Source organism: Erpetoichthys calabaricus, chromosome 9, assembly GCF_900747795.2.
Source record: "Erpetoichthys calabaricus chromosome 9, fErpCal1.3, whole genome shotgun sequence".
Taxonomy (NCBI): Eukaryota; Metazoa; Chordata; class Cladistia; order Polypteriformes; family Polypteridae; genus Erpetoichthys; species Erpetoichthys calabaricus.
In genome coordinates this window covers 126,247,650-126,319,738 of record NC_041402.2, presented here as the reverse complement: position 1 = coordinate 126,319,738, position 72,089 = coordinate 126,247,650, and the positions used below count along the sequence as shown (strand labels likewise).

Sequence of the window (72,089 nt, the reverse complement as noted above, 5' to 3'; positions counted from 1 at the left end):
TTGCATTTTGGAGAATGCGCATTTTTATTTGTCTGCTAAAGATGCATTTAAATTTTGTAGTTCAAATGCAATGTGTGTGCAATACTTTTGTAGCTATTGTACCTAAGGATCTGCGCTGGTATCCAGAAGGTTGCCGGTTCAAATCCCCGTCACTGCCAAAAGAGATACTACTCTGCTGGGCCCTTTAGCAAGACCCTTAACCTGTAATTGCTCCAGGGGCGCTGTACAATGGCTGACCCTGTGCTCTGACCCCAAGAGGTATGCGAAAACTAACAAATTCCTAATACAAAAAAATTGTACAAGGTGAAATAAAGAAAGTATACAATCAGGATACAAGTTCCTAGTCTTGTTTGGGTATTTACATCATGTTCAGTCATGTGATTCAAATCATTGCCAAAGTAAAGACCATTGACGATGTAAATAATTCAATTCCATCAGTTCAAGCCTAGTGCAAAACTGCAGCTGTGTGGGTTTCAATCTGGGAGGCAATTCGCACCCTGCAGCGGTGCATGTTTTCCTAAGACATGCTTTCTAGTTTATTTGGCTTATCATGGACTAGTACTCTATCCAGAGTTTGTGTCTGACTTATTCCTAATGCTGCCAGAATAGACACAAGTCCCATCATGGCTATGAATTGTCTTTTACATTTATAGTAACATGGGGCCTCATGTACGCACAGAAATGTTGCGTACGAACGTTTCCACGCTCAAATCGCGATGTATAAAACCTAAACTTGGCGTAAAGCCACGCACATTTCCACGGTACCTCATACCCTGGCATACGCAAGTTCTCCGCTCAGTTTTGCAGACTGGCGGCACCCAGCGTCAAAGCAGTGCGATTGTTCCTGTGTGGTTACCCTTTCTTTTTCAAATCCACATCCCTGACGTGGCTTTATAAATACACTGAAATTAACCGCATATTGTTTATTAGTTTAATGCATCTGATAGTAATTAACCAGTAACAATATAATGGTCCACGGAATGGTCAAACTATTCCAAAAATGAGATCATGATGAACGAACAGCAGAATGGCACCAGTTTACCCGCAGCGTGCTCCTTTACTTGCAAAAATGGTGCATAGCTTTCTAAATGGTAAGTCCTCAATTTTCAAGACATGATTCCCCTACTCGGTCCACACTAGTCATGGGTTGAGTCAAACCTTGCACCCCTGCAAGTGCCGTGCCACCCTTTAAGTAAGCTAGCAGGATTTTTGAATTGCTATATCTTGTAAGAATTCATTTAAAAAAAGAGCAGTTTAACTAGCAATTCATTATGGCTTCACACATAATAAGCACAGCACTAAAACGTAAATTGCATGCCATCAGTTTGAGACCCTTAAGGCCGTATGATACAACATTGCAAGCAGTTTATACCTCCTGAATGCTAGTTGGTGGTGTTTGTAGCATGCAAGTAAAGCGAATGATCCATGAAAAAGCAGGCAGATTTTGCCCTCCAGGATTACCATTTCTCTCCTCTAGTTCCACGTTTTGTTCCATAGGCAAATGTATTTGCTCCTTTTTCCACTTTATCTTACATTCACTGACTTTCAAACCAGTGGAAATGCTTTTCAGAAAATACATAGTTACCAAAGTTGCCAAGTATAGTTATATGGATCTGTGTAGGGTTTGCTCCTATATGATGAATAGTCACATTTTTTGTGGAGGTGCACATCAGAGTATGATGTAGCTACGTGGGCTACAGCGTAGGCTCAATGAAGAAGTATAAATCGGCCTTTAGCCTTCTATATATTTATTTTATGGCACAGTGCTTTGAAACTTCTAGATTGTTGGCCGAAAAGGTACTCCGCACACTCCCAACTTCAACCCACTCTGTGTTATGCATAGGTGGACATCCCATCTCATTCCCCCTCACCTCTCTGGGCATATCTCCTGTTGGTAACACATTTACAATGCCAGGCTCCAGACACTCCAGTCCCTGAAGTGTTGCTGTTTTTTTTTCTTTTACTTACAACTAAGTCTCTTCTTAAAACTTGCAGTGCTTCCAAGTTCCCAAGTGCTTCAGCTCTTTCCTCCCATCTGCTTTACAATTTTTGTAACTTACTATTCTGTTCTTCAAGACCAGTAGCATTTCTATATATTCATCTGTGTGAGACTTCATATTACCCTTTATAATTTTGGCAGAAGGTCCTTCTTTTAACATTTCTCCTTTCCTGGAAATCTATTTTCACTAATATTTTATATTCACCTAAGAACAATAACATCCAAAACATGTTTAAAATTGTTCACTACACTTAACTACTCCTTAAAAGTGTTTTGCCATGGGTCTGTCCATTGATTCCTGTTATTAGTTCTTCCAGATGACTCTACCCAGATATTTGATTTCCATATGTTTTTGAGTCTCCCCCCAGTCTCTGCTTTTTAATTGTCTCTTGCTAGTTTTTTCTCAGCTATTTTTCACACTAGCGTCTCTCTTCTTTTCCAATCTTCTATCCAGCAAGGGCTATCATCTTTATGCACAGTAGCTTCAAAGACATCCCTAGCTTATCTCTGGAACTCTCTTTTTTTTTTTTCTTTTTTTTTTTAAATATCTTGACATGTTTTTGTTTTTCCCCAATCATATTCTTCTAGAAACCTTAGCGGCAGTCATGAATTGGTCATCTGGTTCACATATTACCCTGGTGCAGTGTCTGTGGAGCCAGATGGGCTGTGGTTGTTGCCTTTCTCTCCTCCTATCAACATAAATTTTATCCAAGCAGGGCCTGATGTCTGAGCTGCATTCCCACCTAGGTTTTGCTCAGGCAATTTTTTTTTTTTTTTTTTAAAAACCTTTTTCAACAGGACAAATTTTGTGGGGTGGTATTATTTACTATTATTACTGTCATCATTATTGACTTTTTATTTAATGAGAGAACCTGCTCATTGTTATTATTAAAATTCCAATAAACATTTGATTATAAAATGCACCACTACTATAGAGTAATTAGCTGTATATGTTTCATTCTGTAAGTCAGTTGTGTACACTAAAGGTCTTTTCTATTAATCTTTAATCTTGATTTAAAAAATTTTTTAATCGTATGTATTTTTGCACCTCAGTAATGACAGATTGGGCTCCAGTCATATTCTATGTGTAGCCATATATTTTTTTTGTCATAGATTGCAAGCAGGAAGGAACAGTGTGCCATCGCCAAAAAGGAATTAAGAGAAGCCAAAAAAGAAGCAGAAGCCACAAAAGATCAAAAATTACAAATGTAAGCATTCAAGGAAAGAGAACAGTAAATATTGACAGAAAGGGTTATGGTGCAGAGAACATATCAGTGTGGCACCAGCTGAGACCGTGTTTTAATATGACATAAACTGGCTCCTCTTCTACATGCCTAACTGTTGTAATGTCTTAAAGTCATTAATATATTTCAGATAGAATCTTAAAGGCTTTGCCAAGCAACTCTTGATGGGATATATCCAGCTATGCACTCTGTGTGTGTGCGTGGGTGTGTGTGTGTGTATATTGTAAAACTGGAGACAAAAACAAGAGGTTTGAGACACCTTAGAGATGAACCCCATATAATTGGTAGAAAAAGGTAAAAATAATTAAGCAAAATACAAGGTCTTATGCAGACAGTAGTAAAATCACGACTGAATCAAAGATGGTGATGGTACCTCTTAAGAAGATGCCAGACTGGAAGGAGCTGGGTCAAGGGACCATGATGCAGAAGTGATGTCATTGGGACTGCCATTCGTCTGATTTGCAGGAGAGAAAGAAGCATTAGGCAACAGCACCATCCCTTGACTTGGCATGGATTCAAAATCTTACAAGCCTTTTATTTGTCTCTTAAGCATGTGTGTAATTGTGATGATGCGGGTTTGCTGCATGCTCCCATCTTCTGTACGGGAGCCCTTGAACCCGTCACCGTCGGTAATGTTACCGATGAGCTCTCAGTGAGGCAACAACATAGCTAGGGGATGGTGCAAAACTGCGAAGTGCTTTTATTAAACAGAACAAAACAGTGTTCAAATAAATCAAGTGCAGTGTCTCCAAAACAGTCTTCAATAAATAAATAATCCATTAAAAGCGAGTGAAATACGTGAAGGTTAAAACAATAGAACAAAAAGTCTTCTAAAAACAATGAGGTTAAAATAACGCAGGAAGCAGTACTTTAAAACAGTTACAGAGCCCGGTGCTTCTTTTACCTTAGCATCTCTCCTGCTTCTCCCGTTTGGGCCCTGCAACAGGAGAGTCGCCCTCTCAGCAGCTGACCTTCACTCCTCTCGACCGGTCTGGAGGCTAAGCCGCGAGCGTGGAGATTACTTATTAAAAGCTGGCCTTTGCTGAGAGCTGTGGACCCGCTATACCACAGTAATACGTTACTCCCGCTAAACCCCTCGCGATCTGAACTGAGAGGTCATATACCTGACAAATAGCATCTGTGTTGGCGTGGAGGGAGCTCTGGTGATATCAGACATAGAATTTGTACAGTTAGAAGTCCAAAAAGCACCTCATGACTCACGGATTTGACTCTTTGTGAAGGGTCATCCACTGAAATGCTGCATGATCCATCACAAGAGTGTATTCATTGTTCGAGTAGGTAGTACCGTAGCTGTTGATTGGCCTATTTAATTACCAAAGCTTCCTGTTCCACCGCCACATACCTGGTCTCCCGGTCCAGCTGTTTCTGACTCGGGTGCATTATAAGCTGTTCTTCACTCTTGACACTTTGCTTTAACATGGCACCAAGACTTGTGTCCAAAGCATCTGCCTGGATGATAGGAAGGAGAGAAAAGTCAGGAGTCATTAGTTTGGGTGCTGGCATGAGGACCTGCTTAAAGTCACGAAATGCAGCGTCTGTATTTTCATCCCATGTCACTTCTTTGTTAAATTAATCAAGGGTGTTCCCCAAACCGTCGGTAGTATCCCGCTAACTCCAAGAAAGCTAATGTTTAGATCTGATGGTGTATGTACCTACAAAAAGAAGTCTGACTGCATTCTCATACCATTGCTCACGTATTGAAGTGTCAGCATGGCACTGCCAGATCTAAACACTAGCTTGGAGAGTCACTCGCGTACTTAGTCTATAGCTGTAGGTGGAAGCTGCTGTTGCACTTTTCGTGGCATTACACAAGTACTTTGTCAGCATGCCCTTGTTGATCAAACACAGGAAGCTCTGCAGTCTACTTGTGACTTTACGCTGTAAGTAAATAAATCAAGGTAAATAACATTTGATGGAGCTTTTATATAAGTAATATACTGCATACCTCAACTATGAGAGACAAAATGAGAAAAAAAATCCAGAAAATCACATTGTCTGATTTTTGAAGAATTTATTTGCAAATTATGGTGGAAAAAAAGTATTTGGTCAATAACAAAAGTTCATCTCAATACTTTGTTATATACCCTTTGTTGGCAATGACAGAGGTCAAACGTTTTCTGTAAGTCTTCACAAGGTTTTCACACACTGTTGCTGGTATTTTGGCCCATTCCTCCATGCAGATCTCCTCTACAGCAGTTATGTTTTGGGGCTATAGCTGGGCAACATGGACTTTCAACTCCCTCCAAAGATTTTATATGGGGTTGAGATCTGGAGACTGGCTAGGCCACTCCAGGACCTTGAAATGCTTCTTACGAAGCCACTCCTTCGTTACCCGGGCGGTGTGTTTGGGATCATTGTCATGCTGAAAGACCCAGCCACGTTTCATCTTCAATGCCCTTGCTGATGGAAGGAGGTTTTCACTCAAAATCTGACGATACATGGCCCCATTCATTCTTTCCTTTACATGGATCAGTTGTCTTGGTCCCTTTGCAGAAAAACAGCCCCAAAGCATGATGTTTCCACCCCCATGCTTACAGTAGGTATGGTGTTCTTTGGATGCAACTCAGCATTCTTTCTCTTCCAAACACGACGAGTAGAGTTTTTTTCATCTGACCATATGACATTCTCCCAATCCTCTTCTGGATCATCCAAATGCTCTCTAGCAAACTTCAGACGGGCCTGCACATGTATTGGCTTAAGCAGGGGGACACGTCTGGCACTGCAGGATTTGAGTCCCTGGCGGCGTAGTGTGTTACTGATGGTAGCCTTTGTTACTTTGGTCCCAGCTCTCTGCAGGTCATTCACTAGGTCCCCACGTGTGGTTCTGGGATTTTTGCTCAACGTTCTTGTGATCATTTTGACCCCATGTATGAAATCTTGCGTGGAGCCTCAGATCGAGGGAGATTATCAGTGGTCTTGTATGTCTTCCATTTTCTAATAATTGCTCCCACAGTTGATTTCTTCACACCAAGATGCTTACCTATTGCAGATTCAGTCTTCCCAGCCTGGTGCAGGTCTACAATTTTGTTTCTGGTGTCCTTTGACAGCTGTTTGGTCTTGGCCATAGTGGTGTTTGGAGTGTGACTGTTTGAGGTTGTGGACAGGTGTCTTTTATATTGATAACGAGTTCAAACAGGTGCCATTAATACAGGTAACGAGTGGAGGACAGAGGAGCCTCTTACAGAAGAAGTTACAGGTCTGTGAGAGCCAGAAATCTTGCTTGTTTGTAGGTGACCAAATACTTATTTTCCACCATAATTTGCAAATAAATTCTTTAAAAATCAGACAATGTGATTTTCTGGATTTTTTTTTCTCATTTTGTCTCTCATAGTTGAGGTATACCTATGATGAAAATTACAGGCCTCTCCCATCTTTTTAAGTGGGAGAACTTGCACAATTGGTGGCTGACTAAATACTTTTTTGGCCCACTATAAATACACTCGGGAGGCCAAGAATTTGGTTGTTTTACCAAATAGTCAACCAACTCTTTTTTTTTTATTTTTTTATTTTATGTTTGTTTGTTTGTTTTAGCTCATAGGGACCCTGCCAATAAGCTAATAATATAGAGTGAGTGGTAGAAATAAGAACCATGACTCAATCTCTGGGAAAGTGTCTAACCTTGATTATAAAGGCGGGCCCGTTTTAATTGTGCATGTTCCATGTTTTCTTTTAAAATTGGTCTAAGTTTATCGAATCTATCACATAACTGCGATATATTGAAGGGTGTTGATTGGAGGGAGTGCCTCACACTCCCAACCTTCTTTTAGTATAGCTAGTAACCCTCAAGGTTGTCTTCCGTATAATAGTTCAAAGTGTGAGAACCCCGTTGAGGCTTGTGGAATTTCCTGATAGGCAAAAAGAATGAGGGGAAGTAACTGATCCCAGTTTCTTCCATCCTCGCTGACTACATTAGTATTTGTTTAAGGGTCTGATTAAACTGTTTGACTAGACCACCAGTTTGAGGATGGTATACTAAGGTCTTTAGATGCTTAATCTGGAGTATCCTGAACATATCCAAAGTGAAAGGCTTAGTCTGTAAGGACCTCTTAATGGATGCTGACACATGAAAAGACCCCTACTAGTCTCAGGGCAATGTATTTTTTTGAATTGGTTTGTCTCAAGGTCTTATGCAGACTTTAGTCAAATCACAACTGAATCAAAGATGGTAGCACCACCCCTTAAGAAGATGCTAGACCGGAAAGGGCAGGGACAAGGGACCATGGCCTGGAAGTGATGTAATTGGGACTCCCCGTTGATTAATCTGAGGGAGAGCAAGGTAGAGAAGCATTAGGCAACAACACCAACCGTCAACTTGGGAAGGAATTACAATCAGACAAGCCTTTAAGTTGTCTGCCAAGCACACATGTGTGACAGGGATAGAGAGATAGGTAAATAGCCATATTCTAATGGAAATGTCTTCTGTTTTTATTGTTTATTCTGGTTTGTGGTTTATTTAAAAAGGTTTTAAGTATTGTCACATGATATGACTACACTCAGAAATTGAAAAATGCAGGCTACACGGTGGCATGGATTTAATGACAGCTGTAGTTTGCATGTACTATCTCTGTGTCTCACCTCCCCACAATGTGCAGGCCATGTTTATTGGGGGCTGTAAATTGGCCATGTGTAGGTGAGGATGTGTGCCCTTCAGTGATCCAGTGTGTCGTCAAGTGCTGCTGGGACAGGCATATGACGCACTATAGCCTTGTTGATGAAAAATAGGTGCATTGATTATTTAGAACTTTTGAGTGAACAAGTTAATTTGTTTTGGTTTTTTTTGTTGTTCTTGTTTCTTTATTTAGGATTGTGGAAAAGAAACGCAAAGCTTATAAAAGGTGTAAAGAAGGAGTTATGAAATTAATGCTCCAGGCAACTGACCGTCAAGAAAACAAGCAGGTAGCCCTGGGCACCTCCAAACTCAACTACCTTGATCCAAGAATCAGTGTTGCTTGGTATGTCATTTTGTTCTTTATTTTTTAGAGCATTTAAGCCTATATTTTCAGTCATGAAATATATTTTAATTCAAGTGATACTTATGCTAAAGCAGAATAAGTTTCAATATCTACTATAAAGGAAAAGCATGCTAATATATATGAGAGAAATTGTGCTTGTTGCATATTTGCCCCTATTATATTGTCCATATTTTTGGAGCCCACATCATTACAGTGATCCCTTGCTATATCGCGCTTCGTCTTTCGTGGCTTCACTCCATCGCGGATTTTAAATGTAAGCATATGTGAATATATATCGCGGATTTTTCACTGCTTCGCGGATGTCTGCGGTCTACAGTACGTGTGCTTCCTCAGTTGATTTGCCCATTTGAATTGAAACAAGGGACGCATTTGAATTGAAACAAGGGACGCTATTGGCGGATGGCTGAGAAGCTACCCAATCAGAGCACGCGGTTAAGTTCCTGTGTGCTGCTGATTGGCTCAGCGACGGAGTGTTGCATTAACCAGGAAGTGTAATCTCACTCATTCAACATTAACGTGCACAAGCGCCAACAGAAGTTGCAAATGATTGCAGAAAAGGTAAAAGTTTTGGATATGTTGAAGGAAGGAAACAGCTACACGATGAGTCCACGATTCTTTTTATTTAAAAAGGAGGAAAAGTATATAAGATCTACTGCCGCAGTGTCTTTTAACCAGGGTGCAAAATGAGTTGCAAGTGGACGTGATAAGGCAGTAGTCTGGATGGAATCTGCTCTAGGGATTTGGATTGAAGAGTGATGGAAGAAGAACAACGGCAGTGCTACACAGTCGCCTGAAGAGGCTCCTTTAGAAGAGCTGTAACGCTCTCCTTTGTTGTGCAGTAAAATTAAACTTATCGTTATCAGACAAGTCGTCGTGTCATTGTTGGTGAGTAACCATAATTAATTACGTACAGTACTTATTACATGTACATAGTTTAGTGTCACTGTACACACATTTTACTGTATACAATTTTTCTTGCGTTGTACGTATTTATTGCTGGTGGCCTGTCTGTCGTAATGGCTGTAACATATGTGATATCGGAGATGCTTGATATCTTTAAAATAATATTTAGGTTTTACTGTATGTAGTGTTTACATACATAATTTCAATGAATCTTACCTAATATCTAAGAGAATACAAAGGGTTTATGCTGTATAATTGTGCGTGAAATGTTTGTAATAGTGTGGGAGAGTTTATAAGGGCTTAAAATATATAAAAATAACCATATAAACATATGGTTTCTACCTTGCGGATTTTCTTATTTCGCGGGTGGCTCTGGAACGCAACCCCCGCGATGGAGGAGGGATTACTGTATTGAAAAATGTATGTAGTCCTAACTGATCAGAAATGTTAACATAGCCCTTCTCATGCCTGAAAGTTTTGCTCCTCAATGGCTAAGGTAAGGTAACTCAGTAAGATTCTTTAATTTGCGCTATTAAACTTAAAAGCGTTTAGACCGAAGAAAGCCATCTGATCTATATATTGCATGCTCCTTCATTATGTAGAATAATCCAATGTGCTATAATTTGTATAACTATCACAAGAAAATATATGATAGGAATATTCCTAAAATGCATCAGTAACAGGGAGGGAGGCAGACTTTTTCTGACCAACAGATTTCTTTATTTTTGGTTTAACATAAATTTCTTCTGTGGTCCCTGCAGTGTGTGTTTCTACATTTTACGGAGCACAGCAAAGTTGGCTGTCATCAGGATATGAATGTGAGCCAACTTTGTCTCCTCAAAACAGTCCAGTGACCTAAAGAGGATAACACCACTGTGCTATTTTATACATAATTATACATATTTAAATCAAAAAAGATATTTCTGGAGTGCCAGTCTCTTTCCTATAAATGTTATGCCCTATGCCCTATGCAGCCTGGTTTTCATCTGGAGGTTCCTACCCTAATAGACACCTAGAATCCTTTCAATGAGAATGGTTATACACTTCCACTTATTAACAACTTATTGGTTTCAGATTGTGTCATACAATCCATATTGGCACAAAGTCCCAAAATCAAATATTTATCTCTGTGATTTAAAAACAAAAATCATCATTTACTGTATAGAGGGTGACATGGTGGAGTGCAAATGCTGCTGCCACTCCACTCTACAGTACCATGTTGAAATCCCAGCCCGGGCACCATGTTTACAAACTTCTCATTGTTTTCCCTTATGGGCCACATGGGTTTTCACCAGATACTTGAATTTCCTACATTATACCAAAGACTTCCTGATTTCTAAATTGGCCTGTTACCAGTAGGAACAAGAGTAGGAGTAACAGTGTCCTGACATTCCATTTTGCTTCTTTTTACGATGATAAATGGATTTGGAAAGTGAATACAGTCAATTATCAGCCTTCAGAGGGTAGCATTCCTTTGAAATGAGAAAAAGATGAAAATACAAATATATTGGACCACCACCACCAAAAGCTGTAATCTTTCACTAGCGATTGCTCAAAATACACTTTTCTGCATAGAATTCTTTATTAACAAAACATTATTTTTCATAATACACACATTTTATAACACAGTAACCATGAAATAACTCATAAAATGCAGTACCAAAACACAATTTTTTTTTTTTTTTGCTAGTCATTCAATAGAATCCTGTGACCTTTCGTACAAACATCTCAATTTATATGTCTGTAGCATACGGCCCTTCAACAGCACAAATGGTGCCCTTTTGTGCCTATACTGCAAACTTCAATGGAGTGCGAGCCCCATGGCACATGGAGCATGCGTGCTATAAACATTACTTTGTGAGGAACGGTTTCCACTCAGCATCATTAGAATTTGAGGACCACTCCCTTGGGTTTACATTCATTAACAGCACTCGCACATTATCGTAATAGTTTGATGACCATGCCGGGTCCCTTACCTTTCATAAATCGCACACCTCAGATGATGGCGGCTCTGCATAACTGAAACACAAAACTTGATATTATAAGCAAAACAATGAAAATATGCAGCAAATGAAAAGAGAGATCTTTACTCTACAATGGTGGGGTGAAGCACCTAGTAGGATACTAGCCCAAACTTGTGCCTCTTTTTTTTTTTTTTTATCTTGTAATTTTTCTCAACTGCATATAACCACGAGTTTGCTAAGTTGCCAATGCGATAGTTAAAAGGAGGGTTACAAATAAAATCGCACAAACGCTTGAAGCCATGAAAGTTAAACACACAAGTGTTGAGAATTGGCTGCATAGATTTTTAACTGCTAAAACAAAAAAAAGACGACCTTTACCTTATTGTTTAAATAGCCAATTCAAGATTCTCAGAAAATGATACTACAGCAGAAACACACTCAAGCAATTGCACCTTGCCTTGTGACTGAATGCGTGGACAGTGGACTTTTTTGGCAAAAAAAAAAGAAAGCAATGGACTGGACACAATTTTAAAACTGCCTTATTACAAATCTGTCATTTTCATACTAAACTAATCAGTTGACAAAATATGAGCATTTCATGCATCTGGGATGACCGCCATGTCCAGTACAGCTTTGAAATATCAGTTGGTAAAGAGCTGCCTGTATGCTGACTTCAGAGCCTGCTTCTGGCTCTTAAACCTTGGTGGTTGTGATAGATTAATTATATCAAAAACAGAATAGAGGTCCAGGAGAAGAGCGATAGGTGAAAATGAACAAATGTAACTGTAGAATGCAACTTAGGGGAGTGCATGCTTACCAAAAAAATACTTCAGAATTAAACTTTTCATTTGATAAAATTCCTGCAATATGTCATGGAGCAGATAAATGATAACCGCACATGGATTATATAGTGTGCTGTGTGGGTTAAGCTACTACAGTATAATTGGAGTCAGTATTTGGTTTTATGTGATGCAGTCCTACATTCTGATGTTTCTTTTTTTCCTCCCAATGCAGGTGTAAAAATACGGAGGTGCCATTGGAAAAGATTTATAACAAATCTCAGAAACAAAAATTTGCCTGGGCAATTGATATGACAGCTCCTGATTTTGTGTTTTAAGTTTTGTTTTTCAATAGAAATATTTTATATAGTTTTTGTGTTATTTTAGCATACATTTTACAGTGATCTTAAACTTTTCCTTGAATAAAGTTTGCACTTTTATTAAAACCTTCATTTTAAGTTCTATCCATCCACCCATTATCCAACCCGCTATATCCTAACTACAGGGTCACGGTGGTCTGCTGGAGCCAATCCCAGCCAACACAGGGCGCAAGGCAGGAAACGAACCCCGGGCAGGGCGCCAGCCCAATGCAGATTTTAAGTTCTAATTTTTTTTTTTTTTTTGTTCTTTATTTCGCCTTATTCAATTTCTTGTATTAGGAATTTGGTAGTTTTCGCATACCCCTTGGGGTCAGAGCGCAGGGTCAGCCATTGTACAGCGCCCCTGGAGCAATTACAGGTTAAGGGCCTTGCTCAAGGGCCCAGCAGAGCAGTGGCCTTTTTGGCAGTGACGGGGATTCGAACCGGCAACCTTCGGGATACCAGCGCAGATCCTTAGCCTCAGAGCCACCACTCTGCCCAAATATATGCCTATAAAGGTCCTGCCTTGTTAGATTTATTGCAGAGGATGCTGTTAAACCTTTAAGAAGAAGATGACTTTTCTGATGAAATTGTCAAATGTAACTATTTAAAAAAAAAAAAAAGTTGTTTTAGAAAAGTCCAGGAGAAAATATTTAGTTACACTATTAGCAGCATTGAGATTATTAACATATTCTTTAAAAAAAAAAAAAAAAAAAAAAAACCAAGGAGCTGGTAGTGGATTTTAGGAGGACCAGACCCCTCATGGACCCCACAATTATCAGAGGTGACTGTGTGCAGAGGGTGCAGACCTATAAATACCTGGGAGTGCAGCTGGATGATAAATTGGACTGGACTGCCAATACTGATTCTCTGTGAAAGAGAGGACAGAGCCAACTATACTTCCTTAGAAGACTGGCGTCCTTTAGCATCTGCAATAAGATGCTGCAGATATTCTATCAAACGGATTGTGACGAGCACTCTCTTCTATGCCGTGGTGTGCTGAGGAGGCAGCATAAATAAGAGGGACACCTCACGCCTGGACAAACTGGTGAGGAAGGTAGGCTCTATTGTAGGCACAGAGCTGGACAGTTTGACATCCGTGGCAGAGCGACGGGCACTGAACAGGCTCCTGTCAATAATGGAGAATTCACTGCATCCACTAAACAGTATCATCTCCAGACAGAGGAGCAGCTTCAGCAACAGACTGCTGTCAATGTCCAGCTCCACTGACAGACTGAGGAGATCGTTCCTCCCCAACACTATGCGACTCTTCAATTCCACCCGGGGGGGGGTAAACATTAAAATTACACAGTTATTGTCTGTCTGTATACCTGCATTGTTATCACTCTTTAATTTAATATTGTTCTTTATCATTATGCTGCTGCTGGAGTATGTGAATTTCCCCTTGGGATTAATAAAGTATCTATCTATCTATCTTCTGTATAAAGGCTGCTTGGCTGGTTGAGCTGGGATGAGTGTAGCATGCACTAGGTTTGCAGGCCTACATGTTATTTTCAAAATTGTCTTTTGTCTGGGTAAGTCAGAAATTAGAAACAATGCCCATAACCAGAGCAAAGTATCACTGTAGTGTATCATGTTTGTAGGACACAGTTTAGAGAACAATTTAAAGTTAACAGTAGATTCCTTGGCTTAGAAATGGTAGCAGGCTTGGGGCACAACATGCTTAATCTAGTAGACTGGCACATCCATTTGTGGTGACTTTTTAATGTCGAGTTGTTCCATTCTGCACTTTTATTTACAGATGAGTTCTTAATACTTTTAAGCCTTCTGTTCTGTGAAAAGTGTATGACAACACAAAAAAAGAGGCACACCTAAATACACAAGTAGATGCGCTGGCAGCTACGTAAGTGACAAACGGGCACTTTATACTTCACGCTCAGAACGCATACATGCCCGCATCATGGCCACCATGCGTTCTAGGCTTTCATTTGACGCATCTGATGAGCAGGTCCTCAGAAACTAACGTGACGCGTGCGCGAGTTGCAGTACCAGCAAAAAGTCGGGGGGCGCAGTGTGCTAAAAGTTGGAATGTGACGTCAGAGTCTCTGTTTACTATCTACATGTGACAGAAAGCCGCTTTGCGGGTCCTACAAGATCGGTGTGCGCGCTTCAATATTTGAGAAATGGTTCGATGTGGTGAAGCAAAATGCCAACATACAAATGTATTCATGGTGCTTTTTATATTCAAGCGTCGCATATTCCCGATCGTAATGACAAGATATGTTTTAAAAGTCTCACATACCATCTTCTGTGCTATCTTTTTTTCTAGGGCTTCCTCTGCTCCTGACAGCAGTGAATCACCAGCAATAGATCACCACACTGAGCACATTAAATGTATGATATTTCAACTCACTGCACATTTAGAATCCTTGGATTTATACTTGATATCACTTTCATGATGAAAAGCATTAAAATATATTACATTTTACAGATAAATCGGTAATTTTGTTTAAATAATGAATACTGTTAATAATTACACACATGGGGTGACACAGTGGCGGAGCGTTAGCGCTGCTGTCTTGCAGGGAGTCACGTCGCTGATATTCCCTGCCTGGAGTTTACACGTTTTCCTGCTGGGTTTCCTCAGTGTGCTCCAGTTTCCTTCCAAAGATATGCAGATTTGGGGATTTGGTGCTGCTAAAATGACGCTAGTGTATGTGTGTGCTTGTATTCACCTTTTGATGAGCTGAGGCATCGTCCAGGGATTGTTTCTCACTTGTGCCCAATGCTTGCTGGAATGGACACATCCCTGGATTTAATCAATAAACATCCTTTTCAGAGATATTGCGGTAAGGTGTCATCGGAATTTAATGGGTGTTCTAGGCAATTCACAGCACTGAGAAGCCAAACATGTTATCACCGTGATAATATCTCGCACTGCCACCTGGCTGATTCCTCCAGATTTACGTAAAGTACGCGCGCAAGTATAAATACTACAATGCTTGCGTAGCAGGAGTGTCAGCTGCAGCATGCGTTGCGTCACGTAAAGTATAACTCAGGCCTAAGAGAAGGTTTGTGGATGTGGTGGGAGAGGACGTGCAGGTGATGGGTGTTAAAGAACAAGTTGCAGAGGACAGAAAAATATGGAAGAAGATGATCCGCTGTGGCAACCCCTAATGGGAGCAGCCGAAAGAAGAAGAAGGTTAACAGTTGTCAATGTTAGGAACTAAAGTAGAAGTGGAACCATCATTGGTACCCCATGGTGTATTTTTTGCATTTGGTCAGCTTGCTATTACATGATAATGGCTTGGCTGCTTTGGAGAAGCTCACTTTGCAGAGCAACATGTATGATCAATTAGACTGGCCTACTCATTCAAGCTGTGAGTGTCAGGCCTTCAGAAGTTTAGTGGCCTAGGTGGAAACAGACTATGGCATCATTACATACATTTCAGTCATATGGAAAAGTAAGTACACCCCATGGATATTGTTGATGTTTTCAACATATCTGAACAGGCAAATATTTGACCATAATTCAAACAGAGCCCTACAGCTGAATGTAATATACTTGAACAAGTCACGTTTGACATAGTGTGTTACTTCTTATAATCTAATTTAATAAAATGCAGATTTGTATTTTGGAAAACTTAAGTTCACCCCTACATTTATCAACACTTCAGTTCCATAAAATGAGAACCAAGTGTCTCCACCAGGGGCTGCATGCTCCCTGGGATCGTGTTCTTTACTGAATACAGAACAGACGTGAACCTTATACATACAGTATCCCTTTAGTAACAATGGCAGCAATAATCAGACTAGAGAAACTTGGTTTAAAAAAAAAAAAAAGAGAGAGATATGTATTTTACTTATATTAAAATGTAGTTTTCACTCCCAATATACAATGTATAATTATTTATACATACATATCCCTGCTGAAGAGAAGCCATTGGAACAGTACAATGATCATCCAGTTGTTCAGTGAGGAATGCTGTTAAATGCACATCACCCAATTTAGCAGAGTGTAGAAGACATGTGGACGGCTTCTGGCTTCTCAGTGGTTCCTTTCCAATATACAGTATATACAATCATATGAAAAAGTTTGGGAACCCCTCTCAGCCTGCATAATAATTTACTTCAACAAAAAAGATAACAGTGGTATGTCTTTCATTTCCTAGGAACATCTGAGTACTGGGGTGTTTTTTCCGAACAAAGATGTTTAGTGAAGCAGTATTTAGTTGTATGAAATTAAATCAAATGTGAAAAACTGGCTGTGCAAAAATTTGGGTCCCCTTGTAATTTTGCTGATTTGAATTCATGTAACTGTTCAATACTGATTACTGGCAACATGAAATTGGATGGATTAGCTCGTTAAGCCTTGAACTTCATAGACAGGTGTGTCCAATCATGAGAAAATGTATTTAAGGTGGTCAATTGCAAGTTGTGCTTCTCTTTGACTCTCATCTGAAGAGTGACAGCATGGGATCCTCAAAGCAACTCTCAAAAGATCTGAAAACAAAGCTTGTTCAGTATCATGGTTTAGGGGAAGGCTACACAAAGCTGTCTCAGAGGTTTAAACTGTCAGTTTCAACTGTAAGGAATGTAATCGGGAAATGGAAGGCCACAGGCACAGTTGCTGTTAAACCCAGGTCTGGCAGGCCAAGAAAAATACAGGAGCGGCATATGCGCAGGATTGTGAGAATGGTTACAGACAACCCACAGATCACCTCCAAAGACCTGCAAGAACATCTTGCTGCAGATGGTGTATCTGTACATTGTTCTACAATTCAGCGCAATTTGCACAAAGAACATCTGTATGGCAGGGTGATGAGAAAGAAGCCCTTTCTGCACTCACGGCACAAACAGTCACTTGTTGTATGCAAATGCTCATTTAGACAAGCCAGATTCATTTTGGAACAATGTGCTTTGGACTGATGAGACAAAAATTGAGTTATTTGGTCATAACAAAAAGCGCTTTGCATGGCGGAAGAACAACACCGCATTCCAAGATAAACACCTGCTACCTACTGTCAAATTTGGTGGAGGTTCCATCATGCTGTGCGGCTGTGTGGCTAGTTCAGGGACTGGTGCCCTTGTTAAAGTCGGAGGGTCAGATGAATTCAACCCAATATCAACAAATTCTTCAGGATAATGTTCAGTCATCAGTCACAAAGTTGAAGTTACGCAGGAGTTGGATATTCCAACAAGACAATGACCCAAAACACAGTTCAAAATCTACAAAGGCATTCATGCAGAGGGAGAAGTACAATTTTCTGGCATGGCCATCACAGTCCCCTGACTTGAATATCATTGAAAATCTATGGGATGATTTGAAGCAGGCTGTCTATGCTCAGCAGCCATCAAATTTAACTGAACTGGAGAGATGTTGTATGGAAGTATGGTCAAAAAACCCTCCATACAGAATCCAGACACTCATCAAAGGCTATAGGAGGCATCTAGAGGCTGTTATATTCTCAAAAGGAGGTTCAACTAAGTATTGATGTAATATCTCTGTTGGGGTGCCCAATTTTATGCACCTAATTTTGTTATGATGCATATTGCATATATTCTGTTAATCCAATAAACTTAATGTCACTGCTGAAATACTACTGTTTCCATAAGGCATGTCATATATTTAGAGGAAGTTGCTACTTTGAAAGCTCAGCCAATGATAAACAAAAATCCAAAGAATTAAGAGGGATTCCCAAACTTTTCTTATGACTGTATATACAGGTGCATCTCAATAAATTAGAATATCTTTGAAGTTTAATTTATTTCAGTAATTCAATTCAAAAATTGAAACTCGTATATATTGATTCATTACACACGGAGTGATATATTTCAAGCATTTATTTATTTTCGTTTTGCTGATTGTGGCCTACAGGTAATGAAACCTCAAAATTCAGTTATCTCAGAAAATTGGAATGTTACACAAGACCAATAAAAAAAAAGATTTTTAATACAGAAATGTTGGCCTACTAAAAAGTATGTCCATGGACACACTCAGTACTTGGTTGGGGCTCCTTTTGCATGAATTACTGCATCAATGCAGTGTGGCATGGAGGCAATCAGCCTGTGGCACTGCTGAGGCGTTATGGAAGCCCAGGATGCTTTGACAGCGGCCTTCAGCTCATCTGCATTGTTTGGGTCTGGTGTCTCTCATCTTCCTCTTGACAATACCCCATAGATTCTCTATGTGGTTTAGGTCAGGTGAGTTTGCTGGCCAATCAAGCACAGTGATACCATTGTCATTAAACCAGGTATTGGTACTTTTGGCAGTGTGGGCAGGTGCCAAGTCCTGCTAGAAAATGAAATCAGCATCTCCATAAAGCTTGTCAGCAGAGGGAAGCATGAAGTGCTCTAAAATTTCCTGGTAGACTGCTACGCTGACTTTGGACTTAATAAAACACAGTGGATCACCACTAGCAGATGAAATGGCTCCCCAAATCATCACTGACTGTGGAAACTTCACGCTGGACCTCAAGCAACTTGGATTCTGTACCTCTCCACTCTTCCTCCAAACTCTGGGACCTTGATTTCCAAATGAAATATAAAATTTACTTTCATCTGAAAAGAGGATTTTGGACCACTGAGCAACAGTCCAGTCTGTTTTCTCCTTAGCCCAGGTAACACTTTCTGACGTTGTCTCTGGTTCAGGAGTGACTTGACACAAGGTATGCGACAGTTGTAGCCGCAGTCCACTCCTTGTGAATCTTCCCCAATTCTTGAATGGGCTGTGCTTCACAATCCTCTCAAAGCTGCGGTTATCCCTGTTGCCTGTGCACCTTTTTCTGCCATATTTTTTCCTTCCATTAATATGCTTGGATACAGCACTCTGTGAACAGCTAGCTTCTTTAGCAATGGCCTTTTGTGGCTTACCCTCCTCGTGTAGGGTGCCAATGACTGTCTTCTGGACAACTGTCAAGTCAGCGGCCTTCCCCACGATTGTGTGGCCTACTGAACCAGACTGAGAGACCATTTAAAGGCACCGGCCACCTTCGCAAGTGTTTTAGGTTAATTATCTGAGTGGAGTCTACAATATTGAACTTTTTCACAATATTCTAAGATGCTGAAGTTTGGGTTTTCATTAGCTATACGCCATAATCAGCAAAATGAAAAGAAATTAATGCTTGAAATATATCACTCTGTGTGTAATGAATCTATGTATGAGTTCCACTTTTTAAACTGAATTACTGAAATAAACTTTCCAATGATATTCTAATTTATTGAGATGCACCTGTATTTTGCATAATTCGTGAACTTATTTTTATAAAACTTGTCAAGTATGGGTAACTGCCACCAGAGCTGTGCTCTTTTCAGACCAACATAGCTCCCTTTGCTCCTGTTCTAACCACTCATGGCTTCTGCAGACCGTGACCTTGGCCATATATTGATCAGGGCACATCAATACTTGTTAATAGCCTGCCTGTGTCATCTTTTCAAAGTGTTTCTCCCCAACTCCCTGGCAGTTTCTCTCTGTCAGCTGATTTGCATGATTTCAGCTTTATGGCCTCACAACATAATGTGTTTGAAATACACATTATTTCAAATAAATATTTGGACAGAGACAACTTTTTTTCTAATTTTGGTTCTGTACATTACCACAATGAATTTTAAATGAAACCTCTCCGATGCAGTTGAAGTGCAGACTTTCAGCTTTAATTCAGTGGGGTGAACAAAACGATTGCATAAAAATGTGAGGCAACTAAAGTATTTTTTTAACACAATCCCTTCATTTCAGGGGCTTAAAAGTAATTGGACAATTGACTCAAAGGCTATTTCATGGGCAGGTGTGGGCAAGTCCGTCGTTATGTCATTATCAGTTAAGCAGATAAAAGGCCTGGAGTTGATTTGAGGTGTGGTGCTTGCATGTGGAAGATTTTGCTGTGAACAGACGACATGCGGTCAAAGGAGCTCTCCATGCAGGTGAAAGAAGCCATCCTTAAGCTGCAAAAACAGAAAAAACCCATCCGAGAAATTGCTACAATATTACAAGAGACAAAATCTACAGTTTGGTACATCCTGAGAAAGAAAGCAAGCACTGGTGAACTCAGCAACATCCACGGAAGACAACAGTGGTGGATGATCGCAGAATCATTTCCATGGTGAAGAGAAACCCCTTCACAACAGCCAACCAAGTGAACAACACTTTCCAGGAGGTTAGGCGTATCGATATCCAAGTCTACCATAAAGAGAAGACTGCATGAAAGTAAATACAGAGAGTGCACTGCAAGGTGCAAGCCACTCATAAGCCTCAAGAATAGATTGGCTAGATTGGACTTTGCTAAAGAACATCTAAAAAAGCCAGCACAGTTCTGGAAAAAACATTCTTTGGACAGATGAAACCAAGATCAACCTCTACCAGAATGATGGCAAGAAAAAAATATGGAGAAGGCGTGGAACAGCTCATTATCCAAAGCATAGCACAACATCTGTAAAACACGGTGGAGGCAGTATGATGGCTAATGCGTGCGTGGCTGCCAGTGGCACTGGGACACTAGTGTTTATTGATGATGTAACACAGGACAGAAGCAGCCGAATGAATTCTGCTCAAATCCAGCTAAATGCAGTCAAATTGATTGGGCGGCGTTTCATGATACAGATGGACAATGACCCAAAACATACAGCCAAAGTAACCCAGGAGTTTATTAAAGCAAAGAAGTGGAAAATTCTTGAATGGCCAAGTCCGTCACCTGATCTTAACCCAATTGAGTATGCATTTCACTTGTTGAAGACTAAACTTCAGACAGAAAGGCCCACAAACAAACAGCAACTGAAAGCTGCTGCAGTAAAGGCCTGGCAGAGCATTAAAAAGGAGGAAACCCAGCATCTGGTGATGTCCATGAGTTCAAGACTTCAGGCTGTCATTGCCAGCAAAGGGTTTTCAACCAAGTATTAGAAATGAACATTTTATTTCCAGTTATTTAATTTGTCCAATTACTTTTGAGCCCCTGAAATGAAGGGATTGTGTTAAAAAAATGCTTTAGTTGCCTCACATTTTTATTCAATCGTTTTGTTCATCCCACTGAATTTAAGCTGAAAGTCTGCACTTCAACTGCATCTGAGTTTTCATTTAAAATTCATTGTGGTAATGTACAGAACCAAAATTAGAAAAAAAGTTGTCTCTGTCCAGATATTTATGGACCTAACTGTAAACGTCACAGATCACAGTGGCACACTTCGAACCTGTGGCTACAATAGGTGTTCCAGGTTAGGTGCCAAGGATTAGGGTGTGTATGCAGGTGGTCCCGTCTTATTTTAATCGCAGATAGCTAGGGTCCAGTGCTCTCTTTGCTATTGACATGTGTGATGTCATGCCAGATTCAAAAGAGCTCTCTGTGGCCTTCAGAAGGAGGGTTGTGGATGCCTATGAGTCAGAGAAGGGATTTAAAAAGATCGGCAAATCATTTGAATTCAATTATTCCACAGTAAGAAAACTGATCTACTGGCTGTTTCGACAAATTTCACCCCAATGGCTGATTGTTTGCTACTAAAAGATGTCTCCACAAGCTCCCAACATTAATTGTGGGATCTGAAGGTATCTCTTGCAAAAGTTTGTGTCAGAGTGCCTGCATCTTCAATCGGAAAGATTGCACAACTTTGACCTGCATGTGAGGTGTGCCTAGAAAAAGCCTGTCTTGTCCAAAAAGAGTACAAGAGCAAGACTATGCAGTCATCTAGAAAAAGACCTTTCTGGAACTGTGGGCTCTGGACAGATGAATCAAAGACACAGCGACCCAAACCATAGACGGCATTTCAGGAACCTCATTCTGTACCACCTGTGAAGCAAGGTGTAAGGAAATAGGGCTGCCTTGTTGCCTTGGGCTTGGACATCTTACAGTCATCAAATCAACAATGAATTCTGCATCATGTCAAAGTCTTCTTGAGGAGAATGTGAAGCTGTTTGTCTGAAAGTGAAAGCTGAATGGGAAATGGACCTTTCAGCATGATGATGATGATCTGAAGCACACTAGCAAATCCACCAAGGAATGGGTTGAAAAGAAGAAATGGAGGGTGAGGGACAGGCCAAGTGAAAGCCCTGATTTGAATCCCATTTGAAATGTTGTGGGGGAGATTTGAAATGGGCGCTGCATGCACAAAAACCCACAAACATCTTGCAACTGAAGGAATTTTGCATGGAATGGTCACAAATTCATCAAGTTGATGCTGGAGGCTGGTGGGCAGTTACTTGAAACACCTACAAGCGATACAAACTTCAGCAGCCAGGGGTACACTTACTTTTTTCCTGCAGACTAGAACATCTGTTGATATTTTTGCTGAATAAATGATTGAAAAGGCAAATGTGTATGTGTATTTTTATTGAAGTATATCACCTTTAATACTGCTCAAAAAATGAAAGGAACACTTTTTAAATCCGAGTATAGCATCAAGTCAATGAAACTTCTGGGCTATTGATCTGGTCAGTTAAGTAGCAGAGGGGCTTGTCAATCAGTTTCAGACACTTTGGTGTTAATTAAATTAACAACAGGTGCACTAGAGGGGCAACAATGAAATGACCCCCAAAACTGGAATGGTTTAACAGGTGGAGGCCACTGACATTTTTCCCTCCTCATCTTTTCTGACTGTTTTGCATTTGGCTACGGTCAGTGTCGCTACTGGTAGCACGAGGCGATACCTGAACCCTACAGAGGTTGCACAGGTAGTCCAACTTCTCCAGGATGGCACATCAATATGTGCCATTGCCAGAAGGTTTGCTGTGTCTCCCAGCACCGTCTCAAGGGCATGGAGGAATGTCCAGGAGACAAAGTTACTCTAGGAGAGCTGAACAGGGCTGTAGAAGATCCTTAACCCATCAGCAGGACCAGTATCTGCTCTTTTGGGCAAGGAGGAACACTGCCAGAGCCCTACAAAATGACCTCCAGCAGGCCACTGGTGTAAATGTCTCTGACCAAACAATCACAAACAGACTTCATGAGGGTGGTCTGAGTGCCCGACGTCCTCTGGTGGGCGCTGTGCTCACTGCCTGGCACTGTGGAGCTTGATTGGCATTTGCCATGGAATATGAAAATTTGCAGGTCCACCACTGGCGCCCTGTGCTTTTCACAGATGAGAGAAGCTTCACCCCGAGCACATGTGACAGACGTGAAAGGGTCTGGAGAAGCCGTGGAGAATGTTATGCTGCCTGTAACATCTTTCAGCATGACCGGTTTAGTGGTGGGTCAGTGATGGTCTGGAGGGATGAACAGACCTCTACAGGCTAGACAAAGGCACCTTGACTGCCATTAGGTATCGGGATGAAAGCAGGTTGGGGCCATACAAACTACCGAGTACGATTTTGAGTTGCTGAAATGAAATTTCAGCCAAATTTACTAGCCTGCTCTATCATTTTTTCACTTTGATTTTTGGGGTGTCTTTGAATTCAGCCCTCTGTAGGTTGATAATTTTCATTTCCATCAAACGATGTGGCATCCTTTCGTTCCTAACACATTACCCAGTCCATATCAGTATAGATATCCACCTTGTGTTTTCAAAGTGTTCCTTTAATTTTTTTGAGCAGTTTATATAGATGCTACTGCGGTGGGTTGGCGCGGGTTGGAAAATGGATGGATGGATATAGATGCTATTTGCATGAAAATCTAATGTTGCCTGTTGAAATAAGTTGAAAAAGTCAACTCTTTCCAAACTTCAATATCAGCTATGTGATGTGACTGACAACTGTGTACATTGATATTTAATAACATATGCAACAAGTTTAAACTTTGAAGCTTTAGATGCCTTAATGAGAACGATTTAAATAACAAATGCTGGGAGGATATCTCTCAATAGTGGTGTGTGGCTTGGCACAGTGTCAGAGGTTTTAGTCCCCTTCATACTTACTGTACCAGTGCAGTTGGTCACTGCTTCAGTTTTGCTGCTTCACACCTCAAGGGCCCCCTCAACCCCTGGTGGGCCTGTGTGATCCTCCGCCATCTTAAAGACAAGCACCCGAAGTAAAATGGCAACTCTAAGATGGTCCAGAAGTAAGTCAGTGCGCACTACTGGCCTGGTGCCTGATATAAGTTAATCATGTCAGCTATGCATGTGTTCCCAGAAACCCCTTCTTAGTATATGAAGGTTTGGAAAAAAAAGGATAAAAGTGTGGAATGCCCTAAAATGGACTAACAGCCCATTCAGAGTTTGTTCCTGTCTTGCAGCACATGACGTTTGGCTCCCTATAAGAGGAACTGGGGATGGAGGAATGAAAAGCGGGTACTGAGAATGGATAGCTGTTAGCAGAATAACCACCTTAAAAAGGTATAACAATACTGAAGCAGATTGATACCAAGTCGCACATCATAATTCCTTGCGTATTCTAATATGGCTTACTATGAGTGAATTTTCACATTCCGAGTCACATGTGACTTTGGTTAATTCCCTAACACATCATCTACTTCATTGTCCTGTTTAGAGTTTCAGCTTTCACTTTGTTCCCCAGCAAGCATCTCCAGTTTACAGGCCAGTCAATTTCCCCAGGCTGTCCAGAGCCAGACCTTGTAGACCTACCCTGGGAAACATCCATCCATCCATCCATTATCCAACCCGCTATATCCTAACTACAGGGTCACAGAGGTCTGCTGGAGCCAATCCCAGCCAACACAGGGCGCAAGGCAGGAAACAAACCCCAGGCAGGGCGCCAGCCCACCGCAGGGCGCACACACACACACACCAAGCACACACTAGGGCCAATTTAGAATCGCCAATCCACCTAACCTGCATGTCTTTGGACTGTGGGAGGAAACCCATGCAGACACGGGGAGAACATGCAAACTCCACACAGTGAGGACCCGGGAAGCGAACCCAGGTCTCCTAACTGCGAAGCAGCAGCGCTACCACTGCACCACCGTGCCAACCATAGGAGTGAAGTCCATCCATCCATCCATTATCCAACCCTCTATATCCTAACTACAGGGTCACGGGGGTCTGCTGGAGCCAATCCCAGCCAACACAGGGCGCAAGGCAGGGAACAAACCCCGGGCAGGGCGCCAGCCCACCGCAGGGAACACACACACACACACACACACCAAGCACATACTAGGGACAATTTCGAATCGCCAATGCACCTAACCTGCTTGTCTTTGGACTGTGGGAGGAAACCGGAGCTCCCGGAGGAAACCCACGCAGACACGGGGAGAACATGCAAACTCCACGCAGGGAGGACCTGGGAAGCGAACCCAGGTCTCCTTACTGTGAGGCAGCAGCGCTACCACTGCGCCACCGTGCCAACCATAGGAGTGAAGTTTCCATCACAAAAACGGCTAGATTTTATTCTTCTGCAAAGGAGAAAGTCTATAGGTTATACTTCCAAGTCAATCACAATGATAAATACGATACTTAGACTGAGATTTCTCATTTTAACATTTTTTTTTCATTATGTCTATTGACCGCGCCACCATGCCGCCCACCCTGGGAAACATTCGGAGGTAATCTTAACTACAGTTGATGCCCACATTGCATGAAAAGGCTACTGTTGAACCAGAGTAGAGGCAGCTTTACTCAAAGGTCCTTCATAGAAAAACTTGTGCAAAAAAAGAAAAGGCGAGTTTCAGGGTTAGACAAGTGTCTCGAGTATCCAAAGACGAGAACTGACTCTCTGCTGGGACCTTTTGTGTAAAGCTGCATGTGCTCTGGATCAAAAGTAGCTATTTCATGCAATGTGGGTATCAAGTGAAGATTTCCTCTGAGTGTTTCCCAGGGTAGGTCTACATGGTCTAGATAGATAGATAGATAGATAGATAGATAGATAGATAGATAGATAGATAGATAGATAGATAGATACTTTATTAATCCCAAGGGGAAATTCACATACTCCAGCAGCAGCATACTAATAAAAAACAATATTAAATTAAAGATTGATAATAATGCAGGTAAAAACAGACAATAACTTTGTATAATGTTAATGTTTACCCCCCCCAGGTGGAACTGAAGAGTCACATAGTTTGGGGGAGGAAAGATCTTCTCAGTCTGTCAGTGGAGCAGGACAGTGACAGCAGTCTGTCGCTGAAGCTGCTCCTCTGTCTGGAGATGATCCTGTTTAGTGGATGCAGTGGATTCTCCATAATTGATAGGAGCCTGCTGAGCGCCCGTCGCTCTGCCACGGATGTTAAACTGTCCAGCTCCATGCCTACAATAGAGCCTGCCTTCCTCACCAGTTTGTCCAGGCGTGAGGCATCCTCCTTCTTAATGCTGCCTCCCCAGCACACCACGGCGTAGAAGAGGGCACTCACCACAACCGTCTGATAGAACATCTGCAGCATCTTATTGCAGATGTTGAAGATCTACTGTTGGTCTACTGTTAAATCAACAGCTTTGGCTCTACTAGCGTCCATCAAAATGCCTGCCATTCTTTGGTTGCTAAACCAATTTACTTGTATTGCTAATCCGACAATGGCCTGTCCTCTGCTTAGTGAATAAAACCCATACTGTAGGTCCTTACCCATACTGTAGGGCAACTGCTAAACTCGTATCTGGTGAGAGGGAGCTATTCTCATCATAGAGAGAACCAATGCTTCAGATGTGGAAGTGCTGCCTTCATCACTCAGCATGCACTGGCGCTCAGTCGTATGGAACAAAAAAGGCCCAACTCCAGCTATCATTCCAGATTCCACACAAGATGGTGTGGTAGGCCGTGTCATAGGCTTAGCTTGGGCCAGGGTAGTGAGAAACGGTGTACTGTATAACATTACCCTTCGTTTTACAAGTTCATTTTATAAGCCCATGAGCGTTGTAAGTAGTACGGCATGGGGTGTCAGGACCCTCCTCCATGGGTGGATGTTGCAGACAGAAGTACAGTGGCATACAAATATTTGGGCACACTTGCTTAAAATATCTGTTACTGTGAATAGTTGAGTGAGCAGAAGATGAACTGATCACCAAAAGGCATTAAGTTAAAGATGACACATTTCTTTAATATTTTATGCAAGATTACATTTTTATTTCCATCATTCACAAAATACCAAAAAAATTAAAAGCACCGGAACCAAACGTTTTGGGCACCTGACATGGTTAGTTCTTAGTAAGACCCCCTTTGGCAAGTATCACAGCAGCTTGTAAATGCTTTTTGTAGCCAGCTAACAGTCTTTAAGATCTTACTTGGAGTATTTTCTCTACGTGTCCTTGTGAAAAGCTTCTAATTCTTCCAGACCTCAACTTGACCTCCACCATTCCTGTTAACTGCTATTTCATGGTAACATTACGAAATGAGGAAACTGCTACCTGAAAACACTTTGCTATCTTCTTGTAGCCTTCTCCTGCTTTGTGAACATCAGTTATTTTATTTTTCAGAGTGCTAGGCAGATACTTAGAGGAGTCCATGGCTGGTGATTGTCGTGACAGGTTTGAGGAGTCAGAGAATTTCTACAGCTTTACAATTTGCATCACCTTGGGTAGGTTTATTATCATTAGGATAATGAGCTAACGAGGGTCTGGGACCTTAGGAAAAGTTATCTGAGATCTCAAATATTTTGGGGTGCCCAAACTTTTGCATGGTGCTCCTTTTCATTTTTCAATGTACAGTTGTACAAAACAAATATAATACACAAATCTGGCATAAAATGCTGAAAAGAAATGTTTAACTTTATGCCTTTCGGTGATCAGTTCATCTTCTGCTCACTTCACTATTCACAGTAACAGACATTTTAAGCAAGGGTGCCCATAACTTTGCAAGCCACTGTATGGGCTCAGGAGGCCTATCAAGTTAAGAGTCGCTATCCTTTTGTTACTCCATAGCCTGTGGAAGTAAAGCGTCAGGTTAGGTACCAGCTAGGAAAGAGACAAGCGATGAGAGTAAAAGGGCGTGAAGAGAGTGAGCTGTGCCTGAATCACACATCTGGTGAGCCTGTAGAAATGTTTTTATGTCTGCATGTCTGAAGCTCCATGTCATAGGAGTTATGAACCAGTTGATGCGTGCAAGACTATAGGTGTAAATGGGAGAAGTGTTTGGGAGCGATTATTTTGTGGAAATTTCATGAGAGTACTGTGACATGCGAGTCACCGTCTTGCACCCGAGTCCACTGGCTACAGGAAAACCAGCTTTATTCCAATCAACAATTCAAACAGGAGCTACCACTTTAATACACACACCGACACAGCAAACAAGCAGTAACAGGGCCAGGTTAGACTGTTCCCCGCATCAACCATGATGAGGCTGCGAACCTTAGAATGTCTCTGCGATGAACTGCCTACGCTGACAGAGTTTTGGCACACTGCACAGTAAGGGGGAGTTTCGGGGTCTCAGAAACTTCACAAATATTTTTAAGTTACTGCAGGGGAGGTGGTTTTGTTTTTTCTTTCATTTTCCAAGTTGTTCTGTGTGTTGCTCTCTCTCAACCTTCTGTAAGCTCCATGCTGGTAGACAGATAACTCTGAGTTAGTGAAGTAAAAGCAGGAATCTGAGGTTGGATGGTGCTGCCAGTGCTGGAGAAATGTGACTCGTCTTCTATTTGCTGAGGAACTTCTGACCGCCCAGTGCTGGGAGAGAGAAGGCATTGCAGGGCCTGCAAGGGAAATCCGACGTGGAGACAGAGCTGTGAATCAGTGGGGTTTTGAAAGTGTCAGTGAAGTCTCTGTACCCAGAGTAGCCCTCAAGGTTGTAAAGAGAGAGATTGATTTTTGCATTTTGTTTTTTTGATGGTGTCGGCACACAAGAACTGATTCATTTATTGCTTGGCACATGATTGAGATTTCGGTCCATGTTATAATAAATGGTTTTGTACTTTTTCATAATCTTGGTGTCTTGGGTCATTACATTCTCTCACTCTGGTTGCTCAGGTATAACTGTAGATGCCCATATATTTTTTAGAATCTGGTTCTCCCCCTTCTCATTTATTAGGCCAATTGTCCAATAGTGACCGTACTGGGAGCACAAGTATGGCAACCATGGAATGAGTAGGTAAAAAAAAAAAATCTCTAGGCCAGTTGGCAGGCTTGCAAATTAAGAAAATAAATAATAAAGCATTTCTGCACTATGGAGTACAGGGCGGAGGGTAACACAGGCTAGGAAGTCCTTATTTCACGCAGAGTTTCTTCAAGTGTGTTCAAAGGCATATGGCACGCCTTTCTGCAGGCTGTGTTTCCATTGGTCTGGTATCGGCAGTACCAGGGTGTCACTTCTCTTGGATCAAGAATGAATTCCACTGGGACCTGGACTGTGGTGACAAAAAGGAAAGGCACTGGTCCGCAGCATCACCACAAATGTCATTGTGACAGCAAAAATGGAGACCTCATATGGTGTGGTTGATAAATCTTAGAAAGACGATCTTTCATTTATTATGGATTTTCTTATCAGATTGCTGCTTTGACAATACAAATTAAAAATTCTTATCTGCTTTATTTAATAAAAGCCTGTTGGGAAGCACAATTCACTTGGAATTTCAGATTATCTCTTTATGTTACGCTTTAACAAGTATTTATGCTTTTTAATATTTTACTTTATTCTTGGCTTTTTTTTTTTAATAAAGATCTTTAGTCTCTGTCATCAATTTTTAAATATTTTCTTGTAAACACATTGACCTCCAGTCCTCAAGTAAAGGTTGGTTCGTGTTGCGCAACTTGAACTTTTCCAATTTGACAAAGTGTTTGTCACCACACAAAACACAGCTTTGACAGTGAGCACAGTGGAGATGTCTTTTTCCAAAGCAGTTCTTGTATTAAGCATCTTCTGTGATGTGGCGTTCAGCAGCTATTGCTGTTGTTCTTTTTCCCTCTGCCCATTATGTAGTTCTTTGTCCTGATCAATGGTCAATACACACAATACTTGCACATGATTATGAATTCAGAAGTATGTAGAGAGTCCTGGGGGATTACCAACAGATGGGCATGCAAGGATTGAAGTTTTACTACAATCAACTTTGCCCACCAGTGAGATGTTCTTTCTGCCATGACACTTTGTCAATCCTGTACTTTGCCAGGTTGGTGCTACAGTCCCTTTAATTTGTTGATGTGCCAGTGCCCATGTCTATTGGGTCAGAAACTTTTGATTAAGACCAAGAGCACTGTCCTAGCCTCAGTAGTTCATGAGTATTCACATGACACAGACAGACCATAGTATTTTATATGTAGATAGATTAGGGTTGGGATGACTTGACATTCACTATTGCTTCCACAGGGAGGTATTCACTAGAAACCTAACCTGTTTTTGTATTGATGAGGCTCGAAACACTCAGCTTTAAAGGCCACAGCATAATTGGAAAGATGCTATGGGCAAAGCTACCATCACACCAGCTCTGGGCAGGAATAAAATCCTGCAAGAAACAGACTTGAGACAACCCACACCAATGGTGGAAGAGGACAAAGGCCTGTGGGTGGCACAGACGTAGACTCCGTAGCATTGCTTACTCCAGCCAAAACTTTTCAACAAGAAATGTGTATACCAAAATGTCAAATACCACAAGAAAGGTGTGTGTCCACTGCTGCAGATTTAGTACACATCCTTTGCTCAAGAAGTTTTGAGACTGTCACCAACACACAGGCCACTGTTACAAACAGAACATTAGAAGTGTGCGGCTCTGTGCACTCCCCTCCCCCCTCCCCCCCCGCTTGCGTTTCAAAGGGTACAATTTAAGTGCCTGATCCACACAACTGATGTGCCCCTTGTGTTATTGTAGGCAACCAAAGCACAAGGCTTATTGAGTTTCATATTAGACGCAAACATTGACAGTTGCTCCATTGTGAACAGTGGCTACGGGTACTTGTCCTTGCAATGTAGGAAGTCAAGTAACATTCCATCTATACAACGACAGAACCAAGTTTCCTCTTCCACCGCAGAGGTGCACCATGCTGGGTATACAAGCAAGGCTATTGCTAACCTCTTGTCATTATGGCCACATTATAATTAAACCAGCAGATGCCATTATCCAAGTTTCTGGAAGTACTGTAAAAGCTTGACATTTTCTCTGTGAATGAGCATACCTCATAATTTAAGATCCGGCATCACTGCTGATCAGTGTATTTTGGAATACAAATCCAGAAGCCTGGGATGCTGGTCATATCTCAATTTTACCACAGAAAGAAACACTTTTCCAAAGACCTACTGCATAACTCATTGTAATGTGTAGACTACAGTTAAGTACACACTTGTACTCTAGTGATAACAGAATGAGGGACTTGCTCCGAATGATCGGCTGTTCCTCACATTACACCTACATATGGTTTGCATAGCCAAATTCCACCAGATTCACCTTCTTCCTTGTGATTCTGTATTTCCCAGCCAAAGCCAGATCTGAGAATTCAGTATCATGGCTTTTCCAGTTGTCTGGAAGTCCCCGCAATACTATCTTTGGCCTTCATGGAAGCTATCATGAACAGTATCATTCAGTACTATGCACAGGGACAACCAGATCTACAGGCCTACTGAACCAGACTGAGACACCATTTAAAGGCTCAGGACGCCTTTGCAGGTGTTTTAGGTTATTTAGCTGAGTGGAGTCTACAATATTGAACTTTCTTACAATTTTCTAACTTTCTGAGATACTGAATTTTGAGTTTTCATTACCTGTAAGCCGTAATCAGCAAGATGAAAAGAAATAAAACACTTGAAATATATCACTCTGTGTGTAATGAATCTAAATAATTTGAGTTTCGCTTTTCACTACTCTATACATGAGCCAAGGTGGTTGTACAAGAGCCATGGAAGACTGACAGAGACAGGGATGACCACTGAGACCAAGAAGGCCTTTTGCATCCCAAGTTTATCTATGTACGTGAGCTAAGTCATGACAGAAGTCACTCTGCAGCAGCAGTTGTATTGTCACATGTACAGAGTGCAGTGATATTTTTTACTTACACATCCAACTGACATATATCACCAAAGTTGTTCTGTTTTTACATTGCCCATGGTTCAGTTGTGCTGGTAAAGGGCCATGGGATGAGGTTTGCCAATGAGGAAGCATATCAAATAAAAGTTTATTTGGCTTACCTTACATTCCCTGTATCTTACAGTGCATCCGGAAAGTATTCACAGCACATCACTTTTTCCACATTTTGTTATGTTACAGCCTTATTCCAAAATGTATTAAATTCATTTTTTTCCTCAGAATTCTACACACAACACCCCATAATGACAATGTGAAAAAAGTTTGAGGTTTTTTCAAATTTATTAAAAATAAAAAAACTGAGAAATCACATGTAAATAAGTATTCACAGCCTTTGCTCAATACTTTGTTGATGCACCTTTGGCAGCAATTACAGCCTCAAGTCTTGTTAAATATGATGCCACAAGCTTGGCACACCTATCCTTGGCCAGTTTCACCCATTCCTCTTTGCAGCACCTCTCAAGCTACATCAGGTTGGATGGGAAGCGTCGGTGCACAGCCATTTTAAGATCTCTCCAGAGATGTTCAATCGGATTCAAGTCTGGGCTCTGGACATTCACAGAGTTGTCCTGAAGCCACTCCTTTGATATCTTGGCTGTGTGCTTAGGGTCATTGTCCTGCTGAAAGATGAACTGTCTCCCCAGTCTGAGGTCAAGAGCGCTCTGGAGCAGGCTTTCATCCAGGATGTCTCTGTACATTGCTGAAGTCATCTTTCCCTTTACCCTGACTGGTCTCCCAGTCCCTGCCGCTGAAAAACATCCCCACAGCATGCTTCACTGTAGGGATGGTTTTGGCCTGGTGATGAGCGGTGCCTGGTTTCCTCCAAACGTGACGCCTGGCATTCACACCAAAAAGTTCAATCTTTGTCTCATCAGACCAGAGAATTTTCTCTCTCATGGTCTGAGAATCCTTCAGGTGCCTTTTGGCAAACTCCAGGCGGGCTGCCAGGTGCCTTTTACTAAGGAATGGCTTCCGTCTGGCCAATCTACCATACAGGCCTGATTGGTGGATTGCTGCAGAGATGGTTGTCCTTCTGGAAGGTTCTCCTCTCACCACAGAGGACCTCTGGAGCTCTGACAGAGTGACCATCGGGTTCTTGGTCACCTCCCTGACTAAGGCCCTTCTCCCCCGATCGCTCAGTTTAGATGGCCGCCCAGCTCTAGGAAGAGTCCTGGGGCCTCATGTATAAACGGTGCGTGCGCACAGAAATGTACCTCATACCCTGGCATATGCAATTTCTCCACTCTAATTGGAAAGAGAATTATCGGTATACAGCATGAAGCAGACGCTGCCTGAGCCACGTTTCAGAGACTTTCCTGTACGGACTTCGCGGTTTAGAAAAAGTTTCATCCCAAGAACTATAAATACACTCAATCAGTCCATCAAGTGCTCCTTGTAGAACTGTTTGGACTTATAAGTACAATTACCTCACTGTAAACTTGTGATACTGTTATAATATTGCACAACCTGCGCCACTTTATAAAGCGCGTATGGTGACGATATCATTTTTAAGATGAAATGCAGCAAAATATGTTACTTATAGTATACAGATAAAAATTTAACTTCATTTAAATAATCAGTATTGTTAATAATTAAACATGTGAGGACACGGTGCCGCAGCGCTAGCTAGTTCACGGATAGCTCCTGCCTTGTGCTGTATTATTGCTGGTGCTGACGCGACACTGGAAGGATAGACGGATAGAATAATTAAACATGTACTACGAAGACATTTCAATGTTCCTTAAAAGTTTTGAAGAATCGGCGTTCTAAGCTTACAGATGGCTTAACGTCCATTACAGAGCTGATTGTGTGGCGATTAGGTATTTGGAGAAAGAAAAGTAAGGACAGGAATTGGAGGTTAGTACGTTTGAAAGCGACAGTACTTCTGTAATAAATTATTTCATCGAAGGTCGCACAGGGCGCAGCAAGCCTCTTGCGTGAGATATGAACAATCACTGCGCCACCGTGTTCCCATGTTTAATAACATGCTTTCATTCCCATCATCATGAAAAAGATATCACGTATACATCTCAGTATTTTAATTATTTAGAGAGCTGTAATATCACGAATGTAATGGATTATGTGTCCTGTTGGAGAAAGAGAAAGCCTGTTTAAGAAGCAGGTAGTGATTCACACACAGAGCACATAGAAGATCAAATACGGAACAAAGCATTTAACGTGCTACTTTAGGGATTTGAGAAACTAGTAAACGATTTTAAGATGAAGTTTATGATGTTCTACTTTAATGGCAAAATAAACTACGTGATTAAAGTGGAAATTTTGAGATTAAGTTGACATTTCGTGCTTTTTTCCCCCCACACTGTGTGCCTATTTTTTTTGTCTGTACCCTAATAAGCTTTCATAGGACACTGGGGTACGACTCGCCTTTTCACAGTGACTTCGATATGTGATTTCTTTTTTATTTCAGGCACTGTGCAACTTTGTGAACTTGAGCTTGAGTTTCTCCGACACTCTGTCACTTCATCGACTTCATTTTGTTGATTATACCACTGTTTAAACCAACAAATAGTACGTTTTTTCCTTTGCCTCCATTTGGTATTTGCTGAAATTCTTCTATTTTCCCCCCGTGCTTTTCCCAATGTCTTTTCACAGAAGGCTGAGCTTAAGGGCTATTTATATTGATTTGCATATTCAAAGAGGCGCAATTCTGGCAGGAGCTGGGGCGGGACAGAAGGAGCGTGCACTTGCATCACTTTTCACGCTGATCGGAATTTATGTAGCGGAAGAACGTGGAAGTTTGCATACGTACAGATTCCTGCATCTGGATTTTTCTGTGCGTACGCACATTCCTGCTTTTGTGCTTACGCCATGTTATAGTGTGAGTTCTACACACAGCGTTATGCATGAGGCTCCAGGTGATTTCGAACTTCTTCCACTTACGGATGATGGAGGCCACTGTGCTCATTGAGACCTTCAAAACAGAAATTTTTCTGTAACCTTCCCCAGATTTGTGCCTCGAGACAATCCTGTCTCAAAGGTCTACAGACAATTCCTTTGACTTCATGCTTGGTTTGTGCTCTGACATGAGCTGTCAACTGTGAGACCTTATATAGACAGGTGTGTGCCTTTCCAAATCACGTCAAATCAACTGAATTAACCACAGGTGGACTCCAATTAAGCTGCAGAAACATCTCAAGGATGATCAGGGGAAACAGGATGCACCTGAGCTCAATTTTGAGCTTCATGGCAAAGGCTGTGAATACTTATGTACATGTGCTTTCTCAATTTTTTTATTTTTAATAAATCTGCAAGAACCTTTTTCAAGTTGTCATTATGGGGTGTTGTGTGTAGAATTCTGAGGAAAAAAATGAATTTAATCCATTTTGGAATAAGGCTATAACATAACAAAATGTGGAAAAAGTGATGCGTTGTGAATACTTTCCGGATGCACTGTAGGTCTTGCCATTTAAACCCTTTCCAATCTATTTTCATTAACTTCCTTAGCGTTAAACCCGAGCATCACTCAGACTATGACAACAATGTTAAAAGCATTAGTCCCGAGTGTCACTTGAGAAACTATATAGATGCATCTTGAGTAAGTGTTAGATCCTAGGATTACTTGGGCTGTAAAAATGCCAACAGTGTTAGTCTTGAGCACTACTGGGCAATGATGTAGACTTCTCTGCTGCTAGCCTCATAATGATGTCTCATAAACGTTTTTCAGCAGCCCAGAAGTTGCACGCTCTTTAAAATGATATGAGCAGTGATGACAAATTGAATCAGTCTTCAGGCAGTGAAATTAAAATGGACAGTAAAGCAAAGCGATTCAAATAAATCTGAAAGCAACGCTCATGTTTGAGTTTCTGTTGATCCTGCATTAAATAAACCAGCACCACCTCATTTTTTTTGATTTGGTGGGGCAGCCACTTGTTATTTCTTGATAATAACGTGGTTGAAAGAACTGTTGGGATGAACCGCTATGCTGAACAGTGTTACTGTACACCTAAGCAGTTTCTAATTCAAATATATACCACACAAAAAACACATTTTGGCAGCATTATATATATTATATATATATATATATATACACACACACACACACACACAGTATTACCTTCATCATTATTGTTACTCATTATTTGTATCAGACTTTTTACACTTTGTTTTGCACATTTTACAGTAGAAAGATGAGATTTAATAAGTCATTTTTCAAGCCAAAAAAAATGCTTTACTGAGAAAAAAAATGTAATGTTAAGGAGGTTAAATTCTCTGTAAAACTTTAAGAAGGGAGTCAAAACTTAGATATTCAAGAACAAAAGACAGTTACCATGCATTATGGACCATAAACAAGTGATTTTGTTTAATAATTTAACACATGGTATACATTAGTCATTATGAAGTACAGAAACATAGCAACCGATTACTAAAATTAAAACATACAAAAACCCAAAAGGGGAGAGGCTAGAAGCAGGCAAGGTATGTGTTTAAAAAGTCTAATCTGTAACAACTGTTTTCTTTCCCGTTTTAATCAAGTAGCATGAAAACTACTGAAATGTAAAAAAAATGCATCAAGCCAGGGATTTTTACTAGCAAAAGTCTCTTTCAAAACATTTTCAGTTATGTATTTTAGTTACTGAAGTAGTATTCACACCCATTTCTCACTTTAGCCTACTATGAAAAATAGTTAGGAAGCCAGTTCTATGAAGCAAGCATTCAAAAGTTTTGGCATGTTAAAGCACTCAATTGGCACCTGATCAAGTCACTATTTCAGTCTTTATACCCACTGTTATCATGACAGCCTCCAAAACACCAGTGCCCTGCCGAGGGTGATGCCAATAGTTAAAAAAAAAAAAAAAACTGCACACAGGGTATCAATTCTGGCTCAAGTATTTGGTCCTTACTATTGTACAAAATGGTGTTTTTGAAACATGAGCAAATTTTGCAACACCTTAAAAAGAGAAGCTTTACTGGCATTATTGAAAGTTAACGAAGTTATTTTGCCAGAGCACAAGAAACAACACCTTAAAAAGAGAAGCTTTACTGGCATTATTGAAATTTAACGAAGTTATTTTGCCAGAGCACAAGAAAGTTCTATAGTGGTAAAAAATAATCACACTTTATTCTAGAAAGAGAAAATTGAAAACAGTCCCCAAAAATACAATCATTTCTGTTCACATTCCCACAGTACCTGCTCTACAGCAAGATAGTCAAAGAGTCTGATAAAGTATAAAGAACATTAAATAGTAAACTATCCATTTTGATTAACCTTTCTTTGCTGCTCCAGTTCAAGGTGTATGCACTATTCTTAATGGTTCCACAACTGCCTTCAACAAAAGAAGCACTCAATCGTTAATTTTCATTTTTAATTTAAACTAAATGAATTAGTGTGCAATTTTGTACCTTGGCATGAAAGCCAAGCACCACAAATGCATCCATTATCACAATAGTCAATATAAAAAAGGCTTACATACAGAACTATTTAAAAAAAAAAAAAATAAAAATAAAAAACTTAGAAAAACTGATCTTCGCCATGAGGAAGAGGTCTTAGGGTTACTTGGCAACCTGTTAAAAAAATAAATAAAACACAAGTCAACATTTTCTAGCTTTTTGCAGTAAAGAAAGTGAAGTGTAAAGCTGAAGGTAAACATTATTCAGCTAAAGAAAGTAGATGCTCTTTATTTAACTTTTTGGGCTTAGTCCAACATATAATTGTCACTCCCCAGGGAGACCAAGATGAGCTAAAGGTGTGAAGTATGCATTTATTTGTCTGTAAATTCAAAGTTGAGCAATTAACAGTTCAAGGTTGCATCAAGAGAAGAAAACTAAAATACAAAAGAAAAACAGACTGGCATTCTTAAGTACAATGTCAGACTACAGGAAACCAACTGCCAAGAAAAATACAGCAGGCTTTAAAGAATTTTACACAGAAGTAGGCTTGTGGAAATCACTAGCGTCTTATAAATGACAAACATGAGCCAATAATCTCAAATTGGCACACAGCTATACCAAGTAAAAGTGGCTGAACGGTGCATATATCTGGTAACAGTCTTGAGTTTGCCTGCAATGAAACGCCAGATACCAGGCCACCCCATGGAGGAGGAAATCCTCATTTTTACATTTTCTGTTTTATCGCAAGTGGTCTGACCATTTTATAGTTGTTCTTTCAGCGAGTACTTAAAGGATAATAATTTCAGGAGTGTATTGGATACTGACAGATTATATAGATTAGGACTGTTTTAATTAAAATTTTTATTTTTTTATTTTTTTTAAATACAACTTGAGAATGTTTCCACCATTTTCATTTAAAATACATTACATGTATAGATATAGTTACTGTGTTCATTAGGTTGAGGGAATTATGTGTAGTTTTTGTATACATCTTAACACATGTAGACTCCTGCACCACCACTGCAATTCCCATTTGGGGTCATATATCTCAAATACCAAACAGTACCTACTATTGTAACACTTGGAGGTTACCATGAAACTGTAGACATCAGGGAGAAAAATAAAAGCATTCTACAGTGACTAAACAGAAGAAAACATAGCAACACCATGTCCAACATAGTACCAAAGATAACACTCATAGTCACTGCCTGCTCTTTTCTTGTTTAGAGATTTCAAACTAGTATATGTATCAGGTCCAAAGTTGTGCTGCATCAAACTAAATCAGACATGTGGCGAACAGGGCCAACAAAACCAAGACCATTTGTTGGTCTAAAAACCTTGGCTAGATAACATGTACTGACCACACAATGGAAAAGTGAATAATCATTCTGAAGAAAGAAATGATGAGAAAAGCAATAGAGTGTAAATATGTTAAAGAAAATAAAAATACTAAGAACAAATATCACTAACATCAGTTGGAATTAGCAACATTAAAAACAACACTAAATGTTTTCTGGACAATAGACCGTGCCACAAAACTATATAGTGTCTTTCAGAAAGCACATTCAAATTCAATCAATAATGTAATGCTTACCTTGCTCTCCCCTTCAATTTCTTCTACTCCTGCTTGTGTCATTAGGTCTGCTATATTCTTTTCCAACTCATCAATACGAGTGCTCATCTCATCAAGTTAATTTATTAAGAAAAATACTTCAAGTAGATAGCTTATCAGCAAATGAAAATACAAGACAATATGCTTGTATAACATGCTAAGTGCCAACATGAGAGGAAAAACGTTAATAGAGGAATCTTTAAAATAAAAAATAAAAAAATAAAAAAAGGCATGGTGGATGTACTGCATGTTACTTCATTAGTTAGAAACATTTTTGGATCAGCACACATTTTCATTAATGGTAGGAATGCTGTCATCAGTTTTTTTTCTTTTGGCAGATACCAATCAATGATTTCATGTTACTTGATGGTCCAGTTCCAATACCGTTACGGATTTTTTTTTTTTTTTATCCCATTAAAAAAAACTTACACTAATCTCCTGCATAACCAGACAAATAGAAGTTATTTTCTACATTAAAGTGTTTTTTTATAATTAAACTATAGAGGACAGGTGTTAACTTTTCATTTTTATTAACAAAATTAAATTATTTAGGCTTATTGCTCAGTGACCATAAAATGGTAAAATAACATTTCCTTAAAATACACACTTAACTAATAAAATATGTACAAAAATATTCATCCATAATACATATGGCATAAAAGAAAATAAAATGCTTCTCATTATTACAAGCTGCCATATTCTTTAGCTTTTTCTGTAATGTGCCAATCTGAAACGAGGCTCTATTAAAAACAGTTTTCACCATTTCTCTAACAACAACAACAAAAAAAAAAAAATATACATGCACACATACTCGCACGATCAATTGATGGCAATTAAATGCTACTTAAATTAACATACACTTTGTTTTAATTATTTTATATCAATTTCACTACATCTTTTTGCTGTTAAAATAAACATTTATTATATTAATTATATTAATACAGGTGCGTTTTTCATCGGTGTATCAACTAGACATTCATAATTCTAGACATATGATTATAAAATATGGAATACCAATTTAATTATGTAGTACTTGTTTTTTACCAAAACTTGTGCTGTATGACACATAGCAACATATAAACACAGTACAAATCTTAAAAAGCCTATTATAATATCGTATAATAAGCAGCAATTCTAAATTCGTCTTTTATCTTTTCTTTTACAAATTAAAAAAGTGTAAACTGTTGTATTTTAAACAAGCTCACTATCCAAAGTAAAGTGATGCATTTTAGTTCAAAGAATAAAACAAGGGTACAGTATAAATTCCTTAAAGTAACTTTTCTTGCCATTTGTCTAGTTGCACAGAACTTCTCCGATTACTTTTTTTCCCCCTAGTTTATTACTCCACTTTCTTTAACGTAAATGCTAACACACCAATTGCTTCTCGTTCTCTGATTAAAGACATGCTTCCACTTGATACTTTTTGTTTACACTCTTGGAAGTTCACTGCAAAAGAAAAAGACACTAACTGGCTCATCTATCGTAACACCTTATGTAAAGGAGCACTACAATTAAATTACTGTAAAGCTTAGAAGAGCGGCCTGAAAAATCTAGGTTTTTGCAATTGGCCTTTTTACCGACAGTCTTTTTAGTAAAAAATCATCTGATTTCAATTGGCAGCCTATCGATCGGAGCATCCCTAATTAATGGTCAAGTGTGCAGAAGCATTTGTCTTGATTGTATTTCAATATCTTTTTATTAACTCCACCTGCTTTCAAAGAATCAACCATGGGTACTAAAATAATGTACAATATGCAGAAAGGTCAGCAAACTGACTAAGGTCTGGAATTATCTTCAAATGGTGTACTGCATACACTTAGGGAGAATTCTATAAAACTCACTTTATAACCTGTATCACATACATGTTACACAACAAAGTCCTGCAAAGTATATCGCTCAAAGCAGCCAATTGCATGCATTACCACATTGCACTGATTACAATATGTGTTGCACTGGTGCAAACTTTTCAATTGTCTGTTGCTGCACTTTCTCACATATATTGTTAGTGTGTACTGTAGAGAGACAAGTCACCCATTTGACATCGTGCCATGCCACTGCCACCAAGTTTTCCACCCACATGAAAACCGGATTGTCACCTCTTTTCATCTTCAGCCTGTCTGGTTTCAGCTGTGAAGGTATGTGTCTCCTGTTCACCCTCACTGTGTCACAAGTTCCAATTCCCCTGCTCTGTAGCTCAACAATTCTGATGATGTATAAAAATTGTCCATATACACAATATGACCCAAATTTTCATAGCCCAGATAGATAGATAGATACTTTATTACTCCCAAGGGGAAATTCACATACTCCAGCAGCATACGGATACAAAAAACAACATTAAAGAGTAATAAAAATGCAGGTAAAAACAGACAATAACTTTGAATAATGTTAACATTTACCCCCCCGGATGGAATTGAAGAGTCGCATAGTGTTGGGGAGGAATGATCTCCTTAGTCTGTCAGTGGAGCAGGACAGTGACAGCAGTCTGTCGCTGAAGCTGCTCCTCTGTCTGGAGATGATACTGTTTAGTGGATGCAGTGGATTCTCCATGATTGACAGGAGCCTGCTCAGCGTCCTTCACTCTGCCATGGATGTCAAGCTGTCCAGCTCCATGCCTACAATAGAACCTGCCTTCCTCACCAGTTTCACCCCTTGGGATTTGCTTCTGGTTATCACAGAAGTGAACAAAACTTTGCAGCAGCACGTACCTATCACGTGGCATAACCTGTCCAAAGTCACCAGGGGACAAAGCACATTTGGACCAATGCTCCCTGAAGTTATATCACCAGTCTAGTCCCATATCTATTTGTAATGCCACAAGCCCTTCATCTCGTCTTTTGTCGTGGGTTTCCACTTTGAAAAATGAGAAGGAGGTGCAAGCGCAGCCCGCAATTCAAAAAATTGCTCTGCATACCTGTTTGTCTCGTCTGACAGTAGCTGAAAAGCAGCATCAGGAGAGAACAGCCTGAAGTAGTCCAGCGGCTGGTAATCTGTCGAGTCCAACAGCAGGCCATGCTGTATTGTGAAGTCCGGTAGCCAGTTTGGCTCTCACGGATCAACGTCTGGGTACACGATCCTTGCCGTAGGTGCATCGGCTGCGTGAATGCGATCAGCTGGGGCGGCATCAGCTGATACCAGTTCCTCACTCTCAACAAAATCAAATTCTGAAAAATCAGAGTCCAACTCAGCGATAATGCGCAAAACATTGTCTGCTGAGTATTTTCTTTTCTGCACTCACTTCACTCCCTCGTGAGATGTCGGTGCCATCTTGCCTTTGTTTACATTTCGTAACTCACACACACGCAAGGATTAGATGCAGAGTCAATGAGTCTAACATTCCTCCAAGCAGAGAGGGAATGCCTGTGACGCAACAGTGAGTTCTGTCACCATTAACAGCTGATTGTCGCCCTCTATCCCTGGATGTCGAACTTTGTCGACATGCCCCCTTAACTCCTCCTGTCAACAAAAGTCGTCATCTGCCCTAAAAGAGTTTAAAAAAAAAAAAAAAAAAAAAAGGGTGTTTTTCATAATGAGATTATGACAATACTTGGTTACTCAGCCTAGATTCATTGTATGGTCTGTCTCTACTGCTGGATTAAGCAGACTAGGGTAGTGACAAGGTTAACAATGCCAAGCATGTAATGTAATGTATAATGTAGTTGTAATAAGAGCAGCTCAGGAAACGTAGGATATAAACAACTCAAGTATTGTGAACTTCGAGTATAATTTTATCTCAGGGAGGCATGGTGGTGTGGTAGGTTGCAAGCACTGATGCATCACAGCTCAGATCACATTGGCTATAATAATCTGTTTGGCATAGTTGGTACATCTGTACCCTAGAATGGGAATACGACATTTTTCAAGAAAGAAAATCTTGCCAATTTGTAATAAAAATGCATTCCTATACTGACAATTGTGTATGCAAAAGAACAGTACATCAACTACAAATTCCAAAGCAGTACTTATTAGAAGATAAATTCATCTCAGACATAAGTAGCAGCCCATAGGCACTGTTTGCACCTGTTTAATATTTCACAAGTAACAATCAAATAGTTTGGTCACCAACCTAAATTGGCTTCAGAGATAGTAATCCATTGCTCTGAATTTGTACTAGTGTAGGTGCCAAAAAGGACGGGCAGGCATCCTGGCCAGAATAAAGGAAAGATTCATACCTGGCCAGGAGGCCATAACGGAAAGATCAAGCAAACAGGCTCACTGGGGGAAGTACATTCCCCCATGTGGTAGGCGGAAGTGTTCCTCAGGGCTGAACACAATCAGAACACCCACAGGAAGGCATAGGGAGGATATACACGCAGCCCAGTCAGGGTCTTTGGGACCAGCAGAGGGTGCTGCCAGGGGAGGACTGCTCCGATTTCCGTATTACCTGTTAGTGTTCTGGACAACTTGGGCAGGAGACCAGAAACAGTTCCTGGGTAGACTTTAAAAGAAAGCCCACTGCCTCACTTGAACAAAGTCAGAGGTGGAGTCAGTGGGTAACGCTCTCTTGGAGGATAATTGTGAGTGTAATGGTGACTGGTATTCATATGGAAAGGGCAATTTTGTCAAATAAAAATATAAAATCCAATATAAAAATAGACATTACTTTAACTGAACCTCTATTTCATACAAACTCAACATATGGCATTCTACTCAAACCTGAAGTTAATGGGCCTTTTACTTTTAATCTCATTGCCTTTAACATGGACTAACCACTGAGCAGAATGAAATTTGTTTCAAGGACCATGATTCTATTCTTGGAAGTATATTTCTAAGTCCAATATTCATTAGTGCTACAGCAAATGAATAGTCCAGCATAACCAGATTCATTTTAAGTGTCAATCGTAATGTATTCAACTTCAGAATACTCCTAATATGTTTTAAAATATTAAAAATACATTTTGGCATTCTTTCATCTCATTCCGCCTATTAAAAGCTCCTTAGCATTCGACCCGAGATTGATTCACTCAGGCTGTAAAAGCTGTCCTAAAAACGATAGTCCTGACTGTCACTGGGGCAAATGTATAGTCGCATCTTGTGTCATTACCACAGATTACACTGGCTGTAAAAGTGCCAACAGCATTAAGTACCGATTGTTGTTCAGGAAACGATATAGGCATGTCTTGCGTAAGTGCCAGGCCCAACTGTTACCGAAGCAACGGTGCAGATATCTCTTCTCATAGCCTCACAAGAAACGTTTTTCAGCAGCCCAGGTGTTGCATTCTCTTGACAGGGGATGACAAAGTGAATCGGTCTTCAAGCAGTAAAATTGAAACGGTCAGTGAACTCTAAAGTGATTCTGATGAATCTGAAAGCGATGTTCGTGTCAATTGCACATCTGTAGGGTGCTGTTCAAAAGCTAATCAGTCTAAAAAGAAAATCCACAAGAAATCACACTACTCTTGTCCTGACTGCAACGCTGGATTGTGCATTTCACCTTGCTTCAAAATATACTACATAAACAACACATTTTGACAGTGTATATGGTATTAGTATTATTTTTATTATTTGTACCATTATTATGCTTTCTACACTTCTCTGTATGTTTAGTATTTTGCAAGTTTTATAGTAGAAAGGTAATATTTAATAAATATGTCAATTTTGAAGAAAAAATAGCAATGCTTTTTACATGTTATTTCGGGACAAAATATAATGCTAAGGAGGCTACAAGTATTCTATAGATTTCTTCATACACTATGCCTACGAATTCCAATTATGTGAAGTCATCAACAGTTAAATTTACATGGATTAAAGCAGGGGTAGGCAACGTCGGTCCTGGAGTGCCACAGTATGTGCAGGCTTTTGTTCCAACCCAGTTCCTTAACGAGAACTCAATTATTGCTGATGAAAGCACATATTGCTTAAGTGACATTTTGATGCTTCATTTTAGTGGTCTCGCTTGTTAAGGTTCTCCAACCTTAATTGCTTATTTCAATCTTAAACTGCTGCATTCAGTGTTTTAATTGCTCCTTATTAGCAATAAGACGTAAAAGACAAAGCAGCCAGCAGTTCTCCAGTTAGCTTTTTTCCAATTACATCTGTGTGTGTTCATCATGCACGGTTTGATTTAATAAAACACTTAATAGAAAAATGTGACAGACTGAAAATGATCTGTTTTAGGCTTCAAATCATTGGATGATATCCTTGGAAAGGAAAAAAATCTACGATATAAAAGCCTTACATTGCACAGACTAACAAGCCATAAAATTAAATAAGGTCTGAGATTGGCAATGATTGGTTTCTAATTAAGCAATTGGGTTGAATGAAAACCTGTAGCCCACTGCGGCTCACCAGGACCGACATTGCCTACCCCTGTTTTACATCTTATTGCTAATAAGGAGCAATTAAAACACTGAATGCAGCAGTTTAAGATTGAAATAAGCAATTAAGGTGGAGAACCTTAACAAGCGAGACCACTAAAATGAAGCATTAAAATGTCCACTTAAGCAATATGTGCTTCATCAGCAATAATTGAGTTCTCGTTAAGGAACTGGGTTGGAACAAAAACCTGCACATACTGTGGCACTCCAGGACCGACGTTGCCTACCCCTGGATTAAAGTATTATTTTACATGAAGCTTACATCATACACACGAGTAATAATAAAAGTAGAACCGCAGCAGTGTAAACCTTAAGAATCATGCTGGTACAGAAGCAAATACAGCAGTATGAGCATAAGAGGGACATGTTCCAAAACACTATGCAGTCTGTGTGATGTAGACAGCTCTCACTTCCAGAAGAACTTGGAATCTTTTTTTTTTTTTTTTTTAAAAAGAAATCAAGTATTCAAAAACTGTGGTGTACAGACAAAATTACCTAAACAATTGGGATTAATAAAGTATCTATCTATCTATCTATCTATCTATCTATCTATCTATCTATCTAAACAATTACCTACATCAAGTTAATATGTTTCAGAGATACTACATACAAAGAAGGATGAATTAAAAAGTGATAAATATAAATCTGCTTTTAAATATAACATGCCAAAAAAGGATATTTCTTCCAATTATTTGATCTGACATTGTTTGAAATTTGTCTTGCATTTGTTGAAGCAAATTCTGCACCTGAAATAAACAAAAACAAAACATGCTTTAAAGCATAATTTGTGAGCAATACAAAGTACTGCAAAACAAAACCATGCGATACTACATACAGAACAATTTGGTCGTGGGGATTGTACATTAGGCAGGTAGTGTGGTACAGTAGATTATACACTCTGCCTAACACATCACAATTGCTCCACTATATGAACACGTGCAAGTCATTTAACCTGCCTGAATTTTAAGAAAAAAATTGTTTAACAACTTTGTATCATAAATTTCTTTGGATACCAAATTTCTTTTGCGTACCAAATAGACGATATTAAATCATATGCAAAATAAACACTTACTTTGCCTTTATTTACTTTCACTAGAAAAACGACAAATGTGAAGTACACAATATTGAACGAATATCCAACATATTCACTAGTCATATCATATCAATTTGTTAATCAAAATGACATTACAAACACGTGTATAATTCACAATATATTATACAACGTGTTGAATTCACATGAACTTACTATACAGGACGAGTCAAAATTATATTAATATTTGGAAACAATTTATTCACAAAACATACTTCATATGTGCAAGATGATTTACAGGAGTGTCTCAACCTGTTCGCCCTCATGTTCAACACATGTACCATATGTGGCACATAAATTGTCCACAAAAATTGTATACAAGTATCTACACAGCAGTATCATTAGTGTTTACATCAGTAAATGTATTTATAATGCAGCTTTAAGACAATATTCTTCAGTGTTTCAGTTTAAAAACACTTGAGGTTCACCATATACTTTATTATATTTTATATATATATATATATATATATATCTATCTATATATATATATATATATATATATATATAAATAAAAAAAGAGGTCGTTGATTATTGTTTGATAAAACTAAAATTGAAAGAAAAGATAAAATAAGCAAGAACCCACCCCTCAGACGTTTTACTATACACAGGCCATTAAGCACGCCCAACTTATTTTACGTTTAAATTACATTAAGTAAATAGAACGTACACCTTAAGGTATCACTTAACATTACAGAGTTTAGTGACAAGATTTTACTAGCGAATTACTAAAAAAATTCATTAGATTTGACAAATGTTATTAATCCCAAGGGGAAAATGTAGATGCATACAGCACCAGAAACATAAAACGATACTGCATCAAAGGATAAATAATACGAACAATCAATAACAAATGTATATTATATTGTGTAAACATTTAGAAATGCCCTTAGAGTATAATAAGCATTCATACAAAAGGAGATAAGGTATCTTGTCAAATCCAGTCCTTATTAGTGTATTCCTTGTAATTTTGCAGGGAAACCTTAGTAACCAACAACAACTGAAGTAGCGTCCTCAACGATGAAGCCAAACAGATGGTAATGAATACTAGGAAACAATAATACATCTCCTAATGGCACTGTTTTAGAAAATGTACACATGTATATCAATAATTGCAAAGAACAATACACACTTCTGCTGAAAGAAAAAACGTGTGTTGAGTTACATTAACGTACGGTTCTGCTTTCTAGTGCATGGTCGTATTCTCTTTGGATATACGTGTGAAGATCTTAAACTACACGTTTTTATTTCACGGAGTAAGAAATGCATATATTTCAACCGTGTCCATAAAAATTAGCTGATACTGTAACATTTCCACAATTCAAAAACTAATCAACAACGCACACTTACGATTATTAATTTCGTAAACAGGCCTGAAATTAAAATGTACACGCTTTGCTCTTACCACTGCCGTGAGGTCTTGAACCGACTTGGGGTCTGTTTCTGACATCATTCACGAATTCGACGATTATTTGCACAGCCTACACTCCACTACTATTTTACTAATCTGGATATGATTATACACAACAACCAACACCACCCTGTCAATTCGCCTCTACGTCTTTTCCAACGCGCAAACGCATTAAATTACGCTAGTGACGTCACAAACACGTTCTCTCGAGATTCCAATCTAGTGACAGCGCACTGATTCTTGGGAAATACAGTTTTTAACGCGCCATCATTTTGCCTGCGGCACCCGCTACTTCTAGTCCCGTGCCCGCGTATAACAATTCAGCTCTGGGAGGTCAACCAGAAAGTTCACGAGGAGGCGGAATAATACTAAAACTGACTAGCAAATGCACACGTTAGGTAACTGAAAAGCATAATAGTTCTTTTAAGAAGGATTTTTCATAAAATGAATATATATAAAACGCCCCCTACAAAAATTATTTATATAGTAAAACCGAGATTATTAAAAAAATACTTGTTTTGGAATTCAAACGTGATTATCAGAATGGCTAATCTACATTTTATTTGTATTGTGTAAACATCATTATTTTACTTAAGTAAAACTTTAGGGAAATATGTCATTGGTCAAATTTCAAACGTGCTTCTTAAATAAAACTTTTGAAAAATGATGTTCTATTACCTAGTGTTCAATATAAAAATCTTACCTAGTATTTCTTTAAAGGACACGATGTCATGTAAAGTGTCTAGTCTGGGCTTTATTATGTAGGGATGTATTTGTTAGGTATCACATTTAGATCGCAGTGAACAAAATACTGCACTTATATCTGACAATTGAATATGACAAATGAGCATCTTAGTCACAACTTCGTGGTGAAGAAGCCCACGTCTGAATAAAGAGGATATGTTGCACTACAGTTTTAAGCACTGTCACTGAGCTTAGGCTTCTTATGCATAAACTTACTTTAAAATTGGAGCACCATTAATCGTTTTATGCAGTTTAAGACCATGAACATTACCATTTAATACACAATCTTCAACCAAAATGTAATGGTGAGGGCCAGTTGTTATAGGAAGTAATATGGGTGTTCCCAGTTTGTTAAAGAAAGAAGATTTTTATAAAGATTTAAAGAAATATAAGCATTTTGGGTGTACTTGCCTCTATATGGTGATATTTCCAACTACTTAACACAGCTATTTTCATTGCTTTTATATTTGTTTTATTTTCTGTGTCAGGAGTCAATAATCTTAAGATTTTTCAGGTAAGAAAGACACATTTCATGTCATGTCAGTCAGTCATTCATTGTCCAACCCACTATATCCTAACACAGGGGCCTGCTAGAGCCAATCCCAGCCAACACAGGGTGCAAGGCAGGAACATCATAAATTGTCATCTAGGGACAATTTAGGATTACCAATGCACCTAACCTGCATGTCTTTGGACTGTGGGAGGAAACCAGAGCACCCAGAGGAAACCCACGCAGACACGGGGAGAACATGCACACCCAGGTCTCCTTACTGTGAGGCAGCAGTGCTACCACTGCACCACCGTGCCGCCCAGAAGACAGAAGTTTTGAAATAAATTAGAACAGAAGTTTCAAGGTAAAGTTACTAACGGATCATGGAACCAAGTTGCATATTGATAAATAATGTACCCTATAAACCTATAAGAAGAATCAGTATTCATTACCAGTGTACGCTTAATACCATCAAATTATACATACTGTTTTGAAAACCACCACAATTCTGTCAGCATCAGTTTTATCATACTGTACAATTTTTTAAATTCCTGACCAGATGAGAATAGTAGACATTGGTTGGCACTATAATATTTCTTTAGAAATTATTTGTGATTCAGTTTTTTAATAATACTTACAAAACACACAAAATACAATATCCAACCACAAACAGTTTTTTCAGTTACAAAAGTACCTAAAAGTCAAAGTTTTAGTTAAATCTGATCTTATTTATAACTTCTTTGTTTTTCAATTGTCATTTAAAAGGCAGACTCTTATAATTTCATATATATATGATAACATATAGTTCTTGCAGGATCTGGCAAAATCTCCAAAGCTCATTATATCCTTCTGTTATCAAACAATTCAGGGTTATGGGCAGGGCCGGATTTTCCTATAGGCTAACTAGGCTTCAGCCTAGGGCCTCAAGATCAAGAGGGGCCTACATTCAAATTGTTAGCAAAATTTTATTATCTCTCATGTAATTTACAAATTTAAAAATGGAAGGTGAAAGGGCCTCATAAGTGGAATAGCCTAGGGCCTCATTTCATATAAATCCGGCCCTGGTTATGGGGAATGGAAATGAATTAGGAAAGAACTATCACAAGTCACCCATCTTTCCCTTTAAAATATCTGTTCATAAGTCAATTTGCAACATTTTCTGATCTCAAGAGAAAATATATACATACATACATAAATAAGAGTACTAGAGCTTTGCTTCTGCATTTTGTGACTGCATGACTTCTTTGTTAATTCTGCATTATTTTCTTGTGCTAGCAAGTTTTTTTTTAATAGACTCCAACACAGAAATAGCAAAAAAGCAATAAAAATTATTTTTTAATAACTGGATTTTAAACAAAATGCTTAATTAAAGCTTAGTAGCACAGCCAGCTAACACATAAAGATGAAATTGTCACAAATATGCTGCTGTGTTTCTAAGCAGCCTCTCTTTGAGAATCACACTAGTGTGAGTGTATGCATAAAGAGGACAGCTTTTGGACACAATGTTTCAGCAGTCTTTTTTCTCTTAGCACCTGTTGATCTAGCTAAGTCTGCATATATTCACCCTGTCTTGATTATTATCAATTGAAATTTAGAATAGCTAAATATCAACATAACATTCTCAGTCCCACTTAATCCAAATCAGGGTCACAGGGGTTGGAGCTTATCATGGCCTTGTCAAACAATAGAGGATCAATCCTGGAGCTTATCATGGCCAATTAACCTAGCAGGCATATCTTTGGAAAACTGGAGTATTCAGAGAAATAAAAACATGCAGACAAGAGCTAAATGTGCAAACTCTAGACTTCTACAGTGGTGAATAAAACAAAGAAGTTAAAAAAAAAACATCCGTACATCTTGAAATATATTTCAAGCAGGTGTAAATGCTCACCACAGTTAAACAAGCTGTGTGAACAATGTGTTCCAAATGACTTATGTAGCTCAGTGATGTGGTGGCACAGTGGTTAGCACTGTTCATTTGCAGCTCCAAGGATACAAGCCCCTAGCAAGTATTTATGAAGAAATTTCCAAATTTGCCTTATGTCTACATTATTTACTACTGGTGTAACCTGTACAGGGTGTAACAGAGCTCCAAAACCCAGACACAACTACACAGACAAAAGTCCCAGGTTCAAAATCCTTATTTTTATTAAGTGCGATATTTGTACAATACATTCACAATAATAAATTCTTTCTTTCTTTCTTTCTTTCTTTCTTTCTTTCTTTCTTTCTTTCTTTCTTTCTTTCTTTCTTTCTTTCTTTCTTTCTTTCTTCACTCCACTCCACTCCACTGCACTCCTTCCCAGGTGAGTGTAATCCTTCTCTTCTCCTGGCTTCAACTTATCTAGGTGAAGCAGAGCAGCTTCCTTTATTCAATGCCTGGGAATACTTCTGGTGCCACAATACTTAACTCAGAAAGCACTTTCAGGTTAGACAGAACATTCTTAAAACAAAGAATGCTCCTACATTCAGCTCCCTCTGGCAGCTCGCAAGAAGCCTAGCAGGCCACCCATTCGGGATAGCCTTACCAGTGTGCACATGGGAGATCCGCCAGATGGATGCTGCCATCTATCATACTGGGGGAGGACATTCCCCAGGAGTCTGCTTTCTTCCATCCATCCTTTATAAATACTTCCTAGCCAGGTAAGGAACCATCCATCCAAAGCACCAGCCAATCCATGTTCTCAATGACATTAATCTGCATCCAGACCTGCATGCCAGTCCTCCAACATACAGGGAAAAGTTGGGGGTTGGTGGCAGGATTGGAACTCCAGCCACCGTAAAAAACCTCACACTGTTCCAGTGTGGTGCTGTGGTGTCACTTGCTGAACTCTGGTTCCAATCCAGATGGTTCAGTATGTGGTGGGTGTAGCAATGCGCTATCAGCGTGTGCTCCCAACCAAATGACACTAGGTGCTCCAGTTTTCACCCAAAAATCTCAAAAGCATACAAGTTATGATACAGTATGGGCGATGAACTGACACTCTGCACAGGTTTGGTTCCTGTCTATCAGGCAATGCAATACGGATAAGCTCTGTCTCTCCGCAACACTGTAACAGAATAAGTAAGTACAACAGATGAAATGAAAGTTGACATAACTAAAAAAGATGGGCAAATATGCATTTGAGATTTCAAGCATAATACGCTGTTATTTTTAAACAATGCAAGAGAATGCAATAATTCTATTCAAAATAAAAGCTGATAGATTGATAGATCAATTGATTGATCCAGCCTTATTTGTATAAAGGAGAAATTCAGCTTTTACAAAGCCTCAATATAGAAATAATAATAATAACCACCCTCAAACACCAATTACTAAAAAAGAAGAAAAAAAGTATTTTTTCTTTTGAAAATCACAAGTTTAATAACTGTTAGATATACACAACTTGGAAATAAACAACAGTGTTTTACCTAGCTCTACAACAATAAGAAAAACTGACATGATTTTTTTCTCAAATGAGTGATTGTATTTCAGCATGTTAAGCTGTATGTATGTTAAGTTACTTGAAAATATGATAAATGAAACCTCAAATATGTGTACAGTTTGTGTTACTCTCACTTTCCCTGGTTTATAAAATGAAATTTATTTATAAAATCTGCTGCAAAAGTTTATTTTTTATTAGCTGTCAGAAATTTGATCAGCTTGGATGGCTTGATTTAATTATAAAATTAAGTAAATTTTCATATCACTCTTATCTGTATTGAATGAGTAGAAACAGTGTGATTAAATAACTGCAACATAGAACATTTTTCCTGACTTAAGATTGGTTTTCATAAGCCTCAAAATAATGCAACAATTTCCTTGTATAGAGGATTTAGAAAAGCTACTTAATGTATTTGTATGAAAGTGAATTGACTAAGGCAATATTAGTGACACAACATTCTTCAGCCTGCTTAGTGCTGATCTGTTCAGATTTGTATTTTTTAACCCTGCAGTTACTACAAAATAGTGAAGCAAGCAATATAGCTAAAGCTAGATGCAGAACTTTTTAAAACTCTCCACATTAGTTTCCAATTAAATGTAGAATCAAGTTTAAAATGCTATACAGTAGATTTGTTTATGGCTTCACTTTATTTTACCTTCACCACATAAATTTCTATATGCTGTAGGTCAGGACACAGAAATCGCAAAATTTCAAATGTGGAGGAGGTAGAATGTTTAGCAAACAAGTATCCAAACTCTGCAAAGATCTGTCTGCTAATATAAAAGATGTGCGGTCAATTTCAAGTCCATTACTTTGGTATAGTGAAATCATTTTAAAGCTGTTTGATAATACTGTTTATTTTTATTTTAATAATTGTAACAGTTGTTATGACTGGAAATTACTATGTCATTTCAATCTTTTTCTCTTCTCAGTATATTGTGCTGAAACTTAGTTTTACTTCTAATTTAACTGAGTAATCTGTGCTGGCCTTGAAATGGGAATCAGACGAAATGGAAGATATTAACATCCCCACTGTCAAGAGTTTTTCAATTTTAAATCGAAATATTTCACCCTTTGCCTTCACTGTGGATGGGACTAGGTATCCAGGAAGTCTAGAACAGAAACAATACAAAGCCAGATTCACTCCCTACTGTGTTTTGGTTTTTTCTCTTCATTTAGAAAGAAACCTTTCCTTAATGTACAGTAAACTACCTTTTACTTACCATCTCTCTATTATGAGCCTTAAGAACTGAGGTAGAGTTGGGGACTGGACATTGCAGCAGTAATGACTTAAAGGGGTTTTATTTAATAGTAGCTTAGAGCAAAGAAAACTGTGGGATTTTCCTTGAAGTTAGAAAATGAGGGAAGAGGTATTTATACAGTACACAATTCAGGAATCTTATTCTTTTTCCAATATTTCAGCTAATTAGTGAAAAACATATATCACTAAAAGAGCATGCCTCATGGAGGAAAAATAGAGAACTCCTATTAGGTTCAAATAATCCATGAGTCATATGAAAGAATGTATATTGATGATATTTTGTAATATACACACAAGACAATAAATGTAACCCTTTATAAATAAGAAGGATTAATCTATAGATACTGTAAGTACCATCAAAATGCATTAATACAGCTTCTGTTTGACCCTTTTAATAGCTTATAAATGGCAAATAAATTGTATATCACCACATGCCCTTTTCTGGTCCAAAGGACCACCTTAAGAGAATACCCCACCCCAAAATGTTTTTTTTTATGTTAAGTAATCCAAGTAGGTTGTAGTTATGGCTGAAAAAATATTTTAATCTCACATTTATGTGCAGAATTGAGATAAAAAGGTTAAATAGACATTTCCAGAAAGCTCAATGCAAATCATAAACAGGAAACACAAATCATATGGGACTGAGTTTTTTGTATTGAATATAAGACTCTTGACCAATGAATAAGGGGCAGAGGTAGATCTTCAGTTCAAAAAAGGAAACCTTATGTGACTCAAGTTTCTAATTTATGATGTGCGCTGATTTTTCCACTATTTAACAATATTTTAGCAGCAAATGCATGTATTTTGTATGTTTTGGGCATACAACTGGATAACTGACATGTGGATTATGTGACATGACTAATGTGAGATTTTTTTTCTTTTTTTCAAAGGATGTTTTTCACATAATTTGCTATGGTACTGCATTGGTCGCGATTGGCTTATATTATTTCATAAAATTTTGAATGTACATTCTACATGAAAACATCAGATTCAATTTTTTTTCAGCTATCATTAAAAACTACATGGGGTAAGTAATACTGTATATACAAAAAATATAATTTTTGAGCAAATAACAAAAGTGTCCACCAAAAACCATAACTACTGGACCATTAAATATGTATTTAGTTTTAGAGAAGAAAATCAATTAAGCAAAAACAATGCAATATTTCTTCTTCCTCTGCAGAAATGGTTTACATAAAGGCTCAAGTAAGGCTAGCTAAAATACATTTTCTAATGCAATCTTTTGGTATTTTTGGTGTTTGGTACACTGCATGTTGTTTAGTGTAAGATTTCCAATCAGGTATGTGCACAACTGCTCTGCCTGTTATGTTCAATCTCAGGGTTATTGTAATTTAAAAAAGCAATTGATGTTTCACTGTCTCTGAGGTCAACATAATTTTAATCACTCTATATGTGAAAACACATTCCAAAAAAATCTTTTAAATTGCTTCAAAATATTTGAAATATAAATAACATTGTAATTTGTATCGACAGAACTAAATCCCTCTTGAAAAGTCAACAATTTAAAAAATTATATATTATATTATATTATATTATATTATATTATATTATATTATATTATATTATATTATATTATATTATATTATATTATATTATATTATATATAAGTCAGCATCAAGACCAGACTTTTTTTAAATTGGGTTTACAGAAGTGATGTTAAAATTGGCTGGAAAAAGCCAGTATCAAATGATGTATTTATTATTGTTGTAACAATTGGGATTATGGCATGAAGGCAGGATGTAAAATGGGAATGGTGTCCAGTGAGTGGGGATTGGAATGGGATCATTAACAAATGCAGATGCGACTGGTGAAAATTAAGAAAAAGAGCTGGATAGAGTGGGAAGACACGGAAAGATATAAATGGACGATGGATTTGTGATAGTTGAATTATTTGGATTTTTAATTTTATTACAGAAAAAATGGAGGAATTTTTCACAGATTTCAGTAGAGGAGGCAATTGGGACAGATGCAGATTGAAGCAGTTTATTAACTACAGAGAACAAAACCCTTTCTATTATTCTGCCATAATGCATGTTCTTTGCTGCAGTTAGTGCATCTCTGAAAGCCCTCTGATGATCAGAGATGTGTATAGTGAGGCCAGTCTTACATGACATTCTCTCAAGGTGTCGGCCAGCTGCTTTCATAAACCATAATTCTGAGTTGTACCATGGTGCTGAACGCTTAAAAGAAACCCCCTTATGTTTTAAAGGAGCTGTTTTATCTAGTGCTGAGTTATAATAGTCAACAAGATTATCTAGTTTTGATGGAGTAGAGGAAGACAGAAAAAGATCAGAAATGGGTCCAGCAAGGATAGAAGGACAGATATTTTGAAGGTTTCTAAAATAAATTTGACATTTACACTTAAGAGGAAGGAGATGTAATGAGACAGTGAAAAGTACTGTTTATGGTCAGAGAATTCCAAATCACTGCTATAAGTGTCACCAATAGATAGGCCAGATGTGCAGATCAGGTCTAATATATTACCACCAGAGTGGGTATGAAAATCAACAAGTTGCACCAAGTAAAAACCTTCCAGCAAGGATAGGAATTAATTTCTCAGTTTACATGTAGGAACGTCAATATGGATGTTAAAATCACCAAGAAGAATGACTCTCTGGGAAAGGGAACTTAAGTAGGTTAGTAATTCAGTCAGATCACATATGATAGACTTGATGTATTTTGGGGGTCGTTCAAGAACAACAAGTAGGATAGGACCAGATTTTGTAATTAGTTTAAGAGCCAGGCACTTGAAAGACGATGGCGAGTCAATTGGATTCTTTTGATGTTTAACTTCCATAAGAGACTTAAATTCATTTGGTTTTTGCCAAATTTCTGTTAAGGATAGCATATCAAGGTTGGAGGCTGTAATGAATTCTGATAGCACCAATGCTTTGCTATTAAGAGATCTTGTGTGAAAGAATGCAATATTAGCTAGTGAGAGTTCATTGTGCCACTGATCTATAGACAGTTTGTTTTAGCATATTGAAAATTTGGCACACTGACCACTCTTATTTCCAAAGTCATGAGGAGGATGGCATATTCTTGAACAAATGCTGCCAGTGAACTTTCCATTCGCAGCCTGGTGGTGGTGGCAACCTGACCTGAAATGTAAATATTTCAGGCACTGCACAATATTAGGAACTTTTAGGACATTCCAGTCTGACCATTTGTTCCTGAAAAACTGTCTAATATCCAAGAGTAATCACAAGAGTATTTCAGTATATTAGAAAGCCAATACTTATCTGACAGTAGTAGAACACATTTATGCAACACAGTGCAGCACAGTGGAGAAGGTGAGATGGGTGGCGTAGGGTGGCACAAATGAGTGTCGATAGCAATGTAGCAAGTCCAGTAGAAGCATAGACTGATGTCACTGGAGGACTGATCCATTAAAAAGAGTAAGAGATATTGTAAGATGCACATGAAGATAATTACTAGAATTCTGAGGTTTCAATGTATAACTATGGGTATTATAGTTGTGATTGCCTTAGCACAAGCCACAAGTATCACTCAATGCATTAATACAGCTTCAAGTTAATTATTTTTATAGCATATAAATAGCATAGAACCCAGTATGATTATATATTGTATAAAAACAAGAGGATGTCACTGAGCTCCAAATCACAGACACATTATCACCCAACACAGGATTTTATTTGTCATCAACATGTTTTCTACTGCACAGAGTCCAAATACACAATTACAAAACACAAGATTCTTTTCTCTTTCTTTCCTTCTTCCATGTGAGTGTCGCCTGCTGCCTCCCAACTCTGACTAACCAAGGAGATGAAGCAGGCTCCTTTTAACCCAGCAGTGGTCATCCGGAGCACTTCCTGCTCATATGAAAACCAGGACAGTCTTCCCCCAACAGTGCCCTTTTGTGGCATCCAAGGACCCCAACAAGGCTCCTCTTCTAAACTCCAATTCCCATTCAACCCTACAGGAGTCCCAACTGGGACCAACCTGGAGGTACACTCTGTGGAGAAATGAACTGCCTCAGGCATCCATGTTTGCCTAGTCCATCCATTAGTATTTTACCCAACCTGCGATAAGGATCACTAACCATCCCAGCCAGACTGCAGCTCTTTCCATCCTGTCCTTCCATTATGGCCTCCCAGCAGGGTAATGGCTCACTTTCCATTCCATTTGGGATGACAGTTATTTCATCTATAATCTACAATTGTACATCTACAATTGGCATCATATTTCATGGTGTTTTACCTAGGTGCATGGTGTTCTATACTTTATTGAATAATATTCATTTTCCTAACCTGCTTATCCAGGGCACCTGTAGCCTAATCAAGCAGTCACTGGGCACAAGGCAGTATGTTAACTTTAATTGTAATGTGATCAGTACTCTTGGTCAAAAGGGAATGTGCTATAAATAAATATATATATACTGTATATATCATTAAACATAACTGAATTAAATTTTGTTTAGGTAAAAAAATAAACTCACGGACACCACTCTACTAAAATGAAGACTTAATTTTTTAGCAATTCTAAGTTTAACAACAGACAAAAAAAGAAAAAAAAAAGAGCAAAGTATATTCATGTTCAGGAAGATTGCAAATATTCAACCCCATGCCTATGCCCGACATTAAATTAAAACACAAATAAAAGATTAAATAGAATGAGGAATGGTCATGATGACATATTCATATACTTTAGCACTTCATAAGTGGAGAAATTCTGTTAACCCAAAAAGATAATTGTGCTTAGTCACTCTGATAAATAAGGAATAATGTTCATTTAAATTTTGTGCAAAATTCTGGGTTAGAATTACTTTTATTTTAGACAATAAACACAGTTTCAAGAAGAACAGTGAATGCTCTTCATTTATTTTTTAGGATTTGGCTTCTGGCAGTTCCCACCCACATTTTGCACTCAACTACCCACAAGCTGTTGGGTTGCACAATCTTTTTTGTTATAAAATACAGCCTTAATTGTTTATCCTGTTAAACTGTTTATTCACATGTGTGCTTGTAATTTAATGCCAGGGCTAAACACTGTAAATTGTTTGAAAATGCAGAATGTTTTTATACTGCATACTGGAATGGACTCTAATATGATATCAATTGTATTTGCTTCAATAGTGATGATGGAAATGACAAATATTTTGAAACAGAAATGCTTTTTTTTTTTTTGTATTTGTTCTGTGTAAATAAAATGTATTTATTACAAAAAACCATAATTACAGTAGTGTATACAAAGCAAATACAAGAAAACTCATTTAATATTGAGATTCTTTTAACATTTTATAAGCCTTTTCACATTTGAAATATTTGCCACATTGGTCTTTTAAATAAGCTTTTAAATAAGTTATTGTTGCGCAGCAGTGGGTAAATCTATTGTAGATGCCATAATGGATGGACAGGTATCTGTGAGAAACAATATGTTACCCGGCCGGGAGGGATGTTGCTAAGTTCTTATCCCAGTCGAAGTGGTCCCGTTATGGAAGGATAGGAGGAAAATGGTTTATCCCCCCAAGGTGAAACATGGCAGTGATACACTGGTATCATGACTCAGGCGCCGCCGAGAGTGGCAGCCTTTTCAGCAGCTCCGTGTACAACTTTATTTTTCTACTCACCCCTCTCTCTTTTATATTGATCACTCCTATCACTTTATTTTATGTGGATTCATTCCCTGGACACACTTACTTTTACAACGTGGGCATGGATTTTACACGCCGAGACTCGTCTATTCAAGTACTCAACTTCGAGCGCTGAGAACAAATGCCAGTGCCGGTGTGGTTCCCTATTTACCCGACGAGGTAAGAAGGCGGTATCGTGGCAGCAGAGCCGGCACTAAGATAAAATGAAGCGGCTTGCGAGAAAGTAGCATTTTAAACCTTCGGTGCCTTCTGTGATTCTGGGAAATGTGAACTCAATCTCAAATAAGATCGACGAACTGGCTGCGCTGGTGAAAAATGTCAGAACCTACAAAGAATGCAGTTTGTTGTGCTTTTGCGAAACGTGGCTACCACCATCCCAGATGCTAACGTGGAGCTACCCGGGTTTAGCACAGTTAGAGCGGACAGAGATGCAAGTACCTGCGGGAAGCACAAAGGAGGAGGACTGGCTCTCTATGTTAATACACGGTGGTGTAACTCTGGACATGTTAATGTCAAAATCTCCACTTGCTGCAGGGACATCGAACTGTTGGCCGTAAGTTTGCATCCCTATTACTTGCCCAGAGAGTTTGGACACGTCATTGTTGTTATTATTTACATCCCTCCTCGGGTGGAAGTGGAGACAGCGAGTGACATCATCCATTCTGCTGTTGTTAAGTTACAAACGCAGCACCCTGAGGCGCTTGTGCTAATCGCTGGAGACTTTAACTATGTGACGCTGGACAAAACATTACCTGCCTTCTCCCAGTATGTGGATTGTAACACCCAGGGAAATAAGACTATTGATTTACTGTATGCAAACGTTAAAGACGCATACAGCGCCACTCCGCTGCCTGTGCTTGGAAAAGCAGATCATAGCCTGGTTCTGCTTCAGCCTCACTACAAACCAAGAGTGAGGGTCCTACCTACAACCACACGCTCATTCAGGAAGTGGTCCCCGGAGGCAGAGAAGGCTCTGAGAGAATGCTTTGGAACTACAGACTGGGATATCCTGCAGGGATCACATAGTGAGAACATTGAGGAGGTTGTTGACTGCACTACTGACTACATCAACTTCTGTATGAACTGTACGCTGCTATGCTAACAACAAGCCATGGATTACAAGTGACATCAAGGGGCCTTTTGAACCAGAAGAAAAGGGCTTTTAAAGGCTGCGATCAACATGAGCTCAAGCGCATGCAGAAGGAACTCCGAGTCAAGCTCAGGGCAGCGAAGGAGCAGTGCAGGAGAAAGCTGGAGCAGAAGTTGCAGAATAAACAGCATGAAGGAAGTGTGGGATGGGATGAAGATCATCACTGGCTGCAGCTCGAAGAGAGCAAACCAAATGAACAACTTCTTTAACAGGTTTGACCACCCTAACCCACTCTCACTCTCAACTCGGAGTACTGCACCCTCCACACATCCTTCTGCTGATACCAGCATAGGAGAGACATCCCCACCCACAATTACAACAGCGCAGGTCAGCAGAGAGCTGAGGAGACTTCGTGCCAGCAAAGCAGCAGGTCCAGATGGAGTATCACCATGACTGCTGAAGGTCTGTGCATTGGAGCTGGGGGGTCCTCTACAGCGCATCTTCAACCTGAGCCTGGAACAGCGGAGTGTCCCGAGGCTTTGGAAAACATCTTGCATCACCCCAGTCCCAAAGGTATCACGTCCTAGTGAGCTGAATGACTTCTGGCCTGTTGCTCAGACATCACATGTGATGAAGACCATGGAGAGGCTGCTGCTTCACCACCTGAGGCCACAGGTTCAACACGCCCTCGACCCTCTGCAGTTTGCATATCAGGAGAAGGTGGGAGCAGAGGATGCCATCATCTATATGCTACACCAATCCCTCTCCCACTTGGACAGAGGCAGTGGTGCTGTAAGAATTATGTTTCTAGACTTCTCTAGCGCCTTCAACACCAATCCAACCTCTGCTCCTTAGGGACAAGCTGACAGAGATGGGAATAGATTTATACCTGGTGGCATGGATCGTGGACTATCTTAAAGACAGACCTCAGTATGTGCGTCTTGGGAACTGCACGTCTGACATTGTAGTCAGCAACACAGGAGCGCCACAGGGGACTGTACTTTCTCCGGTCCTGTTCAGCCTATATACATCGGACTTCCAATACAACTCGGAGTCCTGCCACGTGCAAAAGTTCGCTGACGACACTGCTATCGTGGGCTGCATCAGGAGTGGGCAGGAGGAGGAGTATAGGGACCTAATCAATGACTTTGTTAAATGGTGCAACTGAAACCACCTACACCTGAACACCAGCAAAACCAAGGAGCTGGTGGTGGATTTTAGGAGGCCCAGACACCTCATGGACCCCGTGATCATCAGAGGTGACTGTGTGCAGATGGTGCAGACCTATAAATACCTGGGAGTGCAGCTGGATGATAAATTAGACTGGACTGCCAATACTGATGCTCTGTGTAAGAAAGGACAGAGCCGGTTATACTTCCTTAGAAGGCTGGCGTCCTTCAACATCTGCAATAAGATGCTGCAGATGTTCTATCACACGGTTGTGGCGAGCGCCCTCTTCTACGCGGTGGTGTGCTGGGGAGGCACGCATTAAGAAGAAAGACGCCTCACGCCTGGACAAACTGGTGAGGAAGGCAAAGCTCTATTGTTGGCATGGAGCTGGACAGTTTGACATCTGTGGCAGAGCGACGGGCGCTAAGCAGGCTCCTATCAATTATGGAGAATCCAGTGCATCCACTAAACAGTGTCGTCTCCAGACAGAAGAGCAGCTTCAGCGACAGACTGCTGTCACTGTCCTGCTCCACTGACAGACTGAGAAGATCGTTTCCTCCCCCAAACTATGCGACTCTTCAGTACCACCTGGGGAGGTAAACGTTAACATTATACAAAATTATTTTCTGTTTTAACCTGCATTATTATCAATGTTTAATTTAATATTGTTTTTTGTATCACTATGCTGCTGCTGGAGTATGTGAATTTCCCCTTGGGATTAATAAAGTATCTATCTATCTGTCTATCTATCTGGTATGGTCCCAGTTTGGACTCCTGCAGGGTTCCATGGGACATGTAGTTCAGAAGGGCAACTTTGTTGGGATCCGAGGGTGACACCAGTGGGCACTGCTAGGTAAATGTTTCCCTACTTTGGCTCCCACATGGCCCGGAGGTGCTTCCTCCATGCTATGACTTGACATTGGAAGTACTCCCGGGTCCAACATTAAAGGAAGTAGTACAGACTCCTTTAAGAATCAGAGTCAGGAGACAGTGGACGAGACTTGTGAAGGAGTGATGGAGAAGGATATAAGGTGACTAAATTGTGCATTATTTACAATATTGGATTGAATCCTGTAGAAAAATTATTACATATTAAACTACCATTTTTTTTACCTGAAATTGTGCCTGATTGAGTTGTATTTAGTGTTTGGGACTCTGGGGCGCCCCCTGGTAGTCACACTATGTTTTGGATAAACAGTGATTATTTACTATAATTAAGATGATAATATGAGTACAATTGACAGCTATATTCCTTTAAATCTAGAATTCAGATTTGTAATGAGAAAAAAATCACGTTTTTGGGCCAGTATGGTAAAAAATATTATTTCTTAATATTGCTCACTAGGTATGATTTTTTTGTGTGTTTGAGTTTAATTTATTAATATAAGAATAATGATGTTTCTCTGTATTATCCTTTGAATAACAAATCCCTTTTTCTTTACTAGTTGTTTCAGTAGGTGAAGATGTTTATGGTTGTACAAATGTACATTATTTATGTCTTCTTCCCAAAAACATTTTAATTATAGTTACTCATTGCATAACAAGCATATTTGTATCAAATTCTGTTTGTCACTAGGAGCACCATCGCAAAGTATCAAATAATGAAGTGACATCTATCTATTATAAAAAGAAATCCTGTCCTGGAAAGCAAAAAGCAAGTCTACGATACGTGATCTTCTCGGAAGACATTTTAAAGACCCATTTACCTCATTTACTTTTGGAACTGTGAGAGGAAAATAGCACGACTTTACAGACAGGTGTCCAATGCAGAACTCTACTTACTTTTTTACTTTGTAAAAAAAAATTATTAACTGCTGATGACGTAAATCGTTTTGTCTGTGCTGAAATTCCAAACAGAGAAACCTATCCTGACCTCATTAAAAAGATTCAGCATATTGGGACTCACAAGATTACAAATATTGTTTTTACAGAAGTTCTGAAATAAAAGTGAAACTAATGAAATAGCAACAATTCAAAGAAAAAAAAAATCTTAAAAGTGTGTATCTAGAAAACCAAACACGGGGGTGGGCGAGTGAAGCGAGCAGGGGCCGAAGCCCCCTAGTACTGTTAAATAGAAATGTGCTGAGTTTGCTCTGTACAACTTCCAAGTATAAGTATTACCATAGTTAAATGCATAATATAACATTCCAAAACTCATTTTATTCAATTCAGTTTCATAGGAGGCAGAAGCCTATTGCAATAGCAGTAGGACCCACTCACACACACACCCGCACTGATCCTCACAAGTGCCCAGTTTGAGATTGACAGTTAACCTAACATAAACCTCTTTGAGGATGTGGGAGGACACTGAGTACTGAGAGGAAATTTTCAATTAGACACAAGGAAAAAGTTCAGAGTCCACACTGACAATAACTAGAAGCAGGATATGAACCCAAGATTCTAGATCCATGAGAAAGAAGTGGTAACTGCTGCCTTTTTAAGGTGTATTCAGCTCAAGTTATTCTTATAAGTGTAATTCCGCTAATTAACCTACTGTAGCATGCTGCACACTAATTAATGCAGTGTAGTTAAATGAACACACTAAACGAACCTCTTGCCTCTGTCAACAAAAATATAAAATCTATCATATACATATTTAATACAGGAATGTTGTTTAAAGCATTAACATGATAAAGCAACCCATCCTGCCCTACTATAAGCACTGCAATGCATCATAATACAGGTAAACAGCAAAGACACCAATGTTATATCTTGAAGGTCTGACAATGGGTCATTGGCTGAGAGAGAGAATTCACTTCAAGAATTCAAATGCAAAAAGCAACAAATAGAATAATTCTAAACAACCTCAGCATTAACTCAAGTATATACTAAAATAATGAGTTTTCAACCTTCATTCAAATGATTGAATCGATGAAAATTTCTTATTATTGGCAGGTAGATCAGTTCAGAATTTGGTGGCCTTATAGGCCAAGGCTTTCCCTTCTGCAGTAGTGTTACTTATCAGGGAATTTAAAGATGCCTACATCTTAAAATTAGTGTGTATTCTGGAGGGTAGGTATTAATATGCGGTAAGAGAGATGTAAGACATGCACAATTGTATAGGCTACTGCATGTCAAAATAAGTACTTTGAAAATCATCTCTCTGCTTGCATTGAAGCCATCAAAGTGGTTTAACAAGTAGAGTGGCACAGTCGTACTTCTAAGTTCTAGGTATAATGCTAGCAGTTGTGTTTGTCATATTAAACTCTGTAAATCACTTTCTTTAATCACTCTTTTTCAAAGTCAGCTGTCACTGAAGTATAATGCATTGGTGATAAGGCTTCCTTTGTAATATACAATATATACAGTAGTTTGCATATTTTAGGTAATAGTTACTTTGCTAAATCTCATTTCTACAGAATATGTACAGTGATAGCTTTTGTGTATACGTTGCTGAATAATGTGTCATTTCTTTTGATTCGTTAAATAATTTTATCAATTTAACATTTCATATTGTTTTTCAAAGAATGCAAACTTCAGACTGTCATTGGTACGGTGCCAAGATTTTAATTTCAGACAGCATTATCAGAGCAATTTTTGATCAATGCATCATGTGTTCTAATTTCCTATTTTGCTATATTGCATTCCTCAAAGCTTTCTTCCTTTTTATTTTATGTGTAACATTTCCTTTTCTAGATATATGTTATAGAGTTATTTTGAAATTCTCTTTAGTGTAAAAATAAAGATATTCACACAGTGCACTCCATGCATTTATCTGTGTGAATTCACCAGAACTATTCAGCTTGGGGAAAGAGAACTCAGGCCTGTAAACATTAAAACATCTGAAAGATTTAGACAAGTATAGGCTATTCAGACCAAAAAGCTCAACAGTCCTATCCACCTAATTCCTCAAAAATCAAATCATGTTTTGAAGTTCCCTAAAGTCCAAATGCCTACCACACTACTTGGTAACTTATTCCATGTGTCTATGGTTCTCTGTGTGAAGAAAACCACCTAATGTTTGTGTGAAATTAACCTTAAAAAATTCTTATCTGTGTCCTTGTGTTCTTGTTGAACTCATTTTAAACTAACAGTTCTGAATCCACTGTACTAATTCCTTTCATAATTTTGAACACTTTAATCATGTAACCTCTTAAACTCCTTTTGCTTGAACTGAAAAGACTCATCTTTCCTCATAACTCATGCCCTGCAGTCCTGGAATCAGCCTAGTTGCTCTTACCTCAACTTCTCAACTTTTTGCTATACTTCTATGTTTTTTTGTAGCCTGGAGACCAAAACTGTACACAAGTACTCCAGATGAGGCCTTATTAGTATGTTATAAATATATTCTTGAGCATAGCCTCCTTGAACTGGTACTCTACACATTGTGCTATAAAACCTAACATTCTGTCGGTCTTCTTAATGGCTTCAGAACACCGTCTGGTCTGCTTTTTGGGGATACAGCTGTGAATGACTTATCTCACCAGAGAACTTCTTTCAACCACTCTTTATAACTGCTTGCTAGCTTTCTTTCCATCTCTTTACCAACAAACTTTAATTTTCTGATGTTGAAACAGAATTAAGTTCTGCTCAACTGGATTATCCTTCTCTGTCAAATTGATGAAAGACAGTTCTTGATGAATCTTTCCACCTTTAACTTAAGCTAATATTTGTGATTTACGTTTCTGTGTATTTTAACCAATGCTTAAACACCAAAGTCAATAAGTACATGACTTTGTGTATGGTAGGGGTGGCCAACTTCGATCCTGGAGAGCCGCAGTGGCTGCAGATTTTTATTACAACCCAGTTACTTAATTAGAAACCAATCCTCACCAATAACAGATCTTATTTAATTTCATGGCTTGTTAGTGTTTTAACTCTACAATGTTAGTTCATTCTTAAATCATATTTTTTTTTCCTTCATAATGATACATGTATCAGCCAAGTGATTTGAAGCGTAAAATAGATGAGTAATTTTCAGTTCTTCATTTTCTCTTCAGTTTTCTTCTGAGTATTTAATTAAACCAAATAGTGAAGATTACACAAGGATGGAAAAGGAGACAAGCTAGATGTAGAACTGTTGAATCCTTTGTCTTTTGCATCTTATTGTTAATAAAGAGCAGTTAAAACAGTGAATACAGCTGTTTAAGACTAAAATAATCAAATAAGGGTTCAAAATCTTAACAAGTGAAACAACTAAAATGAACCAGAAAAATGTCACTTGAGCAATAGGTGCTTCATCAGCAAAGAATAATTTCTCATGAAGCAATTGAATTGGAACAAAAACCAGCAGCCACTGTAGACCACCAGGACTGATATTGCTCAGTCCTGATTAAAGGGGTGGGTCTTATATAGCAAATAAATTAAATGAAGTTAATTAGTAGCAAAAACTAGTCACTAAGAAAATGGTTAAAATGAAACCCCATGGCCACTGTGGCTCTCCAGGATCGGAGTTGGCCACCACTGATCTATGCACTACCTAGAAGATTCTTTCTTTCCCTTAGATTTCTATGCCAGCATCACCTTAGCCATTGTTCCTGCTGAAACATCACAATTTCATCAGTCTTCATCACTGGAGTTCCTGTCAAATGCATTCTAACAATCAATCCTCCCTCAAAGCCATGGTAGCCAACATGACGAGCAATTGGGTTTGATCAACATGTTTAAACTGTGCATGAGCTTATGCGTGATGACATGTTAATTGATTAATAATCCCAATAGCCACACTGTGTGGAAAGCTTTGCTTTCCATATAACTTATATCCCTCAAGCATTTTCATTATTTTGTCACTTACAAAGAGAGAGTGAAGGGGGACAGGGAGTAGCAGAGTGCCTCCTTTATTATATATGATGTTTTAGTAACAGTCTCTGAAGTAGGGTTTATCCAAATGTATTAAATAAAGCAACAGTGCTTATTTTCGAACTAGACTTTAGGCAAGATTGTGGCCAATTCAGTAACTAATCTAAGTTCACTTGATTCATTCATCTAGTCCTGCATCTATAGTAATTCCTGATCTTGTATGTCACCTTGGATAATCCTACAATTACTGTATATAATAATAATAATAATAATAATAATAATAATAATAATAATAATAATAATAATAATAATAATACAACACATATGTGTGACTCCACACCAAAAAGCAACTAACTCTAAACTTAAAAAGCACACTTCTGGGAGATCTGGGAACAGTTCTGAACTTTCAGGATTAGTGTGTCCACCAGCCCACAATTTCCTCTTACAACATTGCAAAGCAATTGGGCTCTCTTCCATCCCAACATTCCAAAATCTTTGGATGACTAGTCCTTCTGCTTACAAGGATGACATAGTATTCTCAAACCTGCTTAATCCAATTCAAGGTGATAGAGCAATATCTAGCAAAATGCAAGAGCCAAACAATGGACAGGGCAGCAGTCCACCACAAGGCACCCTCATGCACTTGCAATAGGCCATTTTAGAATTGCTAGGTTACATAAGCTGCATGTCTTTGGGGATCTGGGAGGAAATCTATACAAGGCACAGGGAGAATGTGTAGTGTCCACACAGATAATCACTGTGAGGAACACTGAATGCAGGATTCTCAATCTGTAAGGCAGCAAGTGTTTGCCAAGGAACCACACTCTGTCTTAATTGTGATATCCATCCATCCATCCATTATCCAACCCGCTGAATCCGAACACATGGTCACGGGGGTTTGCTGGAGCCAATCCCAGCCAACACAGGGCACAAGGCAGGAAACAATCCCGGGCAGGGTGCCAACCCACCGCAGGACACACACAAACACACCCACACACCAAGCACACACTAGGGCCAATTTAGAATCGCCAATCCACCTAACCTGCATGTCTTTGGACTGTGGGAGGAAACCGGAGCGCCCGGAGGAAACCCACGCAGACACGGGGAGAACATGCAAACTCCACGCAGGGAGGACCCGGGAAGTGAACCCAGGTCCCCAGGTCTCCCAACTGCGAGGCAGCAGTGCTACCTATCTTGCAGACATTTAGCAACTTGGTGAACTGTTACTTTATTTTATGGCATACCTTTTAAAACTGGTTCATCTAAAAACCTCTTTCCGGTCACCATCTACTGTATACCTACAAATCACTTTTTATATAGCCTGATACTATAAGACATTGAGTTACTTTACCTAACTTGTAAAAGACAGCTAGGAGCAGAAGAGAAACAAAATTGTCAAGTAATTGTGAAAAGGTCAGACAAATATTGTATCTGAGAAGAACTTACTCAAGGGCTCCTCTAGAAACCAATGGTTTCTTATCTCTATCAGTCCATCTCAGGGCTTTCCTGTGATTTTGTCTTGTGCCCCTTCTACTCTAGAACCCCTTAACCTTTTAGGCAATATCTTCCAATATACAGTGCACATGCTAAAGCTGTATATAGTGTAGACGTTAGCACTGCTGAATTCAAGTTACATAAATTAAGAATCAGTTGATGGCCTGATCACTGTCTCTCTGTGTTTGTAGGAGTTATCAAAATGTTGCATCTCAAATGTTGTATGTTTCCTTGGATAAAGGCTTCAGTCAAATAGTAATAACATTTCCCACCAGTTTCCACTCATGTCCAAAGGTATTACTGGGGTGATTAGTGACTCTAAATTGGCTCAGTGTGTGTGTGACTGTGAGTCTGAGACCTATTGTGCCCTGTGGTGGACTGGTATTCCCATCAAGGTTGATTCCTACCTTAAGCTCAATGTGGCCAGCTCTACACAGTTCTACCTATAATGGTACTAACATGTTTGACAATGAATGGATATATGTATCAATGCATAAGGACTTATTGTGTCACACATTTCTTAAAAAAGCAATATTAACACTGTTATTTCTGTTTAAAATGTGAGATAGTTATACTATTGTCATTTATTTACATATGTACTCATTTTTCAGTGTACACCCTCTTGAAAAAAAGACCAAGGAATCTGTTCATACTGGTCTAAACAGGTTGGGCTGCTATGTGTGCAGATTTGCCCTTCAGTTAAAGTGAATTGAGACTTTTTTAAAGTTTTCCACAATGTGTTTATGATACATGTAGAATTCAGCAGATTTGAGACTACAGTATTATGTTTTATTGTAAGTGTTTAGCACAGGCTTTTTCGCTAAAGGTTGTTAACAAAGCCTTTTTACTGAGACCCTCTGTTCCAGTTGTAGGCATTCCTAATAAAACAAACAAGTTTTAACAGAATAAATTTAAAACAAATATTTTTAAATAAAAACACAGCCAAAAGCACAGTTTTGGATTTAAAGTACGTAATAAATTCTCTGAGCCTCCCCCTCCACCACGTTTCTCCAACACAAGGTCATGTGGAACAAAATGCAGGACCCAATCTAGGAAGTGACATGTTCATTTCATGGTGCACACACCACCCCAATAAAAAGTCCTTAGCCAGCCTACCCATATATCTTTAGAATGTAGAAGGGAAAACCCATATAGCCACGGGGTGAACAAGTGAACTAAGTACAAATAGTGACCACTCATCATTTAAACTGTGACATAGTCTGCTAACCAGTATGCTGCATGCTTTTCACTTAATAACTGTATTTGTTACTAACATCATTGCAGCTTAAAGTTCTGATGTTAAAATGCTATCTACTATCTGTGGACACCAGGGGGCACTCCAGCTCCCCAAACATCAAACACAAACTGGCATGGACACAAGTTTAAAAGACACAAAGAATATTTTATTGTGGGAAATCACACAAGTGTTTCCCATCACAACAGCCACAAGTACAATTAAGCACAAGATAGGACACTCCTTGTCTTCTTTCTCTCTGTTTTTCTTCCACTGTCTCCTCCACTCCTCCTCACAAGCTCATCCACCTTCCACTCGACTCTGGCTTGTGCATCTGAGGCAGGCAGCTCTCTTTAGTTTCCACCTGGCAGCACTTCCGGTCTTCTGTACATGTGGTTCAAATTCACTTCTGGGTGAGACAGAAACTCAGTGAAATAGGGCTCCAAAGTTCCTGCAGCACCCATGGAGCCTAACAGGATGAGTGGAAGAACTCCATGTCCCATGCAGCTCTGTGGGAATCCGAGGCAATGCTACAACCCAGGGTTCTGCCATCTAGCACTCCAAGGGAGATCTCATCTCACAGGCATCCCAACTGGGTAAGGCTGCTGGCCATCCCTTACATATCGTATTCACCATTAAGGAGACTCCTGCTTGAGCACATAATGATGTTGAAATCAAAGACATTGCTACCTAAAACTGGCCTTAAGTTGAATCAAAGGAGGAACACTACTGAGAATGTTACAATGCACTGTAAGATCATCTGTTCATCCACCTATACATTTTCTAAAATGTTTACTTCAGTCCAAGGTTCCCGACTGCCAGAGCCTATCTTGACAACATTGGACATAAGTAGTTAACAAACACTACACAGGACTCTAGTGATCAGTGCCTAAGATAACATTCTTACACTGCTTTAATCTAATTCTCAGTCACTTTGGGGGTGTTGAGCCAGTTCCAGCGGCACTGAGAACATGACAGGATTTGTGCCCTGACCAGTACATATTTACACACACACACACGCACACACATAATTATTCTTGAACAGTTTGAAGCTGCCAGCTACACAGACCTGCACATCTTTGGGAATTTAGGAAGGAAAGAAAACCAGACTACTCATGCAGACATGGGGATAATGTACAACCACCCAAAAAAAATTGAACACAGGATTCAAATCTAGGTGGCTGGGTCTGTCGGGCAGCAGTCCTACTGATTGTGCCAACATGCAGCTCATCTTGTATGGTTATTTAATCATTACATTTTGTGCAGGATTGATTGCCAATATGGTTCAATGTTGTTATCTTGAAAAGCTTTTAATCTGTCTCATGCAGAGCTGGCTTTGGAATTGAACACTTATTACTCTATAGCTAATCGAAAACAAATGAAAGCAAGGATCATAATTAGATCCTAGCTAGAACTACGATCAACAACTATACAACATCAGTTATTTAACCACTTCCAATGGCTTCCAATTAAAGTTTACAGCTGATTTTAAAATCCACCTTCTCAAGTATAAACTTGTAAGTAGTTTAGATCTTTACAGTACTTTGATAAAGAAATTATCCGTACAGAGCCTTCAACAGTAGGCCACCCAAACTCTAGAATGATGTGCTTTGGGAAGAAAAGCCCCACTGGTCACCTCAAGGCTCATTATTTTAGCATTGCATACTCTTGTCAGAGCTGCTAGTAAGGTTTTTTTTCACATTGCTAGCACATGCATGTTTCTGTTAGGAAGTTGTCTCCCTTTTCTTGGTGTTCGTGGTGGCACTTGGTCTGCCTTGGAATAGCTGCATTGTTGAAAATTGAAAATTTTTGTCATGGAGTGATTCTTTCCAAAATGTGACTGGCTTGTGGAGTAGCACTAAGATATGTATGCATATGTAAGACGTGTTTGTGAAGCCATCAGGGGGTATTTATCCTGTGGTCTGTGTGTGGATCCCAAAGCCACAGTGCAGTGTTGGGGATGGTATGCTGTAAAAATTATGTCTTTTATTTGAGACATAAATCCAAGGTCCCAACTCTCTGTAGT

General features: G+C 39.2%; 2 protein-coding genes across 5 annotated transcripts in view; one reads left to right on the top strand and one right to left on the bottom strand.

Annotated features, from left to right (window-relative positions):
* zgc:173742 (DNA topoisomerase I, mitochondrial) overlaps positions 1–12,335 on the top strand; it is a 214,277-nt gene extending 201,942 nt beyond the window's left edge. For all 4 annotated transcript variants that reach the window (XM_051931458.1, XM_051931456.1, XM_051931457.1 and 1 more), the window contains exons 19-21: positions 3,113–3,207; positions 8,067–8,216; positions 12,119–12,335. In XM_051931458.1, the coding sequence (XP_051787418.1) occupies positions 3,113–3,207; positions 8,067–8,216; positions 12,119–12,221 (348 nt within the window). In that variant the 3' untranslated portion in view covers positions 12,222–12,335. The remainder of the gene's footprint in view (positions 1–3,112; positions 3,208–8,066; positions 8,217–12,118) is intronic.
* Positions 12,336–36,299: 23,964 nt separating this feature from the next.
* hsbp1b (heat shock factor binding protein 1b) lies at positions 36,300–47,961 on the bottom strand. The gene is made up of 5 exons (XM_051931484.1): positions 47,776–47,961; positions 45,963–46,029; positions 38,949–39,043; positions 36,988–37,528; positions 36,300–36,914 (listed from the first exon to the last, which is right to left on the bottom strand). The coding sequence occupies exons 1-4, from the start codon at positions 47,821–47,823 to the stop codon at positions 37,517–37,519; spliced, it is 222 nt and encodes a 73-aa protein (XP_051787444.1). The 5' UTR covers positions 47,824–47,961; the 3' UTR covers positions 36,300–36,914; positions 36,988–37,516.
* Positions 47,962–72,089: the final 24,128 nt, after the last annotated feature.

Excerpts from the sequence above, each read along its gene's own strand:
- hsbp1b (XM_051931484.1), bottom strand. The coding sequence starts at position 47,823 with ATGATGTCAGAAACAGACCCCAAGTCGGTTCAAGACCTCACGGCAGTG. Across the intron at positions 46,030-47,775 it reads TTCAAGACCTCACGGCAGTG|GTGCAGAATTTGCTTCAACA; the intron begins GTAAGAGCAAAG and ends TGTTTATTTCAG. Across the intron at positions 39,044-45,962 it reads AGATCAAATAATTGGAAGAA|TTGATGAGATGAGCACTCGT; the intron begins ATATCCTTTTTT and ends TAATAAATTAAC.